Below are 59,725 nucleotides of genomic sequence, written 5' to 3' on the forward strand. Positions count from 1 at the left end.
GTGTTTCCTTAGGATTAAGTGTCACTTTCTTCTCAGAAGTGAAATGACCTGTTCCTCAAACAAAAGCATGTAAATTCTAGAAATGTGTCTAAGTTTTACATTTTTTCCTCACATCGTCTCTCTGATCTATCAACAACATATTGCACCACATATTTTACATAATCTGAATTTGGTTATTGGCTTGCACCTGAAGTACACCAGCAATGCTGGACACTGATTGCTTAAAGAATAAATACAGCACAAAAAACTGAGAAACGTGTTTCCTTGCCAAATATTTTAGCCTTGGCGTTATTTTGGTTCTGAGATGGAGCAGCAGCCTGTCCAGGGTGCACCTTGTCTCTTACCTAATGACCTCTGGAGATACCAGTACCACTACCACAATGTTTTTCCCTGACATGAACATATAAAACACAGTTTTTACCGATTCATTTATTTAAAACAACTTCACATCAAATCATTGGTTTTAAATGGTTTAGCTGCTTACAGATCTTTCCTGTCACAATTTTACTGTTCATCACTGTCAAATATACGGATGGATTTTTTTTTTTTGCAGTTATATAATTAATAAATGATGTGTGTAATTTGAATATAAATTTGGTAATGACTTTAAAGTGACATCAGTGGTACTAACACAAAAGTACTTCATGAAAAACGAAGGTGTACATAATACAAATTGCTAAATTTCAAAGTACAGTGGTTTTCTTACCACTTCTTTTCAAGCTAAATACATTCTTGTTTATGTATAAATACAGTATTATCATATAAAACATAATTTTGTTAACAACAGACAATGTCTTGTTCTTTATCTATTAATATTACTGTATATATTTCTGTATAAGTGGATGTTTTTCTTTGTTTTGTTTTTACTTATTAAGGGGTACAATATGCATGTTTTTTTTATATGACTCAAAATGAATAAAGCAATAAATAAATGATTGCAATAGTTCCTAAGCATGCTATCAAGTGCTGCAGAAGTATGTGTCGTCAAGGAAACATCCACAATATGCAGGACAGTGAGGGACCAGGCCTGGGGGCCACGGCATTATGGGGACTGTGGCGAGACACACGGTTGGTGGGATGAACCAGGTGAAGAAGTAAGAAATGTAATCATTTGGTTTTTTCTTCAAACAGTGAGGTAGAGGTTAAACCATTATGGGTTTCCTTTTTAGGACACAGACTTTTCAAAAGCCCCTGTACTGCTGGCAGCCAGATGAGTGTGTTGGCAATCAGACCACCAAGGTAGAAGCATAAGAAAGAAGAAACTTGGGGGATCAGGAGGTAACACACAGACATTCTCACTATAGACACTTGCAGTTCTTTAGCTGCACATCAGAAACCACAAACCAACAACAGCCCTAAACAAATATACTTGTTTCTACGGCAGATGCTACAATTTTTTGTTTGCACAGAAAAACCCACAGATCCCACTCTCACACACTCCTGTACTTTTGCTTTTTGAGCATTTCTAAAACATTCTGACAGAATAAAGAAGTCATGTTGCAGAGACCTGCAAGGACAGCTTCCTAAACTCAGGGTAATGGTATGCTTAGCTGGCAGATCTGTTTTGTCAGAATGAGAATGCCTTCAAGTCGCAACTTGAAGGCATTCTCACCGGTGATGTTTGCACAGACATGTCTGTCCAGCATGTTTTGCTGCGGCGGCGTTCCTGGAAGGTCTGGCCAATCAGAACCTCTTTATGCTTTTTAGTAACCCACATTTCCAAACTTTTTAAAAATGTAACTTCACGGCCAAATATGAAGGCCTTGCAATAGTGTTCACGTCCCTTCAACCTTTTTACATTTTGTTACGTCACAAGAACAGACTTAAAAATTATTTTGGGGGGAATTTTATGTGGACCAAATTACTCATCATTGTGAAGTAGAAGGAAAATATTACATAGTTTTGCAAAATTTTCACAAGCACAAATTTGAAAAGTGTACTGTACAAGATGGGTCAGATTACAGTGTTTTCACAGATTGGTGGCCCAGTCAAAGTCCAGACTTAAATTTAAAATCTCTTGCAAGAATTTGGATGTATTGCACTCCATTTAATCTGATTTAGGCTGACCAATTTTTTAAAGAATTGGCAGGATTTCAGTCAGATGTGCCAGATTTGTAAAGGAGTCAAAACACTTTCAGCTGTGACTGCAGCAAACATTGTTCTGCAAAGTATTGACTCAGATTTGTTTGGTCAAAAATTTTGAACACTACTATATTTTATTTTTCTTCCACTCCAGGCTCATCCGTTATTTTGTGTTGGCCAGTCACATAAAATACTAAAAAAGGAAAAATGAAAGTTAGTGAACACTTTTGCTAAGCGTTGTATAACTTGAGCTTTTTCCAAACCACAGAATTTGCCTCAGGGCAGGGATAAAGTAAGGGTGCATGTAACAAATCTGTTATTGTATGGCGCCACCTGCTGTCGTCTATATGCACAAAAACAAGTATTGCGTCATGTCGATAAATCAGTTAAAATTTATTTGCTATTTTCAAGTTAGAAAGGAAAAGAAGGACGGAAGCAATTCAATAAATGGTTGACTTGTGTTGCGATTAGTCATTTTCCAACCGGGTCAGAGGAATGAAGGAACCGTAGAGTCACAGACTGGCACTGAGTCATGGGCAACACAACCACAGATGGCCATTTTATTTTCATTTTTACTTGAAGAAAAAAAGAAAATAGTGTTTACATTTTGAAATATTTCTTATTTGGATATCTAATTCTCTAAAGTATCGCATGTTTTCAGGAAGACTTATCAAGCACATGCAGTCTCTGCCTGTAAGGCAACTTAAGTTGCAAACCATGATTAATGAGGTCTGACTTTGTTCTGTTAAAAGAATCAGCAAGAAAGACCACCAGCATCTGACAGTGGTTTTCAGACATCTGGGGTCTTTTTGCAGTGTAGATGACAGAAAATCACAGATCGAACTGTAAAAAAGTACACTAAAAATATTTAAAGAACAAAGCCTGTAAATTTTTATATAATAGAATAGAGTGTGGTTCATTTCATTTTGTTTTTTATGGCACCAATTTAGAGCAAGTCATCTCAAGACTTGTTCTAAAAACAAACAAATCAAATCACATTTAGTCATACCCAGTCCAATAAAATCAAAAATTATTCCATTCAATTCCATTCAGTCCATTCCATGCAATCAGTATCCAGTAGATACTGATTCAAACCCAAGCAGTCTAATTCCATGCAACTGTCAACACGATGTTCCAATTCAGTAGCAGCACCAAAAGACAATTAACTGCATAAAGTAAGAGTAAAAGTGAAATGTGCTGAAAAAAGCACATTTTGATTTCATTTAGGAAATAAAATTAAAAAAATGGTAATAAGAATGCATAATGGATACCTTGTCTCCATGGGCAGTGTATAAAAAATACTTTACATTCATTCTGAATAAAAACTGTTGAGAGACAGAAACAGCCATTGCTTCAAAAACATGTCTCTCTACCCGGGTCTTAGATATTTAAGGCAAGACACAAAAATGAGCCACAAACTAGAATGTGAAATCACTCACAAGACATTTATTAAATCAATGGATTTGGCCAAATGGAGACACAACTCACCCACCAACACGAACAGCAATACGTCCCTGCAGGAGGAGGTTGTGTCTCAGTGCGAGAGTGAGGACTTCATACTTTTATCTCTCATCCTCCCACCCCGAGACATCGCAAACCCCTCCAACTATTCCCATACACACAAACTATACCTGTCAAATCCTTTCCTGCATAAAACACTCCACTCTTGGCTGCTAACCATTTAAGGAGTTGTGGTTTCTTAGATGTTTCACCTTTTACTTCTGGTAGAACACTCTGACCCGCTGCACCCTGTTCTGCAACAATTTGCGCTCCTTATCTAACTGTTGCATGCAAACAAGGTTATTCATCTTATCCTTAGCAGGAACATTTCAAACTACAATGAGAATACAAGTTTGTAAAGGGTTTAATACAGTGTAGCAATATAAAGCACTACATTTGATATTCAAAATATGCAAAACTCACTCAAAGCATGAATATACTTGATTACATTTTTTATTTCTCCACAATACATAAACAAATGTTCAAATTAGTTGTCAAATTCCTACTCAATGATTTAAAAAAAATAAATTTTATGTTTCTGCACTTTTTCTAGCATAAAAAACAAGCAGACGAACAAATTTTGCACTTATAGGTTTGATATATATTGTCCTGAGTGCCCCAATTCATTTTTTGTATACTTCTTTACAAAATCTATAATGGAATGTACCAAGGTAAAACAGGTAAACTACTGAAGGAGTAGCCCGTAAAATTCAGCATGAGTTCTGAGAAGTGAAAAGGGAGAAGGTTTAAATTAATAGTAAGATGCTAAATCAATTTTCTTGATGACGTTAGTGTGGGCGAATCTAAAATTACAGGGATTATTTGCTCTCGTGGGCAAGTTTTAATAGCCGGGTGTCATGAAAAACAAAATGTAATTTGTTCTCTTTGACTCGCCGTAGTTTAACTGCCACGTGACGAGAACGGCTTATAAATAGAGGTGCGCCATACGTTCGCCTCTAGGACTGAAGGAAAGAGCGAAGAGTAACATGGCGTCAACGAGTCGGTGCGTAACCACTTTTTCCAACTATGTAGCGGTTTTGGGTTTTTTTCATAAACGCTTTCAAGATGTCTTACGGTGAACATTTACATTGTCAGCTTTGGAATAGGAAGAAAGTATTGTGCTCGTTCTACGAATAAGCCGCTCCTTTCACTACGGTTAGATTTGTTGCTTCTATTGTGCTTGGTGACAGCTAGTTAGCTCGCGGGGTCGTCAGTAGATGCTGCCAGAAGTCGTCGTTGTGTCGCCGCTGCGCTCACATTAGGCTGCTTTTAAATCTACTTTCTCCTGTTTTAAGGTGTTATATTAAATTAAGTTAAAATGAAATAAAAGGTTTAATATGTCTCTGGATTCCGATTACACTATACAACCCAGACATCTGTAAACAAGCAGGCTATTGAGAACAAGGCTCAACAACTCCAGGCTTCTTATTGTTCGTACAGTCTAGGTCCAGCTAATGTTATCTGCTGGAAATTAGTTAAATTATATCCTGAAAAATTCACCTCGCGGTTCTCATTTCCGTGAATTGGATGCAAAAACATCAAATTGAGGACAGCTGAGCTGCTACTCAGCGTATCGTCAGGTTTATGATCGAGCTTGACCTTTGCTGTAATTATATGTTATTATCTACCTATGGATTCACGTCTGCGCGTCCACTGTGTTTAAGTCTGTCTGCTTCCACCGCTTTGCTCCCTTTACAAGCCGGGCCCCTAAGCTGATCTCATCAAGGTATGCTCTGTCCTCTGTGTAAACGGGAACTGAGAGTGAATGTAAAACACAGAGAACGGAAAGTTTCTATTTGTAAATTATAGTCGCAGTGAAAAGGGGGTTTCATGCTCTCTCTGTTTCGCAGGTTTTCATTTGGTGTCAGTAATTTAGTCTTTTTATGGTCATAACATTGTGCACAGAAACAGCCTTACAATATCGGCACATAATTCAATTCTGTAAGGATGCATGCTGCCAGTTGATGCCAATCAATGCATTGATTAACGGATCATCTTTAAAGGTTAGCTCCTCTGTGAAAGCTGACATTTTGAGTTTGCTATAAAAAGAAATGTTGACTAAATGCCGGACAGACATAGTATTGTATATTTCTTGCTGACGTTCTACAGTGCGAGTGATTATTGTCAGGACTTAGAGGACGGACTGAACAGAACCAAGTCTTGTGGAACAAAGTGCTTCAGGCAGAGGAGAGCATAATGGAACCGCTTTGATAGAAAACCTGCGTATAAAACCAGCTCACAAATACGGTGGTGGAGGGGTGATGGTCGGGGCTCGCTCTGCAACAATCACTGCAACTTGCAGTCGACCGTACCACAGTATGGGGGAGTCAGGTGTGATTGGTAACTCGGTTACCTGAGGTTTTAAGACCAGGTGAAGGGCCGGAGGATCTCTATGGTTCTTCATGTCAGTTCCTACCATGGGAAGCAGACCTGCTTTCATCTGGCTTTGTCAACAGTCTCACTGTTTGCGTTTGCAGTGGAGAATCTCTGGCCTTACCCAAAGTTCAGTGTCCCAACCATCCTGATGCGTTACTGGTGGAGGACTACAGGGCAGGCGACATGATTTGTCCTGAATGTGGCCTTGTTGTTGGTGAGTATTTACATGATGAATGTTGAGAATACACCTTCCGTCATTTTGAACCTCACTTTGTTTTTGTGTTTCATTATGACTCACCTTTTTGAAATGTTATGGGATTACAAATCATAATCCATCAAAAGACTTAAAATAATTTACACAGAGCCATTATTTTGATTAAATGTGGAGACCGGAGAGAAACTATGACTAAGTTCACTGTGTGATGCTGCAGTAGCTGACGTTACGGATCAGCGCACTTACCTTGAAGCAACACTATTCAAACGTTTTGGTGACTGGAGCTGATCTGAAAGACGACCACACGGCAGTGTACTTTAAATCTTTTGTATGACAGTGTGTTGACTAGTTCTGATTATCCTACTGTCAATTAGTGACATTTTAAAATTTCTGAGCTTCAATGCATCTGAATGGCAGTTATGTGTCAAGCAAATAAGACAGATCCCAACCCTATTGGGACATTAATAATTGAACTCACATATATTTTTAACAATGGTGAAAGCCAATAAACATCACATTTTGATGAGTGCCATTACCAAAATCATACACATGCACTATGTTGGTCAATGTTTCATTTCTTATGGTTCAAAATCAACTCTAACCAGGTTTGTTTTTAGTCTGGATCTAGAGGAACTCAGTGTTTCGTCTGTTTTTCAGTTTTCTGGAAGTTTGTTCCAGATGTGTGGTGCGTAGATGCTGACTGCTGCTTCTCTGTGTGGTTCTGGTTCTGGATGCAGAGCAGAACCAGACCCTGAAGACCGGAAGGTTGCTATGACAACAGCAGATCTTTAATGTTTTGTGGCGTTAAGTCGTTCAGTGATTTATAAACTAACAGCAGTGTTTTAAAGTGCTAAAGTTTTCATAAGCACATGCAGAATATCCTATCAGCATGCGAAGCATCAAGACCTAAAACTTGGGATTTGTAAGTTTCAGTGCAAACACTGAAATTGGGATGATGATATAATGATGATATATGTATATTTTTATATATAATGTATATTATTTGAATTTGTATGAAGACGAGGCTTAACGTGAATATATACGAGTTCACTTTGTAACTTGAGCTTTACTGTTAATTTAGACAAGTTCAGATTGTTTCATATGTAAACTACATATTTGTGAAACCTGTGCACATTTTGACATTTATAATAAATTCAACTATAATTTCTTTTTATCACAACCATTGATCTTCAAAAACAGCAGCTATGATGAGGCGCAGCGTCCTTGGAGCCGACACATTCTTCATGTGTTTCGCCTTCATTTTCTCCTGTAATATTGGATTGTTTTGCTTTTTGATAAGTCACATTTCAGAACAGATGTTCGAATTAGTTTTTTTAATATATCAAAAAAGAATGTCATCGTTGGCATTTTCTGCAGCTGATTGCTTTATTCAGAGTCTAAACGTTTTGTGTTTAAGGTGAGGTCTGAACTGTAGCACACCAAGCCAAACATCTCAGAGCCACTGGGAACGCTGGGTTCCCGGTAATGAGCCCCTCAGCGCTGGGCGGGTCAGGTGGGAGAAGAGCTGCGTCGGCTGCTGTCTGATGAAAGCTCAGCTTCTGGCTTGCATTTCTGCTGCACGCCTCTGAGGAGATGACGACTGCCACTCCCAGTCTGCGACTCACAGCTGACTTGGATTCAAGTCTTTTAGTTTCTACAAGTCACCTGAAGAGAAAACAACGACCTGTTTGGACCGGTCTGTCTGATGTGGCTCCGATGTCTCTAGATGGTTTAATAACTCGCTGCTGCTGTGTTGTGACTCTGAAATAGACCTCACCTTCACCTCGATCCGACTAAAATGAAACCTAAACATCATCACAGATCGGTTCTGACACCAGGCTGTGTGTGTGAGGCAATAGCATCCAGAATATTACACCATCCTCTAATGATCCCACAGGAATGGAATATGACTAACGGGGGATCATCATCATCATCTTTAATCATCATCAGCGTTGTCGTCTTCTCTCTGGAATTTGGCTTCAGTCTGTTGACAGACTCAGTTTCCTGTCAAATTTAACAGGATAGAAAGTCCTGAGGGCAGCAGTCAGCATCTGGACACAAACAGCATTCAGAACTGTATGAGGAGAATTCAGTGGTCAGAGGGAGGCGTCTTCATCTCTAGATGCATTGGAATGAAATCTTGTTGGGTTTTCATCCACTAAATAAGCTCCTGCTGTGACCAATAGAACTGAAAGAATTTATTTATTTTTTTTAAGTTATCGTAAGTTAAGAGCTCTTTTAGCTTTTTTTTTTAATTGATGGTTTGTTTACAGATACTAAACAGGAAGTAAGACGGGATGAAAGAGCAACTTGTTTACACAAACTGGATCTTTTTATTCATTTATTTTTCCAGAATGCTGTATTTTGTTGTTGAGTTGTTTGGTTGATGCGGGCGATCTGTCTCCAGGTGACCGTGTGATCGACGTGGGCTCTGAGTGGAGGACGTTTTCTAATGAGAAGGCTCTCAAAGATCCATCCAGAGTGGGAGACGCTCAGAACCCCCTGCTCAACGGAGGAGACCTGACCACCATGATCAGCAGGGTGAGCCGCAGTCCCAAAGGGAAGCATCTCCATCAGTATTGCCTTCGGACGAATTGAGAAATCGGCCCAGTTTCCTTCACTTTGGGTGATTGGAGATCAGCCCATACTGATCCTCTAATTTTATCTGTGTCTGAAAACATCTGCAAATCAGACACTGTCTGTTTGTTGCAGTTCACACGACTGGGGTTTGGGTTACTAAGGTGGTGATCGCAGAATGTTTGCCGAGCAGACGCCTCGATGGCCCCCAAGCAAATAACAAAGCCTGGGTTTGATGTTCTGGTTCTTTGACAAGCAGATTCGGCTTCAGGGTTTATGTTAGTGTGGCATCTGTGTGTGTGGTTTTACAAAGAAAGATGAATAAATACAAATTACAATCCAACATGAAAACCAATAATAATTTTGCAAGCTATAAACATTATAATTACTGTACATTACTTGTCTTTTAAGCTTTGCTACTACAAGCCCTTATGACTTAGCTATATTTGGTAAATAAAATGAAATATTCTTCTTACTACTCCAGACTTATCTTAACTAATAAAGTTAAAACCAGCCACTGTCCCAATCGCGAACACCATGTCACGTCTGCTCACGCAACATTAACAATAATCAACCCACTGATGCCAAGTTAGCAACTTTGTTGCTTCATTTACTGACTTTTTAGACAGAAAAATCGGTATTGGCCAAAATCCTAACCAGCAGCTGAGGCGTTTCGATCGATGCGCTCCTCTCTCTACCCGACTGTCAGCGGCCATCAGCTCCTCACTGCGGTCCGATGTGTGAATCGCGTGTTTCTGTTGACGCATTGAAAGCATTTCCTCCACAGGGAACGGGCGCGGCCAGCTTCGATGAGTTCGGCAACTCAAAGTACCAGAACCGGCGGACCATGAGCAGCTCTGACCGGGCCATGCTGAACGCCTTCAAAGAGATCAGCACCATGGCGGATCGCATCAACCTGCCGAGAAACATCGTAGTAAGTTCAGAGAGAGGAGATGGATTCCTCAACCGGGTTGGTTGGTTCAGAACCGGTCGTCTTCTCTCCCTGAACGTCACATCGATCCATTTCAAAGTTTTCATGTTGAACGTCTTTACTTTAACTGCGCCGATTGGCTTCTCAGGACAGAACAAACAACCTGTTCAAGCAGGTTTATGAGCAGAAGAGTCTGAAGGGTCGAGCCAACGATGCCATCGCCTCAGCCTGCCTCTACATCGCCTGCAGGCAAGAGGGTGTACCAAGGACATTTAAAGGTCAGACTTGTTTTCTCTATCTGGTCTAAATAAAGCTGATTTTCTCTTAGCTTTATAGTGAAATATGGCTGGCTGATATGCATGAAAAACGTATCACTATCCAAGCGCTTCATATCTGAAATGCAGCCAACCTGGTGGCATCACCTTTCCTCTTTAATCCAGTTTTCTCTTCAGCCTGTTCTTTATATTTAAGCAGTTATGAGGCACGGCGGGAAAACCCGAAGCTGCTAAGTTACTCAACAGGTTGTTGCTAGGCAACCAAAGAGCGAATGAGTTGATGCCACCAGCCTTGCTTAGCTGGCTGTGAGAGGTTGAGGTAAGGCTTGTCTTCTGCCTACATCCCCCAGAATGCTGTTCAGTTCTGGATCAGAGTTCAGTGAATTTTCTGTATATTGAATATTCTATCTGATGTATTATCTATAATGTCTATTGTGACATATATGGTTATTGATTTACTGTCCAGCCTTACTATGAAAGCTGCTGTCATGGGAACAAATAATCCCATTTTTAGCCAAGAATGGACCTTATGTAGGTAATTTCCTTTACAGTTGAGAAACAGACTAAACCGACGCGTCCTCTCTTCCAGAGATCTGCGCCGTCTCCAGGATCTCAAAGAAGGAGATCGGCAGGTGCTTCAAGCTGATCCTGAAGGCTCTGGAGACCAGCGTGGACCTCATCACCACGGGAGACTTCATGTCCCGCTTCTGCTCCAACCTGGGCCTGCCGAAGCAGGTGCAAATGGCCGCCACCTTCATCGCCAGGAAAGCCGTGGAGCTGGACCTGGTGCCCGGCAGGAGCCCCATCTCGGTGGCCGCTGCAGCCATCTACATGGCCTCCCAGGCCTCCGCTGAGAAGAAGACCCAGAAAGGTGAGGGGTTCTGTGGAAACACTGCTGGCTCTCACTAGCTGCGTTTCCATCACAAACGTGTGCAAAACTTTGTCGATATTCCACTAATGTAGAATGAACTCAATTTTGCAATTGCGGCGTTTCCATTAAATGAGAAATTAAATGAACGTTACACATGAATAAGTTTGTTCAAGACATTTAAAATCATAACGGGGACAGATCAGTTACATGAGATGTATTCATAATTCAGTTGGCATCTTATACAGGTGTTAGAGCAGCTACATACGCAGCATTTTGGAGAAATTAGCCTATAGTTTTACAGAAGAGCTATAGATTCAACATGTTCAAATGACACACAACCTCTCATGAAGGGTGTGACGCTGTGGAGCTCTGGTGGAGTCAGCTGTACTTTGTCTAAAAACAACACAAAAACATATGCGTTATTTACCAGATAATCCTTCCTTAAGGCTGCAGCATATAACTTCTATAAAAAGTTTTTTTTTCTTTGACATAATTGTTAAAATTGTCACTATGTCGTGACACTGACATTATAACATGAAACGGATATTTAGCTCCTGCTGCCAGCTGCAGACATACACTGCTCTCAGAAACAGCCAATCAGGCGGGTCTTAGCGCTGCTCACCCCCTTACTCTCTGCTGTGCTACAGCTAGCTCCTCGCACCAGATCCTGCAGGAATGCTAAGGCTAGTTAGCATGTCCACCGATGATGGTGGATAAAGTTTACCTGGAGCAGTAAGTTGCTTCTCTGCCATTTAGCAGCGACTACATGAGCATGATTGACAGCACTAAGATCCGACTCTGATTGGTTGGTTTTGACCAGGAGCTGTGCATTTCTGAAGATAATAGCTCAGGGAGGAGGTGGAGGAGCTTGATTATTTTCAGATTATCTGTCTCATATTATCCTGATAGTTTGTTCAATATGTAAACATATTCTACATGCTTCAAGTTTTTGCTTGTTTTTTCCCCCCAGAAATCGGCGATATTGCTGGCGTTGCCGACGTCACCATCAGACAGTCCTACCGACTCATCTATCCACGCGCAGCAGAACTTTTCCCTCCAGACTTTAAGTTTGACACGCCTGTTGATAAACTGCCTCAACTGTGAACTAGACTCCGCCTACTTATTGCTGAAGTTTCTCTGCTGTACATTGTTTTGTTGGTTTAGGGTTTGAATATTCTTTGGTTGTGCTCAAAAACAAGCAGCCTTCAGGGAGGCACTGTGACAGGAATACAGCGGACACACATTCCAGAGCTTGAATAAACAGCTTGCAGACTGTACTTGCAGTATTTCATTTGACTGTATATACTGTACCATGTATATATGTCCAAGTGGGAAAACGTTAACTTGACGCTTTGCAACTTTAGGCTCCTTTCATATTGTATACACAAAGCATTTGTTTTGTAGAAAATTTTGCCAGGTTCTATTTTGTTTGAATTGTTCCAAGTAATTTAAAAAAATAAAACATTTTCAATTAATCAGCTCATGGTTTGAATTAAAACCTTCACATGTTGCTGCACACTGCTAGTCAGCTGTCTGTAGGAAGGTATGAGACTTCACAAAGATGAAATCAGCTGTGTGAAAACATTTTGCAACTTGATTACTGACCAACTAATGCGAACTTTCTTGTTAAAAAAATTATTTATAATCAGCTGACTGATTGTAAATAATTGATATGTAGTTTTTTCAATCTTAAATTTGACTTGCTTTAGATGGAGCCTACTGTATTTCAGTAACTCCGTTAAGCCAGGATGTTTCAGCAGTGAAATAAAAATAAGCCAATATTACAAATGTTTAATCTGTGCATTCATGATAGGTAACAGTGACTGCAAAGATGCCTTTCTTTAACATTATACACCAGGATGAATGAGAACAGTTGTGATTTGGGTAATTTGTACCATCCATTCAGTTTATATCTGTTCTGGACACAACATGCACAATCACATAAAAAAAAAAAAAAACACTTTGTACAATCTATTTCCATAATTAAGAAATGTAGATAAACTATTGATAAAATTAGTGCTTTCAGCTTACCTGTGTACATACAGTATGCATATAATATACTCCCTGCCCTCTCTGTAGTGACGCATTAGCAGGTCTGACATATTGAATGAGTCATATTTAACATGCACACTGACAGGAAGTCAGCTGGAAACATCCAATCAGATTTACGGAGGAAGCGCGTGCTTTAATGGCGTTTTAACGTTAAAAGCTAGATGTAGTGTTTTACCTGAAAAATGAAAATAAACTCGTCAGTTTTGGTGTGCTGATTTTACTGAGGTATCTTTAGTCAAAGTTCTCTCCATCACAACTGGCTGGGGACAATAAAACATTTTATTTGAGTTCAACTCCATAGCTGCAGATTAGGGTTATTGTAGAAAAAAAAAGGAAGTTTCTGTCAAAAAAATCAGAATTTTTTTAGATCAATCTCAGAAATTTTCTAGAAAAAATGTTGAAATTTATGAGATTAAAAAGTCAAACATTTGCTCAAATTTTGAGATTAATTTCTAACATTTTTGACTGTTGAAACTGAAAAAATTTCCAAGTTTCTTTTAGAACATTTCTGAGATTCATCTCAAAATGTTTTTTTTCCTAGAAAATTGTTGACTTCTCAAACTCAGAAATGAGAAGTTTTACGAGAAAAATTCTGAGATTAATCTAAAAATTTCACTGTTTTTTCCCCATCTACAATGGCCCCAATATGCTGTTGTACCCTAGTGGGCTTTTCTATAAAGCATTGAAATGTAATGCTAATACACTGCCTGGCCAAAAAAAAAGTCACCACCTGGATTTAACTAAGCAAATAGGTACAAGCCTCCTATTGGATAAGTACTGCATAGGCGATTATCTTTCAGCTGGCAACAAGTTATTTAACCCCAGCTGATGCAATGAGTAACTCCTCATTTCTTAAACAACCATGGCAAAAGACACATCCTGTGGTCGTGGAAAAGACGTTAGTCTGTTTAAGAAGGGTCAAATCATTGGCATGCATCACGCAGAGAAAACATCTAAGGAGATTGCAGAAACTACTAGAATTGGGTTAAGAACTGTCCAACGCATCATTAAAAACTGGAAGGATGGTGGGGAACCATCGTCTTCCAGGAAGAAATGTGGTCGGAAAAAAATCCTGAATGATCGTGATCGGCGATTACTTAAACGTTTGGTCAAATCAAATCGAAGAAAAACAACAGCAGAACTCAGGAGTATGTTTAATTGTGAACGCAAAAGCATTTCCACACGCACAATGCGAAGGGAACTCAAGGGGTTGGGATTGAACAGCTGTGTAGCCGTAAGAAAACCTCTAATCAGTAAGGCTAACCAGAAAAAAAGGCTTCAGTTTGCTAGGGAGCATAAAGATTGGACTCTGGAGGAATGGAAGAGGGTCATGTGGTCGGATGAGTCCAGATTTACCCTGTTCCAGAGTGATGGGCGCATCAGGGTAAGAAGAGAGGCAGGTGAAGTGATGCACCCATCATGCCTAGTACCTACTGTACCAGCCTGTGGGGGCAGTGCTATGATCTGGGGTTGCTGCAGTTGGTCAGGTCTAGGTTCAGCAACATTGTGTGCCCAAAGAATGAGGTCAGCTGACTACCTGAATATACTGAATGACCAGGTTATTCCATCAATGGATTTTGTCTTCCCAAATGGAACGGGCATATTCCAAGATGACAATGCCAGGATTCATCGGGCTCACATTGTGAAAGAGTGGTTCAGGGAGCATGAGACATCTTTTTCACACATGGATTGACCACCACAGAGTCCAGACCTTAACCCCATTGAGAATCTTTGGGATGTGCTGGAGAAGGCTTTGCGCAGTGGTCAGACTCTCCCATCATCAATACAAGATCTTGGTGAAAGATTAATGCAACACTGGATGGAAATAAATCTTGTGACACTGCAGAAGCTTATTGAAACAATGCCACAGCGAATGCGGGCTGTAATCAAAGCTAAAGGCGGTCCAACAAAATATTAGAGAGTGTGACCATTTTTTGGTGGCGACTTTTTTTTGGCCAGGCAGTGTATCTGGTCTATTTTAAAGCATTTTAAAAGAAGACATCTTGAATGTTTTCTCTAGAAGTGACTGGTTGAATTCTCGCCAGAGGGGAAGCGTTGTCTTTCAAGTCAGGAAGCTGCTGTAGTAGTCAAGATGTTAGCTGTAGCTGACCGTTCAGTGACCAAGCCGTCACTGAACACCAGGTCCAGATATGATCCATACTGAGGGATTTACAAGAGCACATAAAATAACACATCAAATATGTGACTGAATATAATCTGTACATGTTTTTTTTGTTTGTTTTTTTTTTTTTAAATCTGAAGACAGCAACACTGAATAATGTGATTGTAATGGTGCTGTCTTCTCAGTCCGTATGGAAAACATTCTCAGTGGTCAGTCAACGGACACGGCGGCGATTTGTGCAGGATATCCCTCCACCTTCCATCCAACACAATTCCATTCAACTAAAAAAACAACAAAAAAAAACAACCAACAATCTCATGTGGATTAAAAAAAACAACAAACATCTGAGGTCCTTGTAGAGGTCAACTAGATTTTCTTCTTAATGGCACAGTTTGTTCTCTCAACATTTTGGGCAGGGAGGAAGGAAGGATTGTTTATAAAAAGTGAGCTCCAGTCATCGCTGAGCTGCTTAGTTCACAGTGTGTGTGTGTGTGTGTGTGTGTGTCTTTGAAGGTGAAGCTAACACCAGTCAGCGATGTAATCAAAGTCAGAAAACAGGTTCTGCTCCTCGGAGCTCAGGACTCGGGGTTCTCTTGGGGGGGTTAAAATCGGAGCCTCTGAGGTAAATTCATCGTCGAAGTTGCTGACGTCGTTGGCGCCCTGGATGGTCGGCACGAACGGCGGCTTCACCTTCTTGGCCAGCAAGCCGTCCCAGTCCAAGTTCTATCGACGCACACACACGCTGCAGTGAGTATTCTGGTTGCGCATCATTTTAATAAAGAACGTCTGGGTTTTTCTTCCCCTCTTACCCTGAAGAATAGATGTTTCTTAACTTCCTCTGCATCTCTTTCTCCTGCTCCCAGACGGCGCTCTGGGCTCCTCCTCAAAAGCTGCAAACAAAGAAAACACGAACCAGTGAAACACCTCAAAAAATATATCAGCTTAACTTAATGTATATGGTGGATTTTATTTGGATCTTTAAATTATTTAAAGGATTTTTATTAGAGCTAGTTATAAAACATTGTATCAGGGGGGAAACGATTTGGTTCAAACATGATACTGTACTCAATTCTCTCAGTAGCCACTAGAGGGCATCTGGATTTATGATTTTTCAGTGCCTTACAAAAACATTGATACTTCCTGAACCTTTTGACATTTTATGAGGTTCCAACTGCTGACCTCAGTGCATTATACTGGGACACAGATTAATGCGACACAGTGTGACTCATTAGTGTGGACTCATCCTGACACACACCCTCCTCATGATGGAGATGGCCTCGGTGGAGAGGAAGCGTGGGTAGCGGACTTCATCGTTCACGATGCTGTCGAACACCTCCTCCTCGTCATCGCCGGGAAACGGCGACTGGACACAAACGCGGATGGTTACAGGAAGCCCTGCCTTGCTCGCAGCCGGCGGTAATCTACCCAGAGACTGCGGCTCACCTCTCCCACCAGCATCTCGAAGATCAGCACGCCCAGCCCCCACCAGTCCACGGCGCGGGTGTATGACGTCTCCGTCAAAACCTCCGGGGCCAGGAACTCCGGCGTGCCACAGAAGGTGCTGGTGCGATCCCTGAAGCCCATTCCTGAGAGCGGGACACACTGATCAGAACCAACGGCACTTCACAGCGTGCTGTGCTGACAGGACCGGATCAAGCAGGAGCATTTTATCGAAGTAGTGTTCATGCAATCTGTCGTCTTACCTTCTTTGCAAAGGCCAAAGTCAGCGATCTTCACGTACCCCTCTGTGTCCAGGAGCAGGTTGTCCAGCTTCAGGTCTCTGAGGATCACACACACCTCTCGTTATATAGATAATTTTTTTTTTTTCATAAGATTCCAGAGATTAAGTTCAAGTTTGTTTTTAAAAACATTTTGGAGAACATGTACATGTAAATACATGAGGTGACTCATTTCCATTTCTATTCCTGGCAAAAGGATAAAAAACACTAAATAAAACTACAGAATAAAAAATACATAAATCACCTTAAGATTGATATGTTTTACTAAATGCTGACATTTTTGGCTTTCAAAGAGCCTGTTTTTAAGATTTTCTTTTTGAAATGAGATGAGAAGTGAAAAGTCACATATACTGTATATATATGTGTGTAAGAACTAGCTTGACCCACTTCAGTTTTCCTATGTGGAATTGAACCATCAACCCTAGAAGCTGTTTTTGATTTTGTTCAGGGATTTGTGATAAAGTGTCATTTCACTATAAACCAGTGAAAAAATCCCTTGAATTTGTTTCCCAGAGATCAACGTTTGACTGTGCAGCATTCAGAGGAACGTACCTGTACACTATCTTGTGGTCGTGTAAAAACTGTAATCCCAGAACGACACACGCTGCATAAAATCTGCAAGAAGACAGATTGGCAATAAGAACATGGCCGTCACTGAGGAGAGCAAAGTAACAGAGAAAATAGTTTGAGCATCAAATCAAATGGTTTTCACGCCGGTCGTGGTTGTGATGGTGATGGGAAACTACACAAGCTGGATGAAAGCTAGAGATGCACCAATCAGATATTAATATCTGTAACCTAGAGACGGGATACAGTGACCAGCTGGACTGCCTGCTCCTGGACACTGACGGGATTCAGATATTATCCCATTTCCGGGATAATACTGAAACAAATTCTAGATTGGGTATGAGTGACAATGTTCCCAATCCATAAGGGCAGATCTAGTTAGTCTATGCTGTGCTCTGAGCAACATTTTGCTTTAACATTCAATTTTTTAATTATATTTAGAATTTCACTGTCTGAACTTTTTAAAGAAGGTTTGCAGCAGTTTATTTTTTTATACGTTTGACCAAGGTAGTACACCATATATATGTGTACCTTGGTCACATATATATGTGTACCTTGGTAGTTGTTTTTGTCAGTTTCAGTCTCTTTATTATTTATTTTTACATTGACTGTTCTACTCCTAATTGCACTGACTGAACAAATGAAAGTTACATGTCTGACCGCGCTTGTGAAGCTGTTGGAGCATTTAAGTGTTCGTACAGGTGCAGAGTTATCAGATTAATTTGTAACTCAGTGCAATTATGTGTGTGTGTTAAAAAACAACAACAAAAAACCATTTTCAGTCAAATCAGCTGTTTTTCTGCATCTCATCGCTAAACCTCAGATATCAGTATCTGTAGTGAAAAAACTGGATCGGTGCATCCCTACTGAAAACATCGCCAGCAGCGTTTAGAATGTGTGTGTGTGTGTGTGTGACCAACATGAAGTTGCAGCGCCACTCACACGGCCCGGGGCTCAGAGAACACGTCGGCGTGGATGTGCATCATCAGGTCACCGCCCGCTGCGTACTCCATCACAAAGCAAACGTGCTCCGACGTCTGGAAGCACGCAAACAGGTTGACCAGGAAGGGGTGGCGGACGCTGTTGACCGTCTCAAAAATCCTCTTCTCACACATCAGACTGGAAGACGGAGACAGCTGGACTTCAGCAACAGGCAGGGCTTCAATTGAATTAGCATCAGGACTAGCATGATGCTAACCTTGTGTGTTCATAAAGACGGCAAAACTGCAAAGTGTGTCTGAGGCGCCTGCAGTTTGGCACTCATTTAAAGGGCCAGTTCAGCATTTTGAAGGAGTTGAGATTTCATTTCGACATCTCTAGTTACAAAATGTTACATATTAGAGTTCAACTGAATTATTTTACACTCAGAATAAAACATTTAAGCGTGCCATTTTTATAGCACAATTTGAGATTGATTAAACAATTATTCTATTTGTAAAAACGCCAATATTTAGAGATGAGCCTTAAAGATGAGTCAAAATTGTTTAATAATCATAATAATAATAAAAAAAACAATCAAAGTAGAGCCAGTATTGAAAAGAAGCAGGAGTGGACTGTCCAGATTTTGATAAACAGTCTAAGTTTGACAGTTGTTGGCTTAAAAATTTGGGAAGGGAATTCATATACCAACATATGATGTGCATTGCTGTTTTTGATGATAGCACTTGACAAAATGCATTGTTTGTTCTAAAGTTGGTGTCTGTCTGATGTTTTTATGACTTTTTGTTTTTGTGTTTTTATGATGTAAAGCACTTTGAATGGCCTTGTTGCTGAAATGTGATATACAAATCAAATTGACTGATTCATTCACAAGTTGTGGCTTGAGATTAATGAAAAAAGATCCTTAACCTTAGAGAGTCTGGCATTATGTTTAGTGTGTGAGTCCAGTCTGAGGACAGTTATAACTGCTTACCTGTCCACCTCGTCTCGAGCCACAATGTCTCCTTTCTTCAAAGCTTTAATGGCAAACATCTCGCCTGTGCTTTTATATTCTGATAATAGCACCTGAAGAGCAAAAATTAGTAGAAAATTGGTGAGTTTACTTATTTCATACATGATCTCCATCTATTTTCATAAGCAAGTGACAAATATTTAAATCTATGGGAAAGGCATGAGCCAAATATGGCAATTTGGGAGAAAAATAATGTTTGAAAGGAGTCTGCCTGTGAGAAAACAACCAGAAGAACTTGCCTTTCCAAAGTGGCCACGTCCAAGAACCGCCACACATTTAAAATCTTGGAGACTGAAGTGGAACTGCTCTTCTTCCCTTGAAGAGAGATAAATGGATGCAATGTTGCCTAGAGATGCCAGGGGGCAGCATTTACACAAATAAAATCCAGTGGAAATGTCACAGATGTAGAATCAAAAAGAGTAAAACAAAGACCAGTCTGTCCTACCTTATCTCTGAGTCCTTCTGGATGGAAGTGAGCTCCAGTTTGGGATGCTGGAACTCTGGCTCCAGAACCCCGTCAGAGTCTGGTTCCAGAACCGTGCTGATTCTCTTGTTCAGGAAGTTGAATTCACTCAGTGCGTCCTGCAGACACACACAGGCAATGATGTGTTGGGTGGAGCGTCATCACAGATACCGTGCTGTTCCTGTGACAAAATCCCACCTCCACTTCCTGCTTGTTGGGCAGCTTGTTCTGTGCAGGTGGTTCTCTGACATCATCAGGTGCCGCGTAGTGTTTGGGTCCTGGTGTGGGTTCTTTGTCGAAATCCAGCTTGGTCACCAGTGGATCGCTGTGAGTGGAGCAGAGGAGGGGGAGTTTTATTTTACATCTTTTAAGAGACAACAGAAGAACCCTCAAATTATTCGGCTTCACCTTCCAGTCACAAATCTGACCCAACTTCCTTTATTTTGGGAGATCAGTGATCACCGATCTGAAAATCAGCCACTCTCCTCTTTCTTTCTGCTATGTGAGAGAACTGACTATTAGCCCCGCCCACCAGGTCACCCCATTGCTGCCAACTTAGCAACTTTGTAGCTCTATGAAGAGATTTTTCAAAAAAAAAAAAGAAAAAATTTGGTATCAGCCAAAATCGGTTTTAAAGACTAGTGATCGGCCAAAATGCTCAGACACACAGGTAGAATTATATCAGAAGTGTGCTGGTAACTTCAAAAAAATACATACACTAAAGAACATTTGACCAAGTTTTAAAATATAGACTGACATCTATGTGCATAAACTTGACTTCACTCCCCCAAGCAAAAGAAAAAACAGTCCAAAAGCATCATTTACAGCCCAGAATGATGTGCTGGTTCACCTGCTGGGTGTGGGGGAACCAGGAACGCTCCCATGGCCCATCTCAGGAGCTTGGGGGCTGAAAGAGTTGGTGCTGAGATTGGGTATGGCTCTTCTCACCAGCCGCCCCCAGGTGGCGATGTTGATGTTCATCTGGGGGGCCCGTGGGAAGGTCTTACCTGATGAGAACAAATGAGAGGGAAACAAAACGAGGGATATGACGGAAAGCATGGGCTGTGTGAATCATAGGCAAAAAGAGAACAACATTTCAGATCAGCTGATTTGAAAAAAAAAATTCATTTTAAGTAAGGCGGTTTTCATTTCTCTAAATGAGGGCTTCGCAGCCTGTGGCTCTTATTAACTTTGGTCAAAAATACTAATATATTAGTGTTTTAAACTACAACAGTAATAAAAAAATGCTGCTTGTTTTCATGTGATATAAGCAAAACATTTTCACAGAGTAACAACAATATAGAGAATATTCTTTTTTTTTTTAAAGTAAATGTCCTTTGGCTGCAAAGTATGTTTTTTAAAAGTAATTTTCTTTTAAAGATTTTATGTTCCATTGAAAAATTATGTTCATTCCTTTAATATAAAAAAGTTTGATACATTTTTTTATTCTAAGACCTAAAGACAAAAACAAAAATGTTTTTTTTAACCCTCCTGCGGTCTTAGCAAATGTTACGGTTGGACAACGAGGCTTGTCCCGTAGACCGTCAGTTCCCGAAACCACACACACAAAAAACATGTAAAAGCGTACCTAGGGTCAGTGCAATCCCACTTGACCGTGCACAGACTAAAAAACAAATAGGGTCTAATTGACCCCATCTCCTTGGGAGGATCAATTTTAATAAGTTAAGCTAAATAAGATAATTAGCTTCATGTAGGTTTAGGATTTCATGTAGCATCATTCATTGAAAAAAAAAAAAAAAAAAATCAAACTTACATACACCACAGTCCACCTTAAAACACTGATGTAGTAGCAACACCTCACCTTGTTGTTTAGAGAAAATCTTTTTTTGTCTTTGCAGCTTTGGTCTTCTCTCAATAACAGGGTTGAAAAATGTTACCTTAAAAAAAACAAGGGAAAAAGATAGTTAGAATAGCTAAAAAAAAAAAACAACCTACTTATATTCACTGTGACACCAAAGCTGTGTTATTGCTACAGCAGATTATGAATATAGAAACACTGATCATCCTTCTATGGGCTTGAAGTACTTGGTGTGTGTGGATGGACCTACCTCAGCAAACAGCATCCCCTGTGGCTCCAGGTACAGACACATTCCATGACGCTGGTTGTCCAGGAAGTCCTCCAGCCTCAGGAACTTGACAGCGCAGAGGGAACGCCAGTCGCGCCAGTACACAGAGATCTCCAACTCTCGAGACTGCGGGACAGAACCGGGTCACCAGCAGCAGCAAACATTTACTTGGAGCAGAGCGGCCCAGCTGGCAGCGCAGGTGGAGATCAAAGGCAGATGTGTGTTACCCGATCCAGCTCCAGTGTAAACTTCTGGTCCCAGGCCTGGTTGCTGACAGGCTTCCAGCTCGTCTGTCCGACCACCGTGTTGTCCAGCTTCAGGACGGCGCTGATCTCATCTGGAAAAAACACACGGAGCTGTCAGGTTGTTTCTAATAAGGCTACAGTTGTCATTTCTCTTGGGTTTATTATTAACTCATTATACAAACTGCTTAATATCATTTTCTTTGTAAATAATCAGACTTTTTTTTTTAGAATAGTTATAAGGTGTTTTAGTAGAGGTGCACCGATTATCGATCTTTAAAATGCCTAACCTGCTGATTCAGATTTTAGCCAATATAGTTTCTTTTGTCTGAAAAGTCACTAAATATTGCAATAAAGTTGCTAAATTGGCAACCATGGGGTGATTATTGTTAACCACACATTCATTTCTCAGAACACTCATTACCCTGGAACATTTTTTGTGTGTGTGTGTGTTAGCACATTGAGCAGCACACACATGAGGTTGACTGACGGTGCTAAGACCCTTCTCCTGGATCTGATTGGTTGTTTCTGGCCAACTATTGCAGTCTGTACATTTCTGCAGACCGCAATAGTAGCAAAAGGATGAGGCGAAGAAGCTCCATCTTTCACAGATTATCTGTCTCATATTCTACTGTCACATTAGTGACAGTTTTAACAAACACTTAAAACACAACATTTTTAATAAAAGTTACATGCTGCAACTTTAAAACACTATAAAACAAATCTGGGATTGGTGATATCCCAGATGTCCCCAAACCTGCTGGACTCCCTCAGCGTTTGGGGACATAATCAACATAAACAAACCAGGTTTCAAACATTTACTTAGAAGTGCACATAAAAACCAACCTTGTAGATAAAAAGGAAACAGGAAGTTAAGGAACCTCTGAAAATGTGCGAGAATGACCTCAGAAAGCCCCCGTGGTTCTTCAGTTTCCATCCCAACAAAGTCAGAGGGAGGTGAGCTGTACTTACTGGAGACCTCCTCACTCTTTGTGAGGTTCCTGGAGCTCACGCCTCGGTTTCTGTTTGCTCGGCTAATGAAGGATGAGCGCGTCTCGCTGGGGCTCCAGCCAGGCAGCGGGCTGGGGGCCGCCTTGGAACGGCCGGGGACATTTTCCAGAAGGTCCTGGCAGCCCATGAGTCTGACATCTAACGTGCCTGAGGATGAAGGTAACGTACCAGTTAGTGTGTGGAAGGCTCTCCAAACCCAATCAGACCGTCTTTTTACACTGCAGCAGCAGAAATGCAAATATGACTCGTTTAATGAGTTAGACTAATCTGGTTTTGCACGTAGACTAGTATCACATTCAGGTTCGACTGATTCACAAGTAGTAATTATATTTTATTAGAGGAAGCCAACAAGCCGACTCTAACAACGACTGTTGACTAAAATAAAACACACCAGACCTAATAGGTCTAACTGAATCTCAGTTTTAGTTTTAAGCCCTGCTTATGGGAGCTTAATCCAGCCAAAGCCTGATACCTCAGCAGAATTAAATAAATCCCACATTTATGTGCATCAGCTTTAAATAGAAGCCCACTCATCCTCAGACAGTTGATTACTGTAACAAACTGTATTAAATCTAATGTTGTTCTATCAGTCAGTAAACATCTGATAGATAGATAGCTGCGCCTGAGGAAAGCAGGATGACTAATCCAACTGTTAGTGCAAGCCTGAGATTATCTTCTACTGCAAGGAAACATGAAGCTGCATGTTATTTCTCACTATGAAGCATAATATTTATGGATTACTTTATGTAAAATAATAAAACCTGTTTGTTTTCTCACCTAATTCAAAAAGGACTCATCCACGGTTATTTAGTGATACTGAGAGCTAAGTAGTAACTGTCGCTATGCATCATTGTTCCAACTTTGCCTTCCTTCACACAGCAGCTTTTTCCTTTCTTTTTTTTGTTGTTGTTGTTGTTGTTGGTTGTTCATAGTACTAATTAAAAGTGACTGAAATCAGAGTTCTGTTGTGAATGGTTCACAACTCCAAAGCGACCCACATTCACAGAAGAAGAAAGTAGACGACACACTGCAGCGCGATTGTTACAGAAGTAATAACGAACGCCACCATCTATGGATCATATTCATAATATTAAAGGAAAACAGGAAACAGACAGGATTGTGACAAGTTCATAAGATGGAGGAGGCAAATAAAGAAAAAACACACAATTAATAGAATATTAACCGCAGCTTCTACAGAGAACCTGTTGCGTAATCAGAACCAGAAGACTTCTTTTATAGTTTCATGTATGTACTGATCCACTTTCACTTCTGATACCGATTCAGATATCTGAGGTTTAGTATCAGCGGATACAGAGCCGATACAGAAAAGCAGCTCAATTGACTTAAAACATTTATTTTTGTTTTAAACAGACATAATTAATGCACAGTGCTGCATTAAAAATTTTGTTGTTAACTCTCCACCAATACAGCACAGTTAAACACAACAATAGCTTGACAAGTTTGGTCAAACATATAGAAACAACCTTCAGGTTTTCAGTCAGTGCAATTAGGAGTAAGACAGTCAGTGTAAAATAAATGTTAAAGAAACTGAAACTGACAAAAGATTGTTGGATTGATCAAACATGTAAAAATAAACTGCAACAAATCTTCTTTCAATGGTTTAGAAAGTGCAATTAGGAATTCTAAATATAATGTGAAATAAATAAAACATGATGTTGCTCAAAGCACAAAGCGTAGAATAAGACTGAATAGATCTGCCCTTATGGATCAGGTGCATTGTTACTAATCATTGATACCTGATCTAGATTTGTTTTCAATATCGGGACCAATACAGATATTAATATCGGATTGTTGCATCTCTAGTTTCATAATAATAATTTCTAGCCATTGTTTCCGTCTAGATCTACCACATCTGGCTTCTTCTGGTGCAGAATAATCAAGTATAAAGTCTCACCACTCGCCCACACTCAAAAATCTCTAAAACCTCTAAAATCTTGATTACAACGTCTGAATTGTGCTTTAAGAGGCTTGCATTTTCTTATATTTGCGTTAAGCATGCTGTGAAGAAGATGCATGTGTATATATCTTTGGCCCAAACATGAGCTGGTTTTTGTGAGGTGTTTTGACTAGGCCAGTCCCAGTGCAGCCAGGCTGTGGAGGAGTCTGTAGCTTGTTCAGACACACAGGTGGAGGGGTGTGTCTGCACAGGCAGAGAGGAAACACTAAAATACGGGCATGGCTTAACAAGATTAACAGGTTCACTAATGTAACATGGCACTGTGTTGATGTAAACAGTAATGTTGCATTTTATAAGCCATCTGGAACGCCATCAGCCAAGTCAGGAGGGTGACCTCACACTATCATCCAAGATCTGCATTAACAAATCACTGTACAGTTGTGGGTTTCTGATGTGCAGCCGAGCTGCGTGTGTGTTACCTGTGAGTGCTGCGGGCTTGGTGAAGGTGCTGTACTGGTTCTGTGTGGAGATGATGCTGGACCTGGGGCTGAGGGCGGGGGAGGACAGCAGAGACAGCTCCTCTACGATGGCGCTGCTGCGAGGGTGGTTTTTTGGCAACTCGCTAAGGCGCTCCTCTAACGAGTAACGTAACAGGTCCAGCTTCTGGCTGGACTCGGTAAAGCGAGCCTGAGCCTGGAAGAGAGCAAAGACGTCTTAAAACCGTAAGACGCAGGTATGCAAGTCGAGAAGAGTTGCTTTGAATGTTAAGAGTTTACACTGAAACAGTCTTGCCTCTGAGTGAGCTTTCTTTTCTGTGACTTTTCCGGAGCCCAGCAGCTTCATGACGTTCTTGGCTCCCTCTGCCACTGCAGACTCTATCCTGGCATGGTGACACAGCTCCTCCACCCGCAGGTCCAGAGGACTGATGATGGACTTGTCAGCTGGTCAGAGAACAAACCAACTGTTAGTAACTTCAGGATGGAAACAACCTCTTATAGGCGTAACTCATATCCCACATGTAGAGTTTTCTTATACAGCACTTTTAATAGCATCACATTCCAATTTTCTATGTTTTATGGAAAAGTAAAAATAGAAAGCTTTACAGTTCTTACATAACATTTTATAAACATAATCAAGCTGCTTTTATTGAAAACAAAGAAAAAAGCAATAGATAGTCTTGAAATAACAAAACTTGCTGATTATTAAAGCTCGAATGACGCCTTTTTTCACATTTATTCAGAAATATTTTGATACCGAAGCTTGGACTAAAGCAGACAAACAGAGCAGGCCTGTCATAAAAACAAGTTCAGCCTGATGATAAATTGTCCCAGACGTTATTGCAATAAATTATAATTTTGTTGTTTTGAGACAATTTTCTACACTGCGTGCCAGAATTATATGCAAATCGGTCTTTTTGCTCTAAGTCGAATAGTTTTCAATAAAAATTTGCGATACTCGGCACGTTACATGACAATGCTAAGACATGTGTAGATCTAAAATTTCAAGCTGATCGGAGCAATAGTAAGCAAATGGTAGCCTTTTTGGTAATATCTAGTCTGTGTGAGTGAGCCATGTTTATATGCAAATCAGTGTTAAAGTGCCAAATGTGGCAAAGTGAGGATGGAAAATCAAAACATTTATTAGATTAGGAACATTTAATGTGAAAACAACAATAATGCAGAGCAAACATAGTCAAAAAGGTGTCTTGGTACAATCAGTGTTTTATGTAATTGCCATTTTTGTGGATCAGAGATAAAAGCCTTTGGTCCATCGAAGATGTCAAACTTCCGATGTCATCTGATGAGATGTCGTTGGCAGCAGTGAGAACGGCATTCCAGAGGTCATCCTTGGAAGAGTACTGCCTCTCACCGGAGTAAAGCTTCCTTTTCAGGATGCTCCACAGATTTTCGATGGGATTCAAATCTGGTGAACAGGCTGGCCATTCCATAATTTTCCCATGCTTCGCAAAAACACTCTGCAAATATTCGTTGGTAAGCCTTGCAGCATAGGATGGGGCATTACCATGCATGAATACCATATTTTTCTGGAATGACAATTTCTTCTTCTTGTGCCAAGGTTCCAGGTGTTCCTTGAGGAAGTCTATGTAGAGTTTGGCAGTCATTTTCACCCCATCTGCAACTCTGAATGGTCCTACCAGCTCGTTTCCAATGATTGCCGCCCAAAACATCACACTACCTCCTCCTTGCTGACGCCTGATTCAATGGGGACGTGGACCCTCCTTGCAATACCATCCTCTCTTCCATTCATCGGGTCCATCAAGGGTTGCTGGTGAACAAAACTGTTTGAAAATTGACTTTCATGTGATTTCTTGCCCACTCCATCCTCTTCTTCTTGTGAATATCCTTTAATGGTGGGCGAACTTCTGGTTTTCCAGAAGTTCCGCAATCCGCAATCTTCCTCAGGATACAACATCAAGTTGATTTGGGTACATCTGGAACGTCTGCGTTTTCAAAAACCTCTTTGCTAGTTCCAAGAGGGTTACGGCGGATTTCTCTCTTGATTCTACTCATTTCTCGATGCGAAACAGGTGCTTTCTTACGAATCTTCCCTTTGTCAGAACGTCCGTTGAAAAGTTCGGGGTTATTCGCAAATCTTTTGATGGTACGATGATCACGGCCCAATTCTTTGCTTATTTCCAAGGTAGATATGTTATTATGAAGCCTTTGAATAATTTTAGATTTCTCAGCTTGACTCAAAGCACCTCCACGTCCCGTCTTGCATATAAAGTTGGCACGTTGCACCAGACGAAATACCGTCACAATTTCTGCCGTTTGTTTTCCATTGCACAGAACAGCTTAAAATTTTAGATCTGCGCATGTGTCAGTATTGCCATATAGCATGCCACGTTTTGCAAATTTTAATTGAAAACTTTTCCAGTTAGAGCAAAAATACCGATTTGCATATAATTCTGGCATGCAGTGTAGTAATGTAATGGTAATGGCATAATAATGCACGAACATATTCTCAAAGAGCAATAATCTTTAAATTCTAATGAACATTTGACACTGAACCTGGAAAGCGTTTTAAATATCCAAAATATTAAAACAACAGAAACAACAAACAAAATTAATGTTGAAGTCTCTGCAAACAAAATTGTCCTTAAAAAAGGGCGAAGACATAGAAAGAGAAAGAAGAGAACAATGATAGATCATACAAATGGAAATTATTGACTTTGTTTTGGTTTATCATGCGATTAATTGATTTATTACTTGTTACAACAGGCCTAAAATAGAAGGAAGAATTTGCAAGAGTTTTCAAGTACAGTTGCAACAACTGGGATGTTCTGAGAAATCACAGATGTTTAAAAAGCCTGACTTGATGATTCTGATTTTTCTTGTTGCTTTCGTCCCTAAACATAGCAACACAGTTGCTAAGTTGACATCCGTACGTTGACTATTGTTAACCGAACACATGCAGATGTGACCTGCTGAGCAGGGCTAACAGTCATCTCTCTCTCTCACCACAAACAAAAGAGGACAGTGGCTGATTTTCAGGCCTTTGCTGATATAGATGAAATTAGAAGTAAGATTGATTTCTCGTTAAGTATCAGTCGTTTGCCGATTTCCCAAAATTGAGAAAATTGGAGCTGTATTATCTGCGATGGACTGGCGACCTGTCCAGGGTGACCCCACCTCTTCCACAAAACGTCTTGCTGGACGTCACCCCTCCTAACCCCACCAGGGACAAGGGTATAAGAAAATGGATGGATGGAGCTATACTTTACCTACTTTCAAGTAAACATTGGTGGTGTGCAGCAACCGGTGAGGGAGGAGAAGCGCACCATTCTACCTCCTTTGAGCTCTAGGAACTTTAAACCGTGCAAACTTCTTTACAACAGAACATCATTACATCATTGTCTTTAAAAGCAGGTATGAAACAAAGCACGGTTGTTATGAAACAGCTCTATTCCATAAGTAAAAACTTGTGTCAAATCATCCAAGGATTGGCGAGGAGGTTAAATTATCTGTAGCTGGATCACCAACTGTAGTTGTGTAGTCCTGGTCAGTAAATGGGTGTGGCAGCTCACCCATCAGGTCATTGCTCTCAAAGCTCAGCTCTGTGGCCTGACTGGCCTTCAGGATCTGCATCCTGATGAACTCGATCTTTGTCTTGCTGTCTTGAAGCATCTGCTGAGCGGCGGCCAGTAACTTGCGGTCCTGTCGGTGGAAAACAAAAAGAAAAATTTACATTAGAACGTGTTTGTCTTGAACAACAGAGTTAAATTCATAATTTGTGATTTGAGGAAAACCGTGGACATCACATTCCCCCCTTTGACCCCTCCAACCTCCATCCCTGTTTTTCACTGACGTCATGAACCATCTGACCACCTGCAGAGGGAGACCAAATTTGGCGCCACAACCTCAGCTTGTGCCCTTAATTGGACCTGTGGTACAACTGACCACATGGAAAACTGTATTCGCTGCAAACAAAGCAAAATCCTATTGAGGAGTTCCTCCTATTTGCTGTTCCTCTCATGCATGCAAATACACACACACACTCACACACACAGCGTGAACAAAGCCCACTCCACCCCAAATTCCTGTGACGTTTAAGTGCTGCTTGTTGATGGCTGCGCGCGCAGGAAGGTCCTCCGTCCAGCAGGCATTTCCTCTCTGACATCAGGACTATTTCCAACGGAATGGCTGCCTCTGTCTGGCTGGAGGTGGAAGGGGGTAACAGGAGTGGGGAGGTTCACTGAACAAAATGCGACCCCCCCCATATCCCCTTTCACACACACACACACACACACACACACCTACACCCACACACACACGCACACACACAGACACCCCCCAGACAGACGCTGGGAGTCAGGTAACAATACTAAGGCCTGGTTATGACCTGAAGGCTAACAAATGTTCCTCTTGTTTGAAAACATTCATGTGGACGAGCTAACAGTTATATTCTGACTATTAATTGGTTAATCGGATAAAAAACTGGCACATTCTCCAGATTTTTAATTGAACCATTTGAGCCTATTGTGTACAATACTAAAAATCCATAAAAATGTAAAACTAACTCAATTCCTTTTGTTAAATAAGAAAATAAACATTTAGATCCCTAAAATGAAATCATTGTTTGTTTGTGTGAACATTTGTAGTAAGGGTTTTTTTTTTTCTAAGAATTTGACAAAGAAGTTTTTTTTTTTATCTCAAGTGCAAAATGCATGTAATTTTTGTACAGTTTTGTTTTAATTACTGCTCTGATTAAATTAGCTGGCAATTATTTCAATAATCGATTAATCATGATTAATTCGATTCATTGTTTAAGCCCTAATGTGGACAAAAATAATGATTCATTTGCAGAACAGCTTTGTCAAAAATAAGATGCACACCAGTTTCCTTCTCTTTTTTTTAACCTCTGAACAAAACAAAACAAACCAAAAAGCTTCCTCCATCTTCCTCATTGAGATCAGAAATAGTGTGGACTTTCCTTAATAACTTTTACAATGAATAGTGTCGTCACTAATGAAATACAAAGGTGAACAGTTTCTGGATGAATCTCTGTATTACATCGAAGGAGCAATCAAAGCTATTCAATCAAAGGCAAATTAACACTTTAAGAATTAAGAGAAACTGAGTAAAATAAGAAACGATCCGTAATACAGGGGTGATGTTTTACAGTTAAACATCAGACAGTAGTGCTGATGAACATGAGAAGCTCTGAGTGTTCCAGCTGTTATTACCTGAAGCCTCATGCTGCACACCTTCCTCCTAAATTACAGTCTGTCCTCCCTCCGTGCAGGGAAAGAGACAATCCAGCTTTGGAAACAAACAGCTGTGTGTGTGTGTGTGTGTGGAGGGGGGGCTGCGTGCGTGTAGCACAGTATGTGTCAGCGCCTTCTCACATTCCCCCTGAAGAAGCTGCCATGTCACAGACTGGGTTTCAAGTCACGTTTAAGAGTTTCTGCTTTCAGTTCAAACTCTGAGCTCTTCCTTAAGTGGCTGAAACACACCGGAGAGACAGTTCTATCATTTAAAAGTTCAGGGGGCAACATGAGTTAAATTTACCAGCTTATGTTTCTGTCATTGATGGCCCCGCCTTCGCCAGGTGCCTCATCTGTTTGTTTTTGATTTCCTGTGACAACCAGAGGCTTATTCCAAAGCAGGCTTGGGGTAAATACAGGGAGGTTTTTCGAAGAAAGAGTGTCCCATGTCCCGTTAATGTTGATGAGAATTAAACAAGAAAGACAAACTGGACCAAGATAACTGTAAACAATCAACCCCCAAAATTGACAGACTATATATTTTTTCTAAGGGCAAACAAGAGAACCTCTTTTTATGTTTCGAATCTATGATTTACAATTTTGTTTTACTACTTTCTTACATAAAATAATTTTTGTGTGTGTGTGTGTGTGTTCAATATATTTAAAATTTTAGTTTTCCTTCTTCTTTTTTTTTTTTCTTTCTTCACGTTTATGCCTGTAGTACCTCTAAATTGCTGATTTAACCCAGTGGGATAAAGGTTTGGACACCTTCGGCAAACTTTGTGTTTCATGTGCCCATGTTTTCCAAGCCTTTTTAAAAAATGGCAGCTAAAACAGCAGCTGGGGTAAGAACCCTTCTGACGAAGCTGAAATCTCTCAGCAGCAGATATTACTTCGTAAAGTGTAACCTTATTTCAACTGGCTAGAATGAGAACAATGGTGGCGTTTCAATCTCACTCACGCTGACATTCTGTCATGACTCAGCAAAAACCTGAAAGTCGAGTGAGTCCTGCTCCTCTCATGCTGTGCTCACCTTGGAGGAGCCGTTGGAGTACATCTGAATCATGTTCTCGGCTCCCTGTTTCACCTTCAGTTCGATGTCATTCTGCCGTTTTAAAGCTGCCAGGCGGCTGTTGCTTGTGCACGTTCTCGCTTCACTGCTTGGAGTATCGGGGGTTAAAGGGCACTCTAGAAAGAGACAAAAAAAGGGTGAAACATACGGTCAGCCTTACAGAGACTTACTGGGATTTTGACAGTATAGCAACCATGAAGTTGTTCAAAATGATTGATGCTTCATGATCTACTTTTGTTTGCAGTTTAAAGGGCCAGTATTATGTATTTTCCAGGTACATATGCCATTTTATAGCACAATCAAGTAATTATTTTATTTTCAGTTGCTATAAAAATTAGGAACACTCTGATCAGGTTTTTTGCTGCCGATTCCGATCATCCAAAAGGCCAATCAATAATCTTTGCCGATCGCCTGGAATGGCTGTTAATTTTTCGCTTTAGGTATAAATGATGCTATGTTATCTGGCAAAATGAAAAAAAATTATCCGGCAATAAATTAATCTAATTTAGACATAATAGACATATTTTAATACATATCTAAAATCTTTTTTTTTTCTTAAGTTACATGCTGAAGCTTTAAGGAGACGTTCTGTGTGAGAGTTCACTGTTTGGAGAAGGTTGAGCGGCGCTACGTCTGTGAAATATTACTACCAGTAGCGAGTAGCGACCGTCCAAGAGCGAGAGCAGAACCAGCAGAACCACCGCCAGCTTGAAGACTTTAATTATTTTTTGGGTTATTTGTTTAGCTTTCTGACCGTGATGCTCTTCCGGGTGAGCGTTGCTAGTTGTGCGCTGCTTTACCTGCTATCTGGCCGCTCCGGATGTCCTTTTTTTCCTGCATTGAGCCTCGGTATAGTGCTTGTTTTTTAAATGCCATAATAGATGCGTTGTGTTGATGCATTTTGACATGCTTCACCCCCGAGGTGCACAACATGCAAACGTCCCCATTCACTCTCAGAGCGTTATTGTTCCACACAACAGGATTTTTTGCTGCGCGGTTGCGCAGTGTGAAGAGATCAGAAATCAATGGGTTCTTTAATATCTAATAAATGTGCCTATCTCCACTGAAACCAGAAAAGATTTTTTTTTTTAAAAACAGCTCCAAGATGCTGACAGAAACAAGAAAATGTATGACTCATGCTTCGGATGTTTCAGTAAACACTGTGTAATGTTTTCTGTTGAACACCTGTGGGATGAGAGCAGAATGGAAGCACGTGATTCATTCAACTAAAATACTACATGAGTCATGTAATAACCTTTAAAAGGCTGGGGAGGATTGGCACTGGGCCTTTCTGTTTAATGGGAGTAGAGGACACAGAGACTAGAAAGTAAGTTGAGGAAGTTAGAGGGGCGTACAGCTAAATAAATATTCTAAATGTTTAGTGCATAGAAAGTAGAAATGAACTGAGAAATTAACTCAGGAATCAAATCTTTTTCTCATCAGTGAACACAACATACGTGAGACTGACAACATGCTCACACCAACACTTTTTGGCATGGAATCAGTAAATATAGAGTATGAGTTAAAGAAAGTAGGGCTGAAAAACATATCACGATAAAAGTGTTTCATATCAGTTGATATTGATTATTATTGATAGGTTTTTATTTGTTTTAAATATCTGAAATACAGCCAAAATGGTGGCATGACCTTTCATTTCTTATCCAGTTTTCAACCCCAGCCATTGCTTTTCCTATTTTTAAGTAGTAATGAGCAGTGATGGCATAGTTAATTTGACAAAGTAACTTTAATCGGATTACTGATTATTCCTTGAAAAAGTAACTCAGATTACTGACTACTTGATTTGGAAAGTAACTAAGTTACATTAAAAGTAACTTTTTTAGTTACTTTCAGCAGCTGCTAACAACAACACTGATCTTTGCCAATACTAAATTGTAAGCTATTTTATATAATGGTAACATCAACAATGTGTCTCCACTTATAAGGTTGAACTGAAGGGGAGATTTTTTAATGGTTACAGTACAAAAAAAAAAAAACGTTAGTAATTTGTGCATGTTTTTGTGTGGTCCACTATTGTCTGGAAAACTCTAAAGAAGGATTAGAGCCTGACTAAAACTAATTGGAGGACAGACACATTCTGGGGCTTATGTCTGCTTATTTCCAAGCCCAAATGAGCAACTTCACGTTCAAAGACGAGCCCAAAAAGCGCAACCCGCGACTCATTAAATTTGTTAGCGACTTTAAAAAATAAGAAAAGCCCAAAGCCGCTTATAATAATCGGTCTTGGCGACAGAAACTCAAAGTAGTTCCTGTTTCTCTACCAACAAAATACGCATCTCCCTCTTCCCTCCATTGTTTACATTTCTGTTGCTGCTGATACTGCCGCATAAAAACGGCGATCACTCGACAAGACGCGTAGAGGAAATTAAATTAAATTCTAAAAGAAAATAGTAACGCACAGTAACGCAAAATGATTTTGATAAGTAACTGTAGTCTGACTACCGGATATGAAATAGCAACGCGTTAGATTACTCGTTACTGAAAAAAGAGGTCCAACATCAGTAACGCGTTACTGACATCACTGGTAAATGAGGCATGGTGACAAAACATGAAACTGCTGCTGCACAAGTTATTCTACAGGTTGTTGCTAGGCAATCATAGAGTGAGTTAGTTGATGACACCAAGCTAACTTAGCTGGCCTTGAGAGGTTGAGCGGCTCAACCTCTGCCTGTATCCCCCAGAATGCCATGCGAACAGAATTCAGTGAATATCCTATATATTGAATGTTCTGGCAGATGTATTACCTATTAATAATAATAATGAAGATGATGATGATGATATGTCTATCACAATATATGTTGTGGGTTCATTGCTACTAAAAGAAACTAGTAAAAAATAGATCAAAATGGTTTAAATCACATTTTGCTAGACTGTTTTGACTCCTTTTTTAAAAGAAAAAAAAAACTAATCCAATAAATGTATGTGCCTATGTACAATAATTAAACATGAAAAGAGATTGAGTAATAAATTAGTGTTTCCAATAAACGTTTGTAAACAATAATGTTTGAATGTGTCTAAAATCCATGTTGTCAAGACAATGCATTATTAATCAGTTTCTTTTTGCTGAAGATACTTAAAGAGGCAGTATTATGCATTTTCTAGGCAAATAGTGTCATTTTATAGCACAATTGAGTAACTATGTTATTTTCAGTTGCTATAAAAATGCTTCATATATCAAATATGACTTAAAAGAATTTTGACTTTGTAATTTAACGTCTTGAAATCGGGCCTCTGTCTCTAAGAACTCCTGCTCTTACTGAAATTGTGCCTTCAGGAAGTTGAACAAGGTTTTTACCAGCATTGCACTGAGAAGTAGCTCATATAATGAACTCAGCAGATGCACAATCCCACCAGGTATTTGCTAATTGCTGCTGGCTAGTCTGAAGGAGTTGAGTGGGAAAAATGAGGGGGTTGGTGGAGGAGCTGCGTCTTGAAGGCGGGTTTAGGTCCGACCAGGCGTTTTGCACAGCTGAATGACTGCCATGCGAGATTAAAGGATTTCTCAAACATTTATCAAAGAATCAAGGCAACACTCTTGGAATGTTTTTGATGAGAGAATAACATCAGAACATGATGTAAAGCTCAACACAGTTGATTTTACATAACGCTATCCTTTTAAGAAAGATCAAGAGTTTACCTTACAGTCACAACTCTCAAGTTTCAACCTCATGCAACAATATGATGTTGCTGTTTCACATTAATGTAAGGAATATTTTTAGCAGCAATAGGAATGATTTATGCTGTTCTGTAGATTACACTAAAGATATCAGAAACTGGCCACAAATCACTGATCAGTGCGTCTGTAACAGCAGAGTTAGCAGTGAGGTCATGTTATGTCAGCGGTGATGGCACACCACAACACATGTAGAAGAGCTGAGTCTGCCATCCAGTTTACGATGGGGGCTTGCCTCTCTCTGTGGGGGGTGTGGTATGGTTCAGGTCGTTTCCCACCAGGAATTCAGTGACCCCCACCCTGAGAGTGGGCCGTGCAACGACACAGTGAGCTCCTGAATAGCTGCAGGGCTGATGTCACCGCTGGACCACTGACAAAGGGGAACCCTCCCACATATTAACCCGGCCTGCGTCTGATAGGAAGGCAAACATGACTAATACGGTTCACTAAGCAATGACATCATCACTGGGCAACTCAGACCTGAAACCATGCTGAGTTTATTTCCATGGAGATGAGATATGATTGAAGATTAGAGAGTGGATCAGCTCTCAGTATTGGAATTCCCCTTAGAAAAGAGAGCAGATATGACTGGGGGAACCTGACTGGTGGTTCTGCATCAAAGCCATTGCTTCCCAGCCAGGCTATTTCTGGCCTCAGCTGAGAGGTGAAGAAAAGCCAGAGACCCTTCAGCAATGAACACTCTGGCCGACAGAGAAGGTCATTTTTATGAATTCTAGAAGTGAGTGATGTTCCTCACGCGCTCCAGAGCTCAGCATGATTTCAGATGGGGTTTCAGGTCTGAGGAGCTCAGCAACATTCAGACGCCCTCCCTCCGTCACTCTGTGATGGCCAGAAACATTCCACTGTTGTCGCGTCACTTATCCAGAATGCCCCAGTTCATCAGATAGGAGGTCCCAGAGTCAAGCTAAATTTGTTCCTACTTAAGACAGCCATTCAGAAGTCAACAAGTTTCCTCTCCTCAAACACACATACATTATTTAGATTGGGCCTAAGAGGCATTGTGTCCATGGCCAATCAGACTCAACTCATTAACTTTGATTAGAGGCCTGAGCCCAAAGTAAACCTGATATATTTTAATTAAGCTTCTACTGCTTTTGTTTTAGCCCACCATGAAAAGTGGGAGCATCATGTAAAAGCAAGTTTTTTTTTAGCATTATATAATTTTGTAATGTTATTCCCTCATCAAAAACATACCTGGAGTGTTGTTTTGATTCTTTCATGCATGTTTGAGAAATCATTAAATCTCCCTTGGCAACCAATCACTTGTGCAAAAAGTCTTGCTGGACCTAGCTCCGCCTTCAAGGTGAAGTTTCCAAGCTTCCGTCTCCTAGAGCCCACCTCCCCCTCTGAGCTCCTTCAGACTAGCCAACAGCAATTAGCAAACACCCGGTCGAACTGGATATCTGCTGAACTAGGAGCTACTTCTCAGTGCAATGCTGGTAAAGACGTTGTGAAAGGGTTAATAGAGAAGCCATGTTGTGATGACCTCCTGAAGGTGGAGTTTCAGAAAGAGTAGAGTTTTTAAAAAGATAGATGCCCAATTTCAAGGCATCAAATTACAAAGACAGATTTCTTTTAAGTCACATTTGGCATTTTATATATATATATATAGCACTTATAACTATACAACTGAAAGTAGCATAGTTATTTGACTGTGCTATAACATGGTAATTTGAGCAAGGGCGCTGTCAGGAATCCTGGGCCCCATGACAAAAAATTAAATTGCCCACCCCCCCAGCTGCTGTAACAATTTTTTGAGTCTATCTGACCCATCAAAAGCGTCACAATTTTAAAGGCTTGCAACTGCCTTGCTTTCTTTGGTCCAATACTGATAACTAGCACAATATTTACTGCTCATAAATTTTACATGCAACAGTCCACATACAGTATGCAAGTAGGTTGCTTAAATTTTTTCTGTTAGTTTTAGATTGCTGAAATGTCTCTCCCCACGAGCAACAGTCATAGGTAACATGCAAAATATACATAAAGCAATCCAGACTTCTCAAAAAATGCTATGTAGTTGCATTTTATTCAAGCTGCAGTATATAACTTTAATAAAAAATATGTTTTATCCATATTTGTTAAAGCTGTCACCATGTCGTGCCAGTTTGTTATGAGACAGATAATCTGTGAAAGCAATCAATCTCCTCCACCTCCTCCCTGAGCTGCTATTACTGGCTAAAGTAATGCTAAAGTAAAGTAATGCAGCGCTGTCAATGAACCTCATTCATTCACTGCTAAATGTGCTAATGGTGGAAAAACAACTTATCATTACAGGAAAAATGTTTATCTGCTGTCCTTGGTAGCTATGCTAACTAGAATGAGCATTCACAACAGGCTGCGCTAGCTGCAGCATAGGGATGAGCAGCCACATGAGATTGTGATTAACAGCACTAAAACCCGCCTCCTGTCACTGATTGGTTGTTTCTAGATAACACTGGGAGAAGGCAGAGGAAATAGATTTTTCACAGATTATCTCTCATGCCATACTGTCACAACATAATGACAGTTTTAACAAATATGTTAAATTTTTTTTTTTTTTTTTTTAAAGTTACATACTGCAGCTTTAATTTCACTTAGGAGAGGACAGGTCAGGAGGGACGTGGGCTAGAGCTGCTGCTGACCGACTCATCTGTTGTTAAGTGTGGTAAAAGGTACAGGGACAAGTTTAATATATGAATATGTTGGTAATTTCTTTCCTTAATTCATTACATGCTAGTGAAACGGAGGCAAACAGTAGTCTGTAGCTAAGCTAACTATGCTGATTGGTTGATAATCTCACACAGTCTACCCTCCTCTTGGAGAAAAACTGGGTTACAAATTAACACTTTTACCCTTTTCTCTCTCTGTCTCTCTATTTTTTGAAAACCTAACTTTATTATTTTTCTAGGCAGCATAGTAACTGTCACAGTCGTTCTTGTCTTCTACTGTCTGCTGCTGAACGCCGTCACCGTCAAGCTCCAAGCAGGAACGAACCATTTCATGCAGATCCACGGGGATTCAGGGCAAAGGGGTGCTTTTTGGTCTGGGTGGGATAACATTTAATTTTTACTGCTAAAAACTATTTTAGAAAACACAATCTAATTAATTTTGTAATTGACAGGGATCCTATCTCACCTGCAAGGTGCAAGGAGCAAGGTGGGGCCGTGCGCCCCTGCAGCGCGCTGCACTTGTTACAATCTGATGAACTTCTGCATCCTACTTACTTTCTTTATTTCCTCAACAGGTCAAACCATCTCCTCCTCCATTTACACTATAATAAGTAGATTAACACAACAATACTGTGCATTCTCGTTTGGCTTTCTCTGTGTTGTATGCACTGCAAGTATTTTTAACGTCCGAACCAGACCAGACCAGACCATCCATCCATCCATCCATCCACCCATCCATTTTCTTACACCCTTGTCCCTAGTGGGGTCGGGAGGTGCTGGTGCCTATCTCCAGCTAACGTTCCGGGCGAGAGGTCATATAGTGGACAGGTTGCCAGTCTATCGCAGGGAAACACAGAGACAGACAACCATGCACACACACACTCACACCTAGGGAGAATTTAGAGAGACCAATTAACCTGACAGTCATGTTTTTGGACTGTGGGAGGAAGCCGGAGTACCCGGAGAGAACCCACACATAACAAGGAGAACATGTAAACTCTGTGCAGAAAGACCCCAGGCCGGGAATCAAACCCAGGACCCTCTTGCTGCAAGGCAACAGTGCTACCAACTGCGCCACTGTGCAGCCCCCCGACCAGACTATTAAGCAAATAATTCTGGCCCGACCCGGCCCAAATTTCAGGTCGTGCTCAAGACATAAATCTAAACTAACACATCTCCCCTAATCTACTTCCTAAACCAGGGGAATGTGACGGCAACAGGCCATCCGTTTGCTTCCTTAACCCATCAGAACAACAGCTGCCAACAACTACTCCACAAGACAACGGCGGTAACAAAGGCGATCCTGAATGCTCTCAGCTGTTGTGCTTCAACTCTCTAAATTCCATTGTTGCTGACAAACGAACAGGAGCAGGCTTTCAACAGGCTCGGGGAGGAACAATCGGCAGCTCATTGTAGCTATCGCTGGAATGTGGGAATGCAACAATGTCAGCCTCTGGGGAATGACTCACCTCCAAACACTGGATGTGCACTCTATTAGCATCTGTAAGTTTATATAGGGCTTCTGACAGAACACTCCCAAAATTGTTTGTATTGTCAATATTTGTAGTTACAGTTAAAACAACTATGCAGCAAACACAGCTAAATGGGCTGACATGACAGAGGGAATGTCAGCCCATAACTCTTTCACCAGTAAAGCTTAGTTAAACATTTTGAATAGCTGTAAGAGATATTGATTGGTGATCGACTGCTACTTTCGGCTGATCTTTTTCTGATCAGCAAACGCACATGCCTAAAATGTCTAGGGTTGCTGTAACAACTAGGGCTGCAATGATTCCTCAAATGATTCGAGTACCTCGATTATAAAAATTTGTCGAGGCAAATTATCTGCCTCGAAACTTCGCTAAATTATGTTTTATTACTTAGCGAACTGAGTTCGGGCCAGGTGATTATTTGTGTTGCGCAGCGCTCTCATTTCCGCCTAGGATTTGTTGACGAATGCTAAGTGTTAGCAACATAAAGTCCAATTTTCAAGTTCGGTACAGGGAATACTGTAGTATTTTACTGAGTTATGATGTTGTATCTTCTTATATTATAGTTCTTAAAGAGAAATAGGTCAGTCAAAGTTTTGGAAAAACCAGGGACGAGAACTGGTCACAAATATTTCATTGGTACAACTTGGATAATGAAGAAGTAGCTCATGAAGTCGATGCAGCCAGCTAGCTCTAAATACCTGCTAGTTCTTCTGGATCTTTGACCACTATGTGGGCGTTTAGTTCTTGCAGCTCCTGGTGGAGCTCCTCCACCTTCTTGTTAGATTTTTTAAGCATATTGTCCACATACGCCAGGCTCTTCTTGTCTGTGGTGACCTGACGGAAGAATGAGAAAGTAAAGGAGCACTATTACATCTGTTGGGTGGTAAATTTGACAGAGTAATAGAAAGAGCTACAAATTGGAAATGATTAAAGTTTGGTACTACTTTGCAATCAAGTAAAATTACTTTTTTTGCAAGCAATATTTTTGGGGTTACCTTGCGCAGGTTCTCTGCACCTTCTTTGATCTTTAACTCCTTGCGGATCTCACGACGGATCTGATCCTTGATCTCATCCAGCTTCTGCTGGACCATGGTGTCAGATAGGTCCAGGTTTTGTCCAAGACCCAGTCGCTCTGCCACCAGCTGGGCCCTGGCATCCCCCTGGGGAAGAAAAGGTGAGAAACAAAACGAAGTTGAGACGAGGAAACCTGGTATGTAACGTAGAGGGACGACAGAGAGGAAGGAGGCAGAAGAGAGGGACTTCTCACCCTACAAGGGGTAAGATAATGGTTCTGCATGTTGGTATTCCCACTAAAGCCTTTCCCCCCCCCCCCCCCCCGATTTTTCTTTTACGACATTCTTACAACGTCCTGCAGTGTGTGGGTGTGTTGAATATGCCCGATCTAAAATCGGGCATATTCAACATTGTCTTGGCCCGATTATCGCAGCCTGTGGGGTTTTCCCTGACGGGGAGTGAGAACGCAGCCTGTTGAATGTGACAGGTAACCAATCAGAAAGCGCGGTGACGTAAGAACGGAGGGGAATCCCAAACAGTTGACATGGCGCAACCGAGGGTCCGGTAGACATCGGAGGTGACATGTGGAAATGTTTATTACTATATGTAAAGGTCATTTTTATATATGTTTATTATATGTGGTTATGTTTATTCAGTTAAAAATGTTAACTACGAAAAAACATAACTCACCTCCAAATCAAAGTGCAGCAAATAGAGCGGCTGCTCCCGCCGTCTTTTATCAAACAACTTTTCTTTTTGTTATGTCTTTTATCGCTTAAAATGAGTCCACAAACTATCACTGCTGCTTCTACATCGTCATCCGTGTTTGATTATTCTAAATTCAAGTATGGTATGTTGGGGGTTATACTAGATTTTCTTCTGGAATCGGGATGTTCGTGAGTGGAATCGGTTCGTGTGTGGTGTGTTGCTCCTGCCGTGTGGCTGGAGACACCAACCGATCGAACCTGTTGGACTTTTATCGGCTCTGTGGTCACAGAAGTTTGGAAAATCGTCCTACAATCCTTAAATCGTGCCGTGTGAACCAGACCTAAAACTCATAAGCTCCACTCCCCTCATCTCGTCTCGACCACTGCCCTAACACTCTCTGACTCTGGTCGCTATGGTAACGTCTACATGTCCCTTCAAAATAAGATACAGATGCACCACAAAAACGAACATTTTATTTTCGTGAAAATGTTAACTCACGATAACGACTAATAGGAGCCCTGAGCTTGTTTCTTTGCAACGAGACGGTCCCACCTGGGAGCGATGAGAGACAATGACACCCGAAGTGTTGCTTATGCACAGGGTGCTTAGTCTCTACGTGGCGAAACAGTTTGAAGGCTTCATTGCCTCAGTAACAAGCCGGTCACCATATCATGCAGAGCGGGCTTGGAATGTGGAAATCACCTGCCGGGATAAATCCATTCTCCTGTCTCTTTCTCTGGGACTTTTCCCTTCCCAAAGAAACTTTCCAAAGACATTTGATCTGTTTCTTACTCATTTCGCTGCTTGTGGGCTCAATGTTGGCGCGCAAGACGTAACCGAGAGAATCCGGTTAAAGGATTTTCAAAATAAAAGATCCTCCAGACTCAAATAATACATAAAACGGAAATATTTAATTATTTCTTGTGCGGCCCGGTACCAATTAGTCCACAGACCGGTACCGGGGGGCTGGGGATCACTGATCTAAATGTGTGTTCATTAAAAGGAAGGAAATTGAGTTTATTGCGATTAATTAAGGAAGGATCTTTATGTTAATTATTAGAAAAATATCAAATAATAATTCATTTTTAAGTAATAACATATATTTTACAATTGTAACTGTTGCAGTGTACGTTGCTGTTATTGTGCAAATATTAAATTACTTTTTAATGTAATCTGGTTATTAGTCATAGCAACTTCACAAGTTAATTCTTGTCTTCTCATTTTGGTTAAAAGGATCAAAGGGAAAGTGTAAAAAAACCAACAAAAAAACCCCATCTCCTTGTTTGCATAGTACTGAGTCATTCTAAACTGCCAACATTTTTTTCAGCATATCATATTTGCACAACTCAGCTGCCCTAGTTTTGCGTTGTGAAGATCTGTCAGTTCCCACTGGGCTGGAGGGCAAGTGGCTGCAGAAAAGCCTGATGCCTGTGGCAGTGAAAAGGTCTTCTGACCAAACATGAGGCTCAGCCGTTCAGCCTGAGTGCTCTGGCCTCACTCCAACATAGTGGAGTTTTGAACTTGAGCTGCCTCCATACACCCACTTTTCACTGCTGCTGTCAGTCACCAGTGATCTGCATCTTTAAAACCATCACCTTAACTTAAGGAGGATTAGCAGTCACTTCCTGAACGCCGCGGCTTTAGAGGTCACCATGAATGCACAGCGATTTTGAATTAAAATAAACAACACGGTTCTTTAAACATTGCAGTAGTCAATATTTTATTTAAGTGGGTGATAAAAAGGATCCATAACATTATTTTCAACACTACAAGGTCTAACTAACTGAATTGAGCCAATATGATACAAAAGCCTTTAAAACATTCATCATAGAAATGATTTAACCAAATGCGGAAAGCCAGTTTTTATCCTCTACTAATCTGGAACAAACTTCCAGAAAACTGCAAAGATGCTGAAACACTGAGCTTCTTCAAATCAAGGCTAAAAATCCTGTTCAGAACTGCTTCTGATTCATAAGAACTGGAACATTGATATTTGAGGTACATTTGCTTCTCAATTTGCTTGATAATTTTGATGACAGCATGTATTTTGTAGACCTGTCACAATTATCAATAAATCAATTAATCGCATGATTATTTAAAACAAGCTCAATAATTTCCATTTGCTTGATTTATTGTTTTCTCTTTTCTCTCTCTTTCTACCAAAAACTGGATGACAAGTCTTCAGTCTCAACTAGCCCCTTTTCTTGAAGGACAATTTTGTTTACAGAAACTTCATAATTCACTTTATTTGTTGTTTCTGTTGTTTTGTTTCGTTTATTTTGGATATTTAACATGTCTTCCAGTTCCAGTGTTAAATGTTCATTAGAATTTAAAGTCTATTAATCTTTGAGGATGGGTTTTTGCATTATTATAATAATATATTATAAATATTATATTAATATTATATTAAATATTATATTATTTGAAAATGGTCTCAAAACAACAATATTATCATTTATCACAATAATTTCTTGAGGAATTTATTGTCCAGCAAAATTTGCTATCGTGACAGGCCTAATATTATATTTTTATGATGTAAAGCACTTTGAAATGCCTTGTTGCTGAAATGTGCGATCCAAACTAACTTGACTTTAACATTTATTCAACCTGCTTCAGGCAACTCTCTCTTTGAAAAACAAGTTCCTTGGGATTACTAGCTGTTTCTTACCACAACTTCATCAGCTTCAGCCAAATCCATCTCCAGATCAGTTGAACAAACAAGTCCACGCATCTTCTGCCGACCAGCTAGACCGTCATCGCGTTCAGTTCTATTACACAAACTGATTCAACGCCGCAAAAGACCAGGCTTCGCCGCGTTGGGCCGAGGTGGCAGGCAGACTCTCGGTCATTGACTCTGCCAGTGTCTGCTTTGCTCCAACTCTCTCACACAGACCATTGACATAAACAGGGAAGATAAACCGTCTGAGCAGAGACAGCCAAATCCTTCTTAGCTTCTCGCTCTGTGAGGTCACAGCAGCCCAGATTGAGACCTAATCTCACTCCACGGTGAGAACCGGGTTTAAAATTAACACCAGTTGAAGAATATCACTGGCTGTCTTCGGCACCCCTCCCCCCCAACCAGAGAACACATGTGATGGAGGAGACACCCTGGGATCTCAGAGAGGTATTACCACAAAGCAAAGCATGGAGCTCAAGTGTGTTGTCCATGGAAATGACATCATCATTTCTACAGAACTGATAACATCAGTTCTGTACTGTAGGCATTACAAGCTGCGTTTCCATTGACCTTAAAATTGCAAAAATTGGAATTGGGAAAAAAAATTTGCCTAGAGGAAACACAAGAATTCCATAAAATTTGACAAAAAGTCTTGCCACTAAAATCAGGTGGTTTTTCGGCTGTTTGTGTATTCTGCAAAACTGCCATGGAAATACTTTTTCCGGATCTAACAAGATCCACAACCGGATGTTACCACTGGCAGAAACGACGAAGAAGACAACAAGAAGTAGTAGGAGGATGATGACACAGCATGTTTTTAAATGACTTATTGCGTGAACAAACTTATTCACATGTGATTTTAATTGCGTCTCTTATTTAATGGAAACACCACAATAGTGAAATTGTGTTTTTTTGACATTAGCAGAATAATGACAACGTTTTGTGTATGTTTGTAATGGAAGCGCAGCTACTGTGAAACCAAGGTTGTATTGGACTTCATTTATGCTAACATCACCAGACATAACCACAATACACGACCATTTCCAGGGGCCTAATACCAAGAAGCAACTTCCACCTGTCCAGATTTTCTGTAACAGCTTTGGCTTAACTAAAGTAGCCATTAAAGTTGTACAATTAGCTAGTTATCAACTCGGTAAGTCAAGTCACGGTTGTTCTCTCAGGTGAAGCTGCCATTAGGGGATCAAAGACACTGACAAGGTGAGTGGAGAGCTCACCACCACAAAAAACTAAATCCACTGAGCAGGCACAATAATTCTCATATTTACACTGCAGCCACATCATTAAAGCATGAATCCATTAAAAAAAACATTAGTGTTTTTATCAATTTGTGTTGTTTTTTTGTGTCATTTTAAATATATTCACAGCTCCAAGCAATCCCAGTATCAACATAATCACACAGATATGATGTGCTCAGTATGCATTATAAATAATATCTTTTCAAAAGGAGGCATTACAGTTAAAAAAAACAACTAATTAACAGGAACTAATGAAGTTGAGTTCCAGCTGTAGTTGAAAATGGAAAATTCCAACATCCTAGTCAGAATGAACTCAAAATGTCAGAAAGTGGGAGCAATATGGCGACTACTGCCATATTGATACATATTGTTTCAATATGGCTGCTCCTCTCATCAGCAGGTGCAGCTGTCGGCTGTGGCAGGTAACCAAAGAGTGAGTGAGTTAGTTGATGTCACCAACCTAGCTTAGCTGGCCTTGCAAGGTTGGGCAGCTAAAGTCTTTCCTCTGCCTACATCTCCCAGAATGCCGTGAAGTTCTGGATCGGAGTTCAGTGACTATTCTATATATTAAATTAGCAGATGTGTTATCTATCTATACAGATTACATGTCTGAAACTATGTATATTGTTACTGACTTATTGTCCAGGCCTAATTTATCTGGGTTTTTTGTGTGTGTGTGTGTGTGTGTGTGCTAATTCTTTTCCTGTTCTTTCAATATGATTGGTCCTTTAATTCCATCAAAACACACATCCAGAGCAAGAAAACTTGTGTCCCAGTATTGATTTCATAGTGATTTAGAATTACTATGACAAATCTGCAGAGTTAGGGTTTAGTCAGGGAAAGATCCTGGGTGTGTTGAACTTAGTTTACTGGAGGCCTCTGCTCCTGTGATATTATCAAACAATAAACGGCTGAATGGCAATCATAATAAACACAGCTTGGTAATTAAGCACACTTAATTCTTTTAAAGACCTGGCTCAATAAAACTGTTGAGTACTTCAATGAGAACTTTCATAAATAAATATGAGGGACAAATTAAATCAACGCTAGAATATAAAACCAGCTAAAATCTTCTATTACTGATCCTACAGTTGTATGTCATTTTAATAACACGCTACAGATTCGACACAGTATCCCTGGCCCTCAACTGTTGCTCCATATTACAGCTTTAACAGTCTTATGGATATTAAAGGAGCCCTGCCATCAGCTGGTGTTCAGTACCAAGCTGAAAAACATGTTTGTTAAACTTCTACTTCCTTTATCTGTTTGTCTTTTTTCATGTTATTGTCCAAACTGTAGTCATCAGAATCAAACTACTAGTTAATTACTACACATTACGGAGAACATTAGCTATAGTAATAAAAGATGAAAAGGTTAGGATAATTTAGGCACTGATGATAAATTGTGCCAGAAATTATTGCGATAAGCGATAATATTGCTGTTTTGAGACCATTTTCAAGTAATATATTGAAAATGGCATAATAAGTCAAAGAACAATGAACTTTAGTTTTGTACAGAACATTCCCAACCTGTAACTGGAAGGTAATGCAAATATCCAAAATAAAATACAATCACCAAAAACAATAAAAAAGGAAATAAAAACCACACACAAGCAAACCCATACATAAAATGGATTATGAAGTTTCTGAAAACAAAAATGCTCTTCAAAAAATATGAATCATCAGAATGGAAATGATCTAGCTCATTTTAACTTATCATGCGATTATTTATTGCGACAGGCTCATTATTGTTGTTTTAGAATCAAATAACTCTGACTTTCTAAGTTTATGTAGTTTGAAAGTCACTCACCCGTTAAAATTCCAGATTTCTTAGAATTTCATATTTAAAATCATGATAAATCCAAACCTTTTGGACCTTTATGGTGACTTCAGTTCTCTAAAGTACAAGAGAAATAATTGACAACTCTATTAGAAGGGGGGAAATTGAAAAAGATAAAAAGCTGCAATAACATGGATGGATAAGTGAACACCTTTAACTGTACTGGCGAACAAAGCAAGGCTTTTTCTGTCAACATGTAAAGTAGTGTTGTCCAAAGTGCGGCCCGGAGACCTTTTGTGGCCGCTGAGTGACACAGATTTGTTCTGATGCAGATGGAGACTTTTTATTTCTCCAATTTGGACCAAAAAAAAGCAATTTATCAATTAATTGCAATAAACTCAATTTCTAATCTTATGACAACATTTTTTTAAGGCCAATTTTGTTGAGGGATCTCATCATTTTTTTAATTCATGGTTTCAGTTGTAAGTGGTTATATTTATTGTTTTTGGTTCTGGTGTTTTTATTTGGGATATGCAAAATATCTTCCAGTTTCAGTGCTAAGTGTTCTTAACAAAATTAACGTTTATTGGTCTTTGAACGGGAGAATTTGTGTTATTATGCCATTACCAATATATTAACTGAAAATGTCCTCAAAACAACAACATTATCGTTTAGCGCAGCAATAACTGGGACAATTTATAGTCCAGCAGAATCTGTTACTGTGACTGGCTGGCCACAAATTAAAATCTTCTCACAAAAATGTTAGAAACACAACATAATTGTCCTCTTTTAATTACCAAGATTTTTACTTTCCCTTTAGTTCATGATACACAGAACCACAACTATCTACTGACTTTTACACAAAAGACGACTTTGGTGCACCGACAGTAGCTTTTAACTACCGTACATTATTAAAGCTATTATACATGAAAAGTGACCTAAATCATGTTTTCATTACTGAGAATAGATTGAATCTTTATTTTTTCAAAAACAAATTAGTAAAATGATTGCCTTTCTGTCAATAAGCAAAAAACTCTCAAAACCCTCTTGAAGTTTTAGACCTACAATGATTTACACGTTCCTTTCCTACAAATAATAAAGTAAAATAAAGACTATTTTCTTTGTTTAAAATATTCCATGCTTTCTTAATTGTTGAGCAGGGGGAGGAAAAATCGTCTTTAAATGAGTTTTTAAAAATGTTTTATTTTCTGGCCTGTGAATACTCCTGGCCCATGTTACAAACAGTTTGGAAGGAAAGTCTAGAGTTAAACTAAACAAGTAGCCTTCTGCCTCCTGCAGCCATAAATCCAGGCTCTCTTCTCTAGGTGTTCACTTCTTGAGGAAAGTATAGTTTGCACATATTCTCCCTGATGACTCGCAGTTAAAATGGAGGTTGTGAGTGATTGGATGGGGGAGGAAGAGGTCTCTCGTTTGCTCACTCCAGTGCGAAATTTGTTTGCACTCCTTGCTGTGTTTGCCCAGTGTGGTATAAGGACAACAGTGGACACCCAAACGATCCTATTTTACTGTGCAACAATGCAAGGAAATCCAAGAAAGGCCAATCAGATAAGCCTGACATTCATCAACTCCGGCAAACACAAGGCCTACATTTTAATTTGAAATTAACACACGTATCGCTCGTTGATGTGACTATTCTGGTCTCTAGTTCTACTGTCTTTACCACAGATGGCAGAGATGCTGGTCGTCATGTGCAGGTGTTGTCATTTCTTGCAAACTGAACACACCGACTCATGTGGAGGAAAAAAAATGTCATACCAGGAACATGAGACGTCATGGGTTCAAAGAGAAGTGAAGCAGGAACTGTAAGCAAATGCTTCCTCTCATAAGAAAACACAGCGCAAGACTGATGGACTCAACGACTGTGGCTCCACTATTTACTATGAGACAATCCATAATCATGCACTACTACCCGGGTTACATAATAATAATAAAAATGGCTTGATTTGAGGAATATGATTTAAAAATAAAAGCTCTGATTTTTTCCATGCGATGTCCAATGAAATTTTTTTCTCACTTTCTTTTGTAAAAAAAAAAAAAAAATGACAGAAAATATTTTCAAAAAGTTGTTTTTACTTCAGTCATCTCTACTGAGTGATACGATGGAGAAAATGAGAATTTGTTTAATTACAAGAACAAACGTTTTATTGTAATATGATATGACCAGCTCAGTACATGAGCTGCTTTCTTCAAAATAGTCAGTGGTTTTCACGATGGTTTCAATGTTCTGCTACTGATGATAATTTGATGCTGATGTGTTAAAACAAATGTGTTTAATGCTGACATTGTGTGGTATGAGTTTGTAAAACACATACAAAGTATAACTACTCAAGATGCTCAACATTCCTCATTTTAGTTTTCCATTATTTTCATGTCTGCATTCTCATAAAATTACTTCTCTCCTAATATTACAAATTTATTCTGGTAATATTATGACTTTATTCTTGTATTATTAATCACAAAAAAATCTTAACCTGGTCTGAATACTTTGTCAGAGTTGAACTGAAAGTATAGCAGCTGTGAAACACTTGTAAACAAGAGGCCGTGCTGACATCACTCAGAACTATGGAAACAAAGGAGTGCATTGGTGAAAAGAATCCACATTTCCAAAAATGTAATCTTCCAAAAACAAAAATTTTATTAGATCAATAAAATCAATTTATTGCCCAGCCCTACTTGTGGCAGTATGTAACGTTTATTAAAATATTTTTAAAAACTGAAACTGTCACTATGATCTCATAGTACGTCATGAGACAGATAATCTGTGAGATAAAAACGAGCTCCTCTGCCTTCTCCCAGTGCTAACTAGAAACAACCAATCAGAAAAGGAGGCTGATCTGTCAATCATCCTCCATGTAGCGCTACTCATCCCCCTCTTTACTATTCTGCCCGCATCCCAAATTCTCTCTGCTACGCTGGATCTAGCATTGCATGTTGTGAAATGCTAGGCTAGTTAACATGGCCACCAATTTTCATGTAACACTAAGTTGTTTCTCTGCCATTAGAAGATTTAGCAGAGAGTACATGAGGATGACTGACAGAGCTAAGACCCTCCTCCTGGCTCTGATTGGTTGTTTTTGACTATGAGCAGGTCATTTCTTCAGATGGCAACAGTAGCTCTTAGAGGAGGTGGAGGAGATAGATATTTTTACAGATTATCTGTCTCATAACATACTGTCACAACATGGTAACAAGCTTTAACAAACATGTAAAAAAAAAAAAAAAAAACTTTTATTTTTATTTTTATAAAAGTTACATACTGCAGCAGACTAGTGTAAAGTATTAAGTGGCTGGCTAGTAAGCACATGAATTGTATAAATAAATTGCTAGCAAACGTCATACCTAGTAAAAATAGCCTTCATGGGTTCATTTGGTGGCTTAGTGACCTGGATTGGACAGTAAATTCACACACTGGTCTGAACCTCCAATTCATGCAGATTAACAATGTGAGCTCTGGTCAGACAATAAGACAATGGAAAAGTTCAGGCCACTCTCCAAGCCCATGCTTACAGAGCCAGGCTTTCCCGTTAGAAGCCACAACATCTGAGTATTACAGCGAATCCATCGTTCGCCACAGCCTGCTGCACAGCAATGGCCAAGGCCTTGTGTGTTACTTTGGTCAAAAATAGAAACACGTTGTAATAAACATAGATTCTACAAGCATGACTCCCAAGCATATCTCAGGACAGATTGCACTGTATGTAATATTACACTCTTTGAGCTTCTGTTAAAGGTCATGCCTCACGTGCTACGGCAGGGTGTGTGTGAACATGGAGCAACAAAGTCACAGAGTGACCAATGAACGGCTCTGAGGGACCAACCTGCCGAGAGTCATGACCTGCGTCGCCCTCACAGGGGTCTGGAGGGACTTGTGTAGGTTCACTTTGGCTACTATTAGCATAGGGAGGCAATAGAGCAGATACAATCAGCTTTACAGCATATCCCTTTGTCAAGACTTGAGTTTGTGTTACGACTACATGTTGCCGGTTGCTGATATCCTGAAGATATAACGTTATTTTACCGAGATGCCAGAGAAAAGTGTAGAGTAACCCTAATTAATATCTGTCTCTGTCCTGATATAGAAAAAAAAAATCTAGATCGAGTATGAGTGATAATGTTCCCCATCCGTAAGGGCAGATCTATTCAGTCTAATTCTATCCTTTGTACTCTGAGCACCTTCATGCTTTATTTATTTTACGTTATATATATTATACGTTATGTATAATTGTGCTTTCTGAACCAAGCAGCATACAACCGAGTTACCAGGTGATTTGTTACCACCATCATGTCTTACAACTGTGTGAATTAAAGCAACAGCAACCGTACCAGAAAACACAGCGCACCTGTGCTGGGAAATCAGTCAACACAGTGGGACTGAAAAAGCCATTTTATGACTACTTGTTCACATGACAACAGAGCATCAGCTCCTCTTGTCTCAGTGAAAGGCTTCAGTTTATGTGAAATGTTAAAAACAGGAAGGCTACCATCAGAAACGATGCAGCTGCCACGTTGGAGTCGAAGGCTGGATTTGAAATTTGTGAATAGAGGGGAAAAAAAAAAAAAACGTGTTTAACTGGCTTAAGCTGGTTGTTGATGCTTAAATCTCAGAGCTCATGCTCATCTCAGAAGGCGCTCCAGAGGGTTGTTAGGGCAGCAGAGAGAACCATAGGCTGCCCCTCCCCACTATGGAACAGATTTACACTTCCAGGCTCCACAAGAAAGTTTTGGACATTTTAAATGACTCTTCACACCCTGGCCATGGTCTCTTCCAGCTGCTGCCATCAGGCAAGAGATACAGAGCAATAAAAACCAGGACAAATCGCCTAAAAAACAGTTTTTACCCGATGGCAATCATGGCACTAAATTCAAAGGCATAAGAACTTCTGCTCTTGACACCACTTTGTTATAAATGTAAATTCTGTTGCGACACCTCCAGGCGCTGCAACCATCTTCTGATGTCTAAGTTTATTTCTCATTTTGTACTATTCATTTCTTTATCTTGGTATATTACGTATATACACATAGCCTGCATCTTAACTCGAGTCGAGCAAATCTCAATCTCGTTGTAATCTGTTGATGACAATGACAAATAAATCTTATCTTATCTTATCTTTCAGGTGCGTAGCCATCTCACCCCTCAATATCATGGTACACTGAGTGAATATGACTTCCAGACCGATATCTTCACAGGTGAAATAAATGTTCTCTTGTAGAGAAAATACCGACAAGACAACCTTTGAGCATCAATTTCATTTTTTATGAAAAATATCAACCCAGCAGTCGCTTCATCTTTTGATAATTGGGGGCAGGGAGATGACCTGAAAAAAAAAGTTTCTGATTACATGAAGTAGAATATTTATGTGCAATTTATTAAGTTCACCACTAACAACAGAGGTAAAAATGTGATTTCAGTTTTTATTGAATACTTTTAAGAGCTCAGCTATTACGTTTTGACTATTTTTACAGACTAATTTTTTTTGTTGCCGGTAGAGATACACCAGTCCACTTTTTTCACTTTTGATACCGATACAGATATCTAAAGATTAGTATCAGCTGATACGATACAGAAAAACAGAGCTGAATTGACTTAAAATGTTCCTTTAAAAAAAAAAAATGAAAGCACAGACATAAATGTACTGAATTACAAATGTATTTGATAACTCTGCACCAGTACAGCACATTTAAATACACCACTTAACTTACAGGGATCACTTCAGTTTCTGTATCTCGAGTCTTCATCTATTGGAAGGCAGTAGAAAACAATCCACTGAAGGCAGAAATAATCCAGGTTCCCTTTGAGAGCTTATAAAACACAAACCAGCTGAGGCCAACGGTTAAAGTTCATCTAAAAAAACGTGCAGCCACTAACAGTACAACAAGTAGACAGGTCTGTAGTAGGAGTGGGCATTTATAGCATTGTATATCATTTCTCGTGAAAAAATAACCATGATAAGAATTTTTAACCCAAATGATTAGGAACCAAAACGATCGGCTTTACTCCGGCTATCAAACCGGATTTAGCAAACATAATTAATCCTCCAGCAGCATTGCAGAACCTTGATGACTAACCCCAAAAATTATATCTATGATTATTGGCCATTGGAAAGATTAAACATTTGATTATTTTCCGATCAGGGAAAGCACCAGGCCACAAAACTCCTTAGAGTGGAAGTTGTTACCGAATGAAAAAGATCCAGTTTGCCATTTTCAGTGGTAATGAGATGTTAGAGGAAGCAGAGAAGGTGTGAGAAGTTTTAGAATGAAAACTGTGTTTTCTATAGAGAGTAGAGTTGGGTAGTAACTAGTTACATGAACTAGTTACATTTACTCAATTACATTTACAAGTACCGTATTTTTGGGGGGGAAAGTACTTTTAGGAGTATTTTTACTATGCTGTACTTTACTTCAGTAGTTTTATTATGAGATATTGCTACTCTTAATCGAGTAAAATTTCTGGATTCTCTACCCAGTGAATGAGGAACAACCATGTTTTAACACACACAACTTCCTGATTGGAAGGTTTTTTTCACTGGAAGAAACTGATTTAGAAAAACCTTTCCTTTGCCTGATTGTCATTTTTTGTTACTTATCTGAATTATTGAAATTTTCGTCCTTAAAATACCAAAACTTCCACTTAACTTTCTATTTTGGTCCGTCTGATAATGCCATTTTTAAATTTTAAAAGATTGATAATTTGATCAGTTACTCAGTAATGGAGTTGACTTTTTACTAAATAGTTTTTTTTACTCTTGAGTAATTTCTTGGATGGCTACTTTTTAGTTTTACTTTAGTAAAAACATACTGAAGTAGTACTACTTCTACTTGAGTACAACTTTTGGGTACACTGCTATAGAGGCATGTTGGGTTTTTTTATTCTGGACACAACAAAAAAGAGTAATTCTTTAGAAAATTAGGGGAAGCTCAAAGTACTACATGAAAGTTGCTCTGTTTTATCCATTTGAACAGTAGAGTTCTACTGATCATGGAACATACTAGATTAGAAAATGTTGGCAGTCTTTTAGAAATCTTACTATTACGGTAAACGTTCACCACTTCCATTGGAAAACCATAGAGAAACTGAGTACAATGCAAGACGTTAAAGACCGTTTGAAATGCAAGATCTGTAATCATCTATGTTTTCAAGTATTACTGAAATCCTGTTTAACCGCAATGCTGTGTGACTGATTTCTCTCTCACACACTCTGTGAGGTTGCCTCGGATCGAAATGTGAATTATTAATGATAACGACTGACAATGACAGAAAGTCTCCTGTGGAGTTACAATAAACGAATGAATAATTTAACATTTTAACACACAACAGTAAATATTCATCAACTTTCTATTCTATACAGGGGGGAAAAAAGTATTTCTGTGCCGTTTATATTTAGTTTTTTTTTTTAAAAAGAAAACTGAAATCAGCTGTAACTGGTATCGGTAGGTTGGACTTTTCAATACTGGTTATCGATCGGCCACAAGTGATCAAATGAGTGTGTCTCTATTAGTTTATGATTAAAAGCGCCTACATATGAAAAATCATTGAGTCTGACATCACACAGCTGCTGTGTGCAGATTAATGATATAAAAAAAAATCACATTTCATTATGTAGCTTCAGCTGGTGTCATGAAGAAGCCTGTTTGAAATGGGAATGTTTTTCAAGAGCATATTTTGCGTTTTGGTCTAAGGTTGCTGGGTTAGGCAGCCACATCCACACAGTTAGCTAAAAAAAGGACTGCTAATAGGTAATAAACTCTTTTTCATAGTCACTTTGATTGTTATCGCTATAGCACCACAAAATATCAAGATCAAATTTTGAAGTCAACATTGCCCACCTCTATTTTTGATACATTCATCTTAACTGTTGAAAAGGGTGGAAACTTCAATACAAACCTTTTGCTAAAAGTAACAAAAAAAACATAACACTAGTAACAGATATGCCTTGTTTCACTTTTAACGTGATTCAACGTAAACTGAACAATAATAATAACCCTGGAAGCTCGGATTTTAAAATGGTGTCTAGATATTTTTGAATGTTTTAAACCTTCTTGCCACACAGGTTTACCTAAAACGTGTTTATTTAAGACCACCGAACTGTAATACCAAACTTGGGACGTCTGCTTCTGGGGCTGACGTCACTCAAATGAAACCACATTAACCGCGGTCCTGAGTATTGATACTCAACAAGGAGACACACCGTTTAAAACCGGGAGGCTTTTTTTTTTTTTTTGCTGTTAAACTAGACTTTTCCCTACGGCAGTGATATAGCTGGCTACAAGTTTAACCAGTTTAAAAAGTTTCTGACCAGTTCTTCACTAAACGTAACCGCTGCCTAAATTACATTACGTTTACTCCTTCCATATAGCTGATTTCTTGCAAACAATGCGAGACGGGAACTCCTCACTGGAGTTTACAGAAGAGTCGTTAACTTTAAGGTTATATCAGAACCGAACGTAAACTATCATTTATTTGGCGATAAAGCAGCGCTACGTTTAATGTGTTTTCACGTGAGCTGCATAAATTTAACACGAAAACGTTCGCAAAACAAAAGAGCCTGCTTAAATGTTGAATATTACATGATAACTTAAGTTTGGATAATTGTTTCCCAGGCCTCGATCCATGGAAAGCTCCAAGACAGTCCTCTGGGATCAGTCGGCGGCCTTATAGCTCAACAGAACTCTACGGAACCACCGAGGACCTGCTTTTATGAAATAAAACTCTTTGCTAACTTATTGATGCACCTCTCGGCGGGGTTTGCGCACTTTTCGCAATAGTTGTCAACTTTTCCTACCTGCACGGAATCAGCAGCCATCTTGGATTCGCCTTTGAATCAAATCCTACGGGGAGAGCGGAGAGGGGCGGTGGGACTCCAAAAACAGGACTTGTTTTAAGTTTCCCTCTCTGGCGACAGAAAGACGGGATTATTTTGGCCAAACCATCGCTCTTCTGGGTAACACGGGGCTTCCCATGCCGTCTTCGCACTTCTTTGACGCGGCCTCACCGTCCCGATAGAGTCCCGGAGGGTGGACTGGCGCTCATATGTAAAAAAAAAAAAAAAAAAAAAAAAGCTACGGCAGAAATCTGTCCCACTGTAGCTGGAGAAGGAGAGGCGGTGGTTAGAATGGAAGCGTCCGCCCAGAGGAGCCGTAGTGTTGCGGCAGAGGCTCCCACTGCTGGACTGCTCTGCCCGGACAGGGACTCACGTGATCCACAACTTCCAGCGCACGAGCCTTACCTTCTTGCGCTAACCTGCCACCAACCTGAGGACAACATCAACATGGAAGATATGAGTATTGAGGCGCTTCAAACTTTCTGACATTAGAGTCAACTCTGCTAAACAGTGGAAAGAATCGTCTAAAGTTAATACACATCGTTTTATCATAGGATGAAAAGCAATAATGAGGATAAAACTAAGATTTGTTATTGAATAAAACTGGATACATGATAACTTCAGAAAAAAAGTTTAACCCCTAAAATAAAACTGAAGCCTACAAGGCAAAGTTAAGAGCAAAAAAAACCTACTGGTTTGACAAATATTTATTAAAGTAGGGAGTTAAGCCGATTCGAGGCATAAGCAATCTTTGTGCCTGTGCGACAAGTTTGATTTTTCACCTGGGGGTGAAAAATGTAGGCAGCAAAGGGGAAAGTTACATTAATAGCATTACAATTTAAAGTTAATTTAATGGTTTCTCCTTGTGAAAACATTTCATGGACAACATAGCTGCTCGTACAGAAATCAGTCAGTAATGGGCATTTTCCACAGCTGCTTAAATTTTGTTTTTTCAACTTGTGGTAAGCAACAGAAAATTAAATCACTACGATAATACCCCTATTTATTCATCAAAGCTGATGCTTTTGTAGCCAGAAAAAAATGTGATGGGTGGGATCCTGACATCTCAGTATGTTACATGTTAATCAAGAAAAAAAAAATGGTTTGATTTTGACAACTGATGCAACACTAATCACAAATGATACAATGTGGACTGTTTCTGTTGTAAAATAACCAACAGTTTTTTTCCCAATGCACAGTTTCATGGATTTCTGGATGAAAAACAAACCATTCGACCAAGCTTCTTAAGAAGTTACATGCAGTACTTCCTGTTGTTTTGCAGTAGCTGCTGGTTTAGAAGAAGATCAACATCATCTGGGTTGATCCCACAAACTTATATTATTTGTAAATTCCAAATTGGAAACTGTTGTGAATTGCATTTAAAGCTAATAATAAATAAAAATTTAGTCTTTTCAAAACTACACATACATTGTGGTGTGGACAATAGTTTTTCATATTTCGTCACATTCCACATCTACAAACTTTGTGACATTTTTTACGGATCTTATGTGACAGACCAACGCAAATTAGAGCAGAGTGAACTGAAAAGAAACTAATGCATGGTTATCAAAGTTTTTTTTTGTTTTACAAATAAATGTTGAAATTGTGACATTTATTTGTATTTAATCCCTCCTTTCTCTGATACTTCTGAATATCAGAGAAAGAAGTCTTTCTCTGATAGGAGCCTTAAATATAGCCGGCTATATTTAAGAAGACAACCAATTAGTGAATAGAGTGCGTGTAATTTAACCGTAGTCCAAATACAGCCTATGAAGACCTCACTGATTTGTTGTAGAACATATTGGAGAACATGACATGAACACGAACAGCAGCATGAAGACCAAGGAGCACAACAAACAGGTCAGAAAGAGAGAAATCTAGATGTTTAAAGCACAGCTAGGTTCTAAAATAATATCCACAGCTTTGAACAGCTGACAAATTAACAATGATGTAGTTATAATGGAAATAATGCGAATCATCCAACATCTGAAGGTAACATACATAGTTACTTGATTGTGTTATGAAACGGCACTATGTTCCTGAAAAATATGTAATACAGCCCCTATAAGTTGAATAGAAATAGAAATCTGTAGCGTGTCCTGTTAGAGGATGCGGAAAACTTGAGCTATATATTTAGGCTCAGAGCCAAATCCTCAGCATCCGGTCTGACGGAGCTTTTCTTTTCCAACAACATAACAGAAAATCATCCATTCTTCCAATTCGCAATTATGTGGACCGTTTTTCTTCTTGTTCTGTCTCATAAAATCAGATTAAAAGTCCTCATAGTTGATGGTTGTCAAGGGACATCATTTGAAAAACTTTGAGGGGTGTAAATACCTGAGCTCTGCAAAAGCAGCACATCATAAGATTGTTCCGCATATCCGCGATATTCGACTGAGCTTCATTTGGCAGCATCAAGACGGCAAACGGGTCACAAAATTATTTTATTTTATTTTATTTTTGTAAATTTATGTCATTTAAAGAAAATAAATGTGTTGTACTTGCTGTTGGGTGGGTCATGCTCTGAACAGCATTCAGTCTGTGTAATAAATTAAAAGCAATCTCACACTGGATGAACTTAACAGCCTCGTCTATAGCAGCCAGTTTATAACTTCATACCAATCCCTAGTCCTAAATCTTGCAATAAACAGCCGACTGTAATTGAAGCTTTTCCAGAGAAGAAGAGGAGGAAGTGCCCTGTTTTTGTTTATTTGGGTCAAAGGGTCAAAACGGGGATGCCGTAACGAGAGAGCGATCTGAGATTATGGGGATGAGTACAATAGCTGATGATGCCTGTTCAGGGATTATCTGAGAGCAGCGAAGAGAACCTCTGACCAGCAGCAGCAGAGGCTCATATAAACGTCTCCTGACCTGAGCTGACTCCTCTCACATGAACCTGGGTCAAATTTAGAGTCCGCCATTCATGATGGATCAGCTACAGCTTCTCTGTGGGGGGAATATTCTGCATGTACATAGTGGCAGACATAACCAGAGCATGAAACATGTAGAAAATAAGCATGCTGAAGATAAAAATCTAAAAGTTTATCCAGGATTTTATGACATCATTGTCATTTGAGTACAAAATATTGACCAAGTTAACTCTTCCACCCAGCCAACCGAAGGCGACTTATTTATCAGTAAAGGGACATTTCTCTATTTTTAAGGATTTGAACTGTGATCAGTTAAATTCTATGAGACTTTATAGATTATTAAACATTTAATAGACATATTTCCCAACCAGTGAACTTTCACAAAAGTCCAAAAAGAAGCAATTTAAATATTTTACGTGGGATCTGAAACAAACCTAGCTCCAGAACGTTTATTTTATAATAGAAGTAAAAGGAGTCAAGCAGCCAAGAAAGCCATTGTTCATTTTTTAATGAGTGCTTATCTGTCAGTATCTCAAAAACCAAAAGGATTGACGAGTTGAAAACAAGAAAAATCTTATGTATGGATTATCTAGCAAGTCAGAAAAAGACTTTTATGGTTTATGCATATAAATTTGGTAAATGTTTTGCAGCTTATGTAATTCTAAAATACCAAATATAATTTACTTATTGTAGTTTATTTGTGGTCAAAAACTGATGAGTTTCTTTTTAATATTTAAAATGGTAGAAAGCCAAATAAATGACAAAAAATGATGTTTTTCTCCACAAAACAAATACAGTTGAAGAAGAACAAAGAAAATAAACACATTTCTTAAATTTTGCCAAGTTTGGACAATTAAGTAGAAAACGAGTCACATTATTACTTGCATGTGTGTTTGATGTTGATGAAAACGATCTTTATCATAAATGGGCAGTGACATCACTGG

At 39.6% G+C, this 59,725-nt stretch overlaps 2 protein-coding genes across 2 annotated transcripts; one reads left to right on the plus strand and one right to left on the minus strand.

The window, feature by feature from the left end:
* The first annotated feature begins 4,459 nt into the window (after positions 1–4,459).
* gtf2b (general transcription factor IIB) lies at positions 4,460–12,103 on the plus strand. Its single transcript, XM_032564804.1, has 7 exons — positions 4,460–4,585; positions 6,060–6,172; positions 8,580–8,713; positions 9,537–9,683; positions 9,829–9,958; positions 10,545–10,826; positions 11,797–12,103. The coding sequence occupies exons 1-7, from the start codon at positions 4,569–4,571 to the stop codon at positions 11,928–11,930; spliced, it is 957 nt and encodes a 318-aa protein (XP_032420695.1). The 5' UTR covers positions 4,460–4,568; the 3' UTR covers positions 11,931–12,103.
* A 2,728-nt stretch (positions 12,104–14,831) lies between these two features.
* pkn2a (protein kinase N2a) lies at positions 14,832–56,288 on the minus strand. Its single transcript, XM_032565413.1, has 23 exons — positions 55,873–56,288; positions 40,630–40,794; positions 40,333–40,468; positions 31,740–31,894; positions 29,027–29,156; positions 25,771–25,919; positions 25,458–25,671; positions 23,022–23,207; positions 22,035–22,144; positions 21,790–21,933; positions 21,543–21,618; positions 20,571–20,727; positions 19,919–20,045; positions 19,703–19,839; positions 19,497–19,572; positions 19,219–19,310; positions 18,249–18,425; positions 17,292–17,354; positions 16,704–16,780; positions 16,444–16,586; positions 16,256–16,363; positions 15,810–15,890; positions 14,832–15,723 (listed from the first exon to the last, which is right to left on the minus strand). Exons 1-23 carry the CDS (start codon positions 55,891–55,893, stop codon positions 15,520–15,522), a joined length of 2,928 nt encoding a protein of 975 aa, XP_032421304.1. The 5' UTR covers positions 55,894–56,288; the 3' UTR covers positions 14,832–15,519.
* Positions 56,289–59,725: the final 3,437 nt, after the last annotated feature.

The sequence above is a fragment of the Xiphophorus hellerii genome, chromosome 6 (assembly GCF_003331165.1).
Source record: "Xiphophorus hellerii strain 12219 chromosome 6, Xiphophorus_hellerii-4.1, whole genome shotgun sequence".
Classification (NCBI taxonomy): domain Eukaryota; kingdom Metazoa; phylum Chordata; class Actinopteri; order Cyprinodontiformes; family Poeciliidae; genus Xiphophorus; species Xiphophorus hellerii.

What these genes read in the sequence shown, in the direction of transcription:
- pkn2a (XM_032565413.1), bottom strand. Translation starts at nt 55,893, where the DNA reads ATGGCTGCTGATTCCGTGCAG. An exon ending in AGGGGATGCTGTTTGCTGAG is followed by an intron (nt 21,619 to 21,789) that starts GTAGGTCCATCC and finishes GTTTTTTTTAAG; the next exon opens with GTAACATTTTTCAACCCTGT. An exon ending in GCTCGAGACGAGGTGGACAG is followed by an intron (nt 18,426 to 19,218) that starts GTAAGCAGTTAT and finishes TCCGTCTTCCAG; the next exon opens with TCTGATGTGTGAGAAGAGGA.
- gtf2b (XM_032564804.1), top strand. An exon ending in TGAATGTGGCCTTGTTGTTG is followed by an intron (nt 6,173 to 8,579) that starts GTGAGTATTTAC and finishes ATCTGTCTCCAG; the next exon opens with GTGACCGTGTGATCGACGTG. An exon ending in TGAGAAGAAGACCCAGAAAG is followed by an intron (nt 10,827 to 11,796) that starts GTGAGGGGTTCT and finishes TTTTCCCCCCAG; the next exon opens with AAATCGGCGATATTGCTGGC.